This window comes from Nicotiana tabacum, chromosome 8, assembly GCF_000715075.1.
Source record: "Nicotiana tabacum cultivar K326 chromosome 8, ASM71507v2, whole genome shotgun sequence".
In the NCBI taxonomy this organism is placed as follows: Eukaryota; Viridiplantae; Streptophyta; class Magnoliopsida; order Solanales; family Solanaceae; genus Nicotiana; species Nicotiana tabacum.
Window position 1 is genome coordinate 134,595,145 of NC_134087.1, and position 72,089 is coordinate 134,667,233.

A 72,089-nucleotide genomic window follows, 5' to 3' on the forward strand; every position below is an offset into this window, starting at 1 on the left:
GAAAACGAATTTTCGACCAAGTTTGGCATTTGGGATAAAATACGGGTCGAGCGGTATTTCTAGCGATAATACCCGATAATTATAAACTAGTACTATGTAAGGTACCATATGACCACGGTAGTGTAATATATAAAGTATATATGATGTATTTTAAAAATAAATAGAATTTTAAGTAATTTGTGGAAATTTTTAAATTATGCGGGTAATTGATTAATTACCGGGTAACAGAACATTACCCGATTAACTAAAAAGTGGATAAATAATTAATAAACTAATCTCCCACACATGGCAAGAAGCCACAAAGCCTAAAAAGTGACTAAGTAGTCACAATTCTAGTTGGCTACTTAATAATAACTCAAAGTCTTAGAAAGACTTTTACAAAACTTATCCAAATCTGTATTCAAGATTCATTTTTATTGTCTTTAGCCTAATTTAAGGCCTTTGACTTCATTAACGTTACTTTGGCTTGAAGCCGAATCAATTGTTCGTCCAAACTCTTATCTTTAGCCAAAAAATTACAATCGAAATTTCCAAAAGCAACCAATTTCGTTTCTGAAACTTTCAAGCAGAATTTCAGTCCAAATATTCAAGCATAGGTTTTGTTCATACTTCGCAGAAGCAAAAAGCTTCAAGTCGTTCAAATAAGTCAAGGAACAGGTATGTTAAGGCTATCCCTTCTTTCTTTGGCATGATCCATATGATATGAACGAAACGTGCAAATGCACAAATTCTATAAGTGACTCTACTCATATAAGTAATAGAAATATCTATGTTCTTTAATTTCCATGTGTTATAATATTTTATCATCTGTTCATGGGTCTCAGAAAAATACGAAAGTTGAAAAGATGTTACTTTATAATATTGCTCAAGAGGCAAAATGGTCTTATGACATTCTGAATGATTTTATTGACGTACTTTTCATGCATTGCATTCATGTGCATTGACCCATGACCAGATGGCGTTATATACGCGTATATAAGTAAGTATATGTATATGGGATATGGGAAAAGGTTACGGCGTTATATACGCACCACCACCTGATCAGCTGGTATATGATGATGATGTTGCTCACAATGGCTGAAATATGATTCAAACGGCGTTATATACGCATATATGGGTATGTATTCAAATGGCGTTATATACGCATATATATGTATGTATTCAAACGGTGTTATATACGCGTATATATGTATGTATATATATGTATATGGAATATGGGAAAGGTTATGGCGTTATATACGCATCACCACCTGATCAGCTGGTATACGATTATGACTTTGCCCATAGTGGTTGATATGATATGATGGGATGCCCTCAGAGGCTGATGATGTTATGAAACATATACCTATGCATGATATGACATTCATACGTATATGCATGACGCTGAAAGTAATTTATGATTTACAAAGTTATTCAGACTTACGAGTTGAGTCATGTACTCCATATGTCTTCCATGTCTCCTATGTATTTATTTATGTGTCTTACATACTCAGTACATTATTCGTACTGACGTCCCTTTTGCCTGGGGACGCTGTGTTTCATGCTCGCAGGTCCTGATAGATAGGTCGAGAGCCCTCCAAGTAGGCTATCAGCTCAGCGAAAGATGGTGGTGCGCTCCATTTGCTTCGGAGTTGCGTATTTGGTTAGTATGATTTAGACGTCTATTGTTTGGTATGACGGGACTCTGTCCCGACCTTTGTGAAACTTATGTACTCTTAGAGGCTTGTAGACATATGTCGTGTACGTGAAAGATTGTACGGCCCTGTCGGCCTATGTTTGAGTTTATAAATGATTATGTTAGCCTATTAAGCCCATATGTTACATGTATATAATGATGTAATAAGAAAGGTATATTACGTTGGTACTCGGTTAAGTAAGGTACTGGGTGCCCGTCGCGGCCCATCGGTTTGGGTCGTGACAAAAATGGTATCAGAGCAGTTCTGTCCTAGGGAGTCTACAAGTCGTGTCTAGTAGAGTCTTGTTTCTGGGTGTGTCGTGCACCACACTTATAAGCAGGAGGCTACAGGGCATTTAGGATTGTCACTCTTTCTTCTTACTCTAGATCGTGTGGTAGAGCTCACTTATAAGAATCCAAGTTCTGAAATTCTATTTTATTTGTAATAAGACGATGCTTACTTTCTGAAAGAAGGTTGGAAAGAGAGATTGTTGTGAAAAAGCTGAGTCAGAGGAATTGGATTTTTGTATGATGCCTATGATAAGTAAATGTGAGGTCTTTAGCAGATCATGGGTGTACAGTACTAAAAGGTACAAGCTTCCTGATAAGAAGCCTTAAGGCAATAATGTCTATCCATCTTTATGGTAAAAGACAATAAGAGATTAAGAAGATATGTACAAGTTTCAGCAAGTAAAAGGAGCAAAGTGAAAATGGTACGAGGTACCCAGTTATGAAGGTTAACAGCGTTTATAATTAAGGCAGAGGAACATAAGATTTTTGAGTTATATTCAATAGTAACAAAAGTATATACAATTGGTCGTACCCATCTCAGTTATGCCCTATGGGGGCTAACAGACATAGTTTAAGAAAAGGACGAGTTATCAGGATCCGGCTAGGGATATAGTAACCCTAAAATAGTACAGCTAGATATGAGTACTACAAAGACATGCACTATAAGCCTTGAAGGGATAAATATTATCTTAGTGTGGCTCGTGGCCCTAGTAAAGTGAGAACGTTAAGCAATTTGAAGAGCCACTGGATGGAGCAAAGGAAAGCTAAAAGCGAAAGAATGTTGTATTGAAGTTTTCACAAGAAAAAGGATATGCATAAATATTAGCAGAGTAATGAGAAGGGAGATAAGGAAGCATTATGAATAAGGTATGATACATGGATGAAAACGGTAGAATGTTACAAAACCTATAGTCAAATGAAGGAAGAGACAAAAGGTGATGGGCCTTAAGACAACAAAAGAGTATAGGCTAGAAGGTTATATCCTCATTTTGAGAAATACGTTCGTGACTCCAACGCGACTACCAGAGGGGAGAGTTAATCCCCAGAGTAACAGAAATCAGTATGGGTTGGTAAACAAGACAAACTAAATATGAATTAGGGACTGAATGATTGGAAAGTACTCGGCATCATGGGAATTTCAGATTTCGTTCTGGCGGCAATAGAATAGACCACAAAAGAAAAGTCATAATGAATTAAGAGGATGGTCATTCAGGGAGACGCTTCCTTAGAGCAAGTAATGTGAGCAAAGTTAAGTTTAAGGGATTGTATGTACCAGTTACATTAAGTGTCACCCTCCTGAGTAAGGGAATTTGTCATCCTTGGTACAGGAGAATAGCCGCAAGGCGAGTAAGGATCATTGATGTTAAGAAACGACGCCAAAAATGAAGAGGAAAAACATCTATAGGTAGATCCTCATGGATTAAGCTTTTAGTACACCCCTAAAGGGGGGGAATATGGAGTGATATGACATTAAGTCAGAATTAAGTAGTTCTAGTGACTATGGAATGGTAAAGGAAGAATGCGATAAATGAAAGAGGAATAAGATGACACTTATCCAAATCTTATAGATACACTACAATTCAAGAATATTGTGCAAGCACGACGTTAAGGAGGGGAAGTAAAGGTTCTTACCCGAGCCGTTATTAATAAATAAGAAACCAGTGCGAGATGTAAGTTAAGACAAAGAAGATAATCCAAGAATGATTACGAGGAAGATTGATATGACAATGGGCCAACGAGTAGTTAGTAATTGGTCAGGAAGATCCCAGTTATGGCTAAAGAGGAGGTTACAGATGAGTCATCAGATCGTGTGAGATAAACATAGTAGAACCCAACGTGGAAAGTTCAGCCTCGAAGAATATTATTATAATATTTGAGATATATTCAAACAAGAGTTGGGGTAGTTAAAGGTATGGTATGAATGTTATGGAAATAAAAAAAGTGCCACTGGGAAGACAATCAAAATATAAGTTCAGAAGCAACCCTACAAGCACAAGGGCATGAGATAAGTAACTACGAATAATCGTAGGTGAGGAAGGATATAAAAACATTTTAAAGGGTATACGATGAAGTAAACTTGCAGCTTTACGAGAGTCAAGGGTTCTCCCTAAGTACTACAACGAAAGACTAGCTAAGGAAATAAGGAAGAAGGTTTCAACTTAAGCACAACGATCTAAAGAGGAAATGGTCGTGTAACAACAATCTCGCGACAACATTGTAAGCATTCCAAAGGAAAGTGGCACCTACAGTGGCTAATGAACATGGAGTAAAATCAGAAGTGATATTCAGAATCATATGATTTGTATGGAATTTTAATATATATGGGCACTAAGATAAGCTAAGTATGGACGGAACGAGGGGGTAGAAAGACCAGGAAAAGTAATAGCTTACGTTGAAAGAAAGCTAAGATGGAACAAAAGAGTTATTTGATCAATGGTCCAGAATTGGTTGCATTAAGAACTCACATAAGGGTTTGGAGTTTTATATATATATATAGCATATACAGTCGTAGAAGATTCTAGTATACGTTAAAAGAAAGAATTCAGCCCAGGTCATAAACGAAGGATTAAATTGTTAAAGGATCGTATCATGCACATACATCAGCGCCCATTAAAGGCTAAACAGAATAAATAAGACCATGAACCACAGATCAGAAGATAGCTCAAGCCGACATTAAGGTCGATCAGAATAAGGAGGAAACTAAAGAGTTACATCACCCAAGCAAATCAGGAGTTTGATTATTGGACCCAGAAAAATAGAAACATCGTGATCAAGAACATTGCAGGATCTCCCTTAAAAATCAGAGGTGCAAGTATTATAATAGAGTTTCAAATGGTGAATGTGATTTATACCTATGTAGGAGGGAGGTTATGAAAGAAATATAGAAGAATGTAAGGTGATACTTTAAAGTAAGTAAGGTAAAGGTACACAATGTACTAAATACTCAAGTATAGAAGGATGAGAGTGGTCCATACTTCAGGTAGAAGATTAGAAGCATTGGGATTCAGTATATAGGAATGATAGTAGCGTCTTCAGTGGTATATCTTCCAGCCTATGATTTCTAGGTACTGAGAAGCCTAGTTAAGAGAATAAAGGAGAGTTAGAGATGGTGTGATGTCTCAGATGATGTTCCAGAATAATACAAGGGAACCTATGATACAAGCAAGTTGAAGGAAGGTTGAGAGTAATACAAATAGATATGTGTAAGTCGCAAGCTAAAATATGGTAAAGCAACAAGGTTTTAGGAAGACTAGAGTAAGGATAAGAAAGGGCAAGTGAGAAGGTGAAGAGAATGGATAAGTCCTCGGGATTAAACCCACGAAAACAAGAAGAGCTGATGTTTCTCTAAGTTATACAAAGCTCAGTATAGCCTAGAGGAACTCAAATGAGTCTAATGGCATTTAGAAGAGATGGAATGCTACTCTGATAATAGAATGCAGGTGTAATTGGGATAGAGGAAGGATGACGTTTGGGCCTTCAATTGAATAATGATTTCATGAATTGTACAGGATTGAAATACCCACATAAGGTAAATCACACTGGGATGCTATGAACTACGATTATGGAAGTATAGTATCGTATCGCCCCTAGGTGGATCAAGACAATCACTTCAAATGTTCCACGATGAGACGTGAGCCCTAGCGGCAGTGTTACATAAGAGATCAAGTTATCACTGATAGATGATACATCGACATTAAGGCGAATCGACAATGGATGGACAGAAGTCACAAAGTATGAGATGAGATTAGGCTGTCACTCTTAAGATAAATAGTGGCGAAGAAACATTAAAGGACTTAAATTTATACTTATAGGATAAACAACGAAAGTAACCTGGAGTTTGATAGAATGACCAATCTAGATGCAGTAAAGTCATACAGATAGATAACTAGGTCTATGAAACAAAATATAGCAATATTCGTAAGTTCAACAAAGTACCGAGCAAAGAACTACAGTACACCTATAGATACCCAAAGGGACATCTTGTCAATTTCTGTATGTAAGGAAAGGCAATTGGCTAAAAGCTAAAGGAAAGAGTCCCATGGGCGCACATAGTAGGAAGAAGTCGTACAGGCTGCATAACAAAAGGTAGCAACAGTTACAAGATTGGATGAATTCCGACCACATGTCATGATATGAGCAAAAAGACTAAAGGGGGGAATACCCTAGACTTTAGATTTATTCACAGAGAAACTGCCTAAATGGCAAGAAGAGTATTAAGGTATTCACAAAAGCTATAAGTTACGAAAACAATAAGCGCATCAGTCAACATTCGAGGACGAATGTTCTAAAGGGGGGAATGATGTTACACCCCATATTTTCGTACATAAAAATACGCCATAAATAAATTAATGAGAGCCTGGAAATGAGATGTCACGTCCCGCAGTACTACATTATGACGATGTTGCACCTTGTAGTGTTGTACGTTGAATTTGTCATAAGGTAATTGACATCAGTCCAAGGAAAAGATTATTTGGAGATTATAAGGATTATGCTATTTCAAACAAGTAATAAATAAATTTGTAAAGGTGAGAGGGTAAACAAGTCAAAGAAAACGAATTTTCGACCAAGATTGGCATTTGGGATAAAATACGGGTCGAGCGGTATTTCTAGCGATAATACCCGATAATTATAAATTAGTACTATGTAAGGTACCATATGACCACGGTAGTGTAATATATAAAGTATATATGATGTATTTTAAAAATAAATAGAATTTTAAGTAATTTGTGGAAATTTTTAAATTATGCGGTAATGCTGCTCGGTGGGCCGGGCCTGAACCGGACCGGACCGGGCCCGCGGTCCTAACGGGCCTGGTGGGCCTGGTGGGCCGGTCCTGGGTGGGCCGGTCTTGGTGGGCCTCTGAGCCCGTCACGGGCTGGTCTCCATGGTTGAGCCCACGAGCCCGGGACCGTTTGGCCCGGGACCGGCAGGCGGGCCTGGGCCGGTCCTGGCGGGCCTGGCGGGCCCAACGGCTATTTTAAAAAAAAAAAAAAAAAAAAAAAAATCAAACGGCCATATTTAAAATCTAGCCGTTTGGGCTGAAAATATGACCGTTTTTTAAGTTAAAAAAATGGCCATTTGGCCCCCAAACTTTATTTTAACCCCAAACTTTATATAATTACACTTTTCCCCATTTCTCAACTATAAATACCCCCTCATTCTTTCATTTTTATTCACCAATTCATCAATATCTCTCAATATCTCTCAATCTCTCTCAATCTCTCTACTACAATTACTTAATTTATTGTTGAAATTTCGTGAAAAATTGTGAAGTTGTTGAATTGAAGTTTTCAAGTGTTCAACGATTTTCAATTTTCAAGAAGTTGTTCGGCAATCCGGTAAACTCGTTTCAACTCTTACGTTTTTATAATATATTTTTGTGTGGTTTAGTTTGCATAATTATAATTAATATGGCATTTACTTTGAAAAAAATGTTTGGTAAAGGAAAAGATAAAACCGGTGAAAGTAGTGGCCAACCAACTACCCTTCCCCCGGCTCCCCGACCTAGAAAAGATAAGCAAGTTGAAAGTAGTCGCCAACCTAGACGTCCTCCTCCTTCCGTAATTCTTGATAGTGATCACCCTTGTTTTCAATTTACCGATAGTGAATTTTATCATAATGTTGCACCAGGTGATAGATTAGATGATGAAATTATGAATGCTCTTTATCCTAATGAAACCATCTTAGAAAATAATGAGGAAAATGAGGATGATGATGAAACTCAAGCACCGGATTTAGATGATACACCTACTAGTCCTCTTAATAACCCAAGTGATGCACCGGTCGACCCACCTGTAGAAACTCCTACTTTTAATAGAGAACCTGCTAAACGCTTAGAAACATCATTAGTTTGGAATTTTTTTACTCAAGTAAGAGAAAAAAATAAGGCTAAGTGTAAAACTTGTGGGAAATTAATGTCGCATAAATATGTAGGAGACCGTAGCGGCACAGGTAGTTTGACTAGGCACATAAAAACACACCCTAGAGATAAGGCTAGATTTTTTCAAATGAAAGCGCATCTAGAGGGGACAAGTGTAGATTCTGCGATTAACCCTAGTACAGGTTCAAATCTAGTTCAACCAGGAATTAACACTGTCACTGGAGGTATTTTATATTACGATCCAAATAGAGATCGTGAAGAATTAGCAAAGATGATTACTGTTATGTGCTTACCTTATACTTTTGCTTCTAATCCTAATTGGGTTCATTATATTAGAAGAGTGTTTAATCCTACTTATAAAGGTTGGCCTCGCGCAACAGTTAAGAGTGATATTTATAAATTCAAACATGAATATGAACAATATTTGCGTTATTTATTTACTCATATACCTAATCGGATTTCTATTACTACTGATATTGGTAGAAGTGGTAATGATTGTGATTACCTAACTGTTACAAGTCATTGGATAGATGAAGAATGGATAATGCAAAAACGCATAATTGCATATAGAATAATTAATTCGCGTCACACAGGTAAATTTATAGCTAACACTGTTGCAGATATTTGTAGATATTTTTGCTTTAGCGATAAAATAATGGCAATTTCAATGGATAATGCTTCTAGTAACACCAGTGCTATAGGCATGCTTACAACAACACTAAATCCTGCATTTACTAATATTTTCCATGTTAGATGTATTTGTCATATTTATCATTTAATTGTCGGTGATGGTATGCGAATATTAAACATAGAAATTGAAAAGGTTAGAATGGCTCTTAATTGGCTTTTTTATTCAAACCGTAGAAGTAGACTTAGAGAGTATTTTAAAAAATGTGATGAATATGGCCTTAGAGAAAGAAAGGTTCCTAAACCTTGCCCGACTAGATGGAATTGTATGTACGAAAGTTTAGTAGTAGCATATGAATATAGAAACCCAATTAATGCAACGTTTAATTCTCGGGTAGGTGGTGAAGATGATGATGAAATGCTTACCACTCAAGATTGGACTAATGTTAAAATTCTTTTAGATTTTTTAGAACATTTTCAAATTGCAACAAATGCATTTTCTGGGCAATATTATCCTACTATTTCAAACTGTTTAGTTTATATTGCAGCACTATCTGATTTGTTTGTTGAATTTAGTGAGGGTGGGGATATTTATGAACTTGCTATAAATGAAATGAAACAAAAGTTTAAAAAATATTTTTTTCCTATCCCTCCTATTTATGGTCTTGCTGCAATGCTAAATCCTACAATGAAATTGGGAGGTCCTCATTTTTGGTATTCAAATATTTATAAGGCTTTAGATCTTTCAAATGAGGAAATTGCGACACTTGCAGATGCAAAAGCTTCAATTAAGATTAACGCTCAAACAGTTTATAATGCTTATCAACTTGCCTTAGAGCATGCTAGGCCAACTATTCCAACCCCTACTTCGTCTAGCTCACAATCCTCTAAAAGAGTTGCGGGCTTAAAAGCTCTTAAATCTTGGACGGAGTTCAGGGGGTCTCAAGGTGAAAATTATGATGAAACTTCACATCTAAATGAGCTTCAAGTTTATTTGTCTCAGGGACTTGAAAAGGAGAATCCAGACGGCTCTTTTGATCTTTTGGAATGGTGGAAGGCAAGGGAAAAACATTTTCCTGTTCTTGCAAGGATGGCTCGGGATATTTTATCAATTCAAGCTTCAACTGTTGCATCAGAGAGCGCTTTCAGTCAAGCAAGACTGCAAATAGGTGATCATAGAGCGTCTATGAGGGATAGCTTGGAAAAATCAGTATTGTTTAGAGATTGGATCCGCTCGGAAAGAAGAAACTTTGGAATTGCAGAAGCACAACCGGCGATAGATGAAGCTTATGAAGAAATGATAGCGGAACTTACGGAGGATTCGGCTTCGCCCGGAAGTGGTGATGAACAAGCTTCTTTTCCACCACCACCAACGCAACCTCCTCCGAACCTTGAAGGATTTATGAGATTTGTTAGAGATAATACATAGAATAATATGTAACTTGTATTTTGGCACATCTTCCTTAGTTTTTTTCCTTCTAATGGTGGTATTAGTACCTTGTTGTGCTCATTCCATTGGGGGAAGGATGACTAAGAAAGATATGTCATTTTTTGGTAATAAAATTTATTGCTTCTACCCATGAGCTTCTTTTCGCAATATTTCTTTGTCTATACTTAGAATTATTTATATGCTACAATATATACATAATATACAATATATATACTACAAGAAAATATATTTATAAGATACAATATATACATAAGATACAATATATATACTACAAGAAAATATATAAGAGAATATATATACATAAGATACAATATAATATACTACAAGAAAATATATTATGCTACAATATATACATAATATACAATATATATACTACAAGAAAATATATAAGAGAATATATATACATAAGATACAATATAATATACTACAAGAAAATATATTATGCTACAATATATACATAATATACAATATATATACTACAAGAAAATATATTTATAAGCTACAATATATACATAAGATACAATATATATACTACAAGAAAATATATAAGAGAATATATATACATAAGATACAATATAATATACTACAAGCAAATATATAAGAGAATATATATACATAAGATACAATATAATATACTACAAGCAAATATATTATGCTACAATATATACATAATATACAATATATATACTACAAGAAAATATATTTATAAGCTACAATATATACATAATATACAATATATATACTACAAGAAAATATATAAGAGAATATATATACATAAGATACAATATATATACTACAAGAAAATATATTATGCTACAATATATACATAATATACAATATATATACTACAAGAAAATATATAAGAGAATATATATACATAAGATACAATATAATATACTACAAGAAAATATATTATGCTACAATATATACATAATATACAATATATATACTACAAGAAAATATATTTATAAGCTACAATATATACATAAGATACAATATATATACTAAAAGAAAATATATAAGAGAATATATATACATAAGATACAATATAATATCAAGAAGTGATATTTATGCATGACAATTTAGTGTTTTACTATTGTTTTGTTATTTTCTTTTTCGTCAAGCACTTTAATAATTAGATATACATATATACTACATATTAATATAGCCATGATACTACAAGAAATTGTCTTTAAAAAAAAAAAAAAAAACCCGCTAGGCCCGCGAAGCCCACGAGCCCGGCCCGTTAAGCACAGGACCATGTGGGCTTAGGCCCGTCACGGGCCGGTTCCACCCATTAGGCCCACGAAGACCGGGACCGCCAGGCCCGGGACCGCCAGAGCCCGGGACCACGAAGCCCGGGACCGCGAGGCCCGGCCCGTTAGGCCCACTAAGGCCCGGGCCCGGGACAAAATACAGCCCTATTAGCTAATTGATTAATTACCGGGTAACAGAACATTACCCGATTAACTAATAAGTGGATAAATAATTAATAAACTAATCTCCCACATGTGGCAAGAAGCCACAAAGCCTAGAAAGTGACTAAGTAGTCACAATTCTAGTTGGCTACTTAATAATAACTCAAAGTCTTAGAAAGACTTATACAAAACTTATCCAAATCTGTATTCAAGATTCATTTTTATTGTCTTTAGCCTAATTTAAGGCCTTTGACTTCATTAACATTACTTTGGCTTGAAGCCGAATCAATTTTTCGTCCAAACTCTTATCTTTAGCCAAAAAATTACAATCGAAATTTCCAAAAGCAACCAATTTCGTTTCTGAAACTTTCAAGCAGAATTTCAATCCAAATATTCAAGCATAGGTTTTGTTCATACTTCGCAGAAGCAAAAAGCTTCAAGTCGTTCAAATAAGTCAAGGAACAGGTATGTTAAGGCTATCCCTTCTTTCTTTGGCATGATTCATACGATATGAACGAAACGTGCAAATGCACAAATTCTATAAGTGACTCTACTCATATAAGTAATAGAAATATCTATGTTCTTTAATTTCCATGTGTTATAATATTTTATCATCTGTTCATGGGTCTCAGAAAAATACGAAAGTTGAAAAGATGTTACTTTATGATATTGCTCAAGAGGCAAAATGGTGTTATGACATTCTGAATGATTTTATTGACGTACATTTCATGCATTGCATTCATGTGCATTGACCCATGACCAGATGGCGTTATATACGCGTATATAAGTAAGTATATGTATATGGGATATGGGAAAAGGTTACGGCGTTATATACGCACCACCACCTGATCAGCTGGTATATGATGATGATGTTGCCCACAGTGGCTGAAATATGATTCAAACGGCGTTATATACGCATATATGGGTATGTATTCAAATGGCATTATATACGCATATATATATATATATATGTATGTATTCAAACGGCATTATATACGCGTATATATGTATGTATATATATATGTATATGGGATATGGGAATGGTTATGGCGTTATATACGCACCACCACCTGATCAGCTGGTATACGATTATGACTTTGCCCACAGTGGTCTATATGATATGATGGGATGCCCTCTGAGGCTGATGATGTTATGAAACATATACCTATGCACGATATGACATTCATACGCATATGCATGACGCTGAAAGTAATTTATGATTTACAAAGTTATTCAGACTTACGGGTTGAGTCATGTACTCCATATGTCTTCCATGTCTCCTATGTATTTATTTATGTGCCTTACATACTCAGTACATTATTCGTACTGACGTCCCTTTTGCCTGGGGACGCTGCATTTCATGCCCGCAGGTCCTGATAGACAGGTCGAGAGCCTTCCAAGTAGGCTATCAGCTCAGCGAAAGATGGTGGTGCGCTCCATTTGCTTCGGAGTTGCGTATTTGGTTAGTATGATTTAGACGTCTATTGTTTGGTATGGAGGGACTCTGTCCCGACCTTTGTGACACTTATGTACTCTTAGAGGCTTGTAGACATATGTCGTGTACGTGAAAGATTGTACGGCCCTGTCGGCCTATGTTTGAGTTTATAAATGATTATGTTAGCCTATTAGGCCCATATGTTACATGTATATAATGATGTAATAACAAAGGTATATTACGTTGGTACTCGGTCAAGTAAGGTACTGGGTGCCCGTCGCGGCCCATCGGTTTGGGTCATGACAAAGGTGGTATCAAAGCCACTGGTATCAGGCACCCAGTACCTTACTTGACCGAGTACCAACGTAACGTACCCTTCTTATTACATCATTATATATATGTAACATATGGGCCTAATAGGCTAACATAATCATTTATAAACTCAAACATAGGCCGACAGGGCCGTACAATCTTTCACGTACACGACATATGTCTACAAGCCTCTAAGAGTACATAAGTGTCACAAAGGTCGGGACAGAGTCCCGCCATACCAAACAATAGACGTCTAAATCATACTAACCAAATACGCAACTCCGAAGCAAATGGAGTGCACCACCATCTTTTGCTGAGCTGATAGCCTACTTGGAGGGCTCTCGACCTGTCTATCAGGACCTACGGGCATGAAATGCAGCGTCCCCAGGAAAAAGGGACGTCAGTACGAATAATGTACTGAGTATGTAAGGCACATAAATAAATACATAGGAGACATGGAAGACATATGGAGTACATGACTCAACCCGTAAGTCTGAATAACTTTGTAAATCATAAATTACTTTCAGCGTCATGCATATGCGTATGAATGTCATATCGTGCATAGGTATATGTTTCATAACATCATCAGCCTCTGAGGGCATCCCATCATATCATATCGGCCACTGTGGGCAAAGTCATAATCGTATACCAGCTGATCAGGTGGTGGTGCGTATATAACGCCATAACCATTCCCATATCCCATATACATATATATACATACATATATACGCGTATATAACGCCGTTTGAATACATACATATATATGTGTATATAACGCCATTTGAATACATACCCATATATGTGTATATAACGCCGTTTGAATCATATTTCAGCCACTGTGGGCAACATCATCATCATATACCAGCTGATCAGGTGGTGGTGCGTATATAACGCCGTAACCTTTTCCCATATCCCATATACATATACTTACTTATATACGCATATATAACGCCATCTGGTCATGGGTCAATGCACATGAATGCAGTGCATGAAAAGTACGTCAATAAAATCATTCAGAATGTCATAAGACCATTTTGCCTCTTGAGCAATATCATAAAGTAACATCTTTTCAACTTTCGTATTTTTCTAAGACCCATGAACAGATGATAAAATATTATGACACATGAAAATTAAAGAACATAGATATTTCTATTACTTCTATGAGTAGAGTCACTTATAGAATTTGTGCATTTGCACGTTTCGTTCATATCGTATGGATCATGCCAAAGAAAGAAGGGATAGCCTTAACATACCTGTTCCTTGACTTATTTGAACGAATTGAAGCTTTTTGCTTCTGGGAAGTATGAACAAAACCTATGCTTGAATATTTGGACTGAAATTCTGCTTGAAAGTTTCATAAACGAAATTGGTTGCTTTTGGAAATTTCGATTGAAATTTTTTGGCTAAAGATAAGAGTTTGGACGAACAATTGATTCGGCTTCAAGTCAAAGTAACGTTAATGAAGTCAAAGGCCTTAAATTAGGCTAAAGACAATAAAAATGAATCTTGAATACAGATTTGGATAAGTTTTGTATAAGTCTTTCTAAGACTTTGAGTTATTATTAAGTAGCCAACTAGAATTGTGACTACTTAGTCACTTTCTAGGCTTTGTGGCTTCTTGCCACATGTGGGAGATTAGTTTATTAATTATTTATCCACTTATTAGTTAATCGGGTAATGTTCTGTTACCCGGTAATTAATCAATTATCCGCATAATTTAAAATTTTCCACAAATTACTTAAAATTCTATTTATTTTTAAAATACATCATATATACTTTATATATTACACTACCGTGGTCATATGGTACCTTACATAGTACTAGTTTATAATTATCGGGTATTATCGCTAGAAATACCGCTCGACCCGTATTTTATCCCAAATGCCAAACTTGGTCGAAAATTCGTTTTCTTTGACTTGTTTACCCTCTCACCTTTACGAATTTATTTATTACTTGTTTGAAATAGCATAATCCTTATAATCTCCAAATAATCTTTTCCTTGTACTGATGTCAATTACCTTATGACAAATTCAACGTACAACACTACAAGGTGCAACATCGTCATAATGTAGTACTGCGGGACGTGACATCTCATTTCCGGGCTCTCATTAATTTATTTATGGCGTATTTTTATGTACGAAAATATGGGGTGTAACATATTTAGATAGTTGTCATGAGGTTATCAGGAACATGGGGACAGTGGAGACCAATGGGGTCGACTTTGCTGCTTTTTGCTTATCTGGATCCGCCAAGACTTGGTGGAGAGATTTTTGTTTGGCTAGACCAGTTGGGTCACCAACTTTGACTTGGGATCAGTTTTCTCAGCTATTTCTGGAGAAGTTTCTTCCTATCACTTAGAGGGAGAACTATCAGACGTAGTTTGAGCGTCTCTAGCAGGGTTCTATGACTGTTACTCAGTATGAGACCAGATTTATTGACTTGGCCTGTCATGCTCTTCTTATACTTCTGACTGAGAGAGAGAGTGGAGGAGGAGGTTCATTGAGGGACTCATTCAGCCTATTCAATTGTAGATGGCTAAGGAGACGGGGAGTGAGATTTCTTTTCAGGAGGTAGCCAATGTGGCCAGGAGAGTTGAGATGGTTCTATCACATGGGGGTGGTCAGGGGTCAACCAAGAGACCTCATCATTCTGGTAGGTTCAGTGGTGCCTCGTCTGGAGGTAGGGATTCTTTTAGTAGAGGCCATCCTCCCAGGCCGTTTCACTCAACACTTCAGGCTTCTCACAGTGCCCCAGGTGGTTGTGGTTCTCACATGCAGTATTCTGATCAGCAGTCCTATAGTGCTTCGCCAGCTCCTATCAGTGCACCTCCGCTTCAGAGTTTTCAGGGTCAGCAGCACCAGCAGCCGAGGGCTTGTTTTACTTGTAACGACATGAGGCATATTTCTAGATTTTTCCCTCGAGCACTGAATAGTTCTCAGCACCAGGGTTCTCGTGCCATGGTTCAGGCACCGAGTGTTCCACCGCCCACTCAACCAGCTAGAGGTTGAGGTAGGGGTGCTAGAGGTGGAGGTAGAGGTATTAGAGGTGGAGCTCAGGCCGCTAGAGGTGGAGGCCTGCCAGCAGGAGGCCGTTCCAGAGATGTAGTTCAGAGTGGTGGGGCCCAGCCTCGATGTTATGCTCTTCCAGCCAGGCCTGAGGTTGAGGCTTTTGATATAGTTATCACAGGTACTATTCTGGTTTGTAGTAGAGATACTTCAGTTCTATTTGATCCAGGGTCTATATACTCCTATGCATCATCTTATTTTACACTGTATCTGGTCATGCCTAGTGATTCTTTGAGTGCTCGTGTATATGTGTCTACACCGGTGGGTGATTCTTTTGTGGTAGATCTTGTCCATCGTTCATGTATTGTTGTGATTGGGGGTCTTAAGACTCGAGTAGATTTGTTACTGTTGGACATGGTTGATTTTGATGTCATATTGGGGATGGACTGGTTATCACCTTACCATGCTATCTTGTATGTCATGTCAAGACTGTGACCTTAGCCTTGCCGGGTTTACCTCGTTTATAGTGGAGAGGGACTTCTTTGTCATTCTACCCGTAGGGTTATCTCGTATATGAAGGCTCGGCATATGGTCAAGAAAGGGTGTTTGGCTTATTTGGCATATGTTCGTGATTCTAATGCTGAGGTTCCTTCTATGGATTATGTGCCTGTAGTTTGTGAGTTTCCTGAGGTATTTCCTTCAGACATGTCGGGTATGCCACCCGACAGGGATATTGACTTCTGCATTGATTTGGCTCCGGGCACTCAGCCCATTTCTATTTCGCCGTATCGTATGGCCCCGCCTGAGTTGAAAGAGTTGAAGGAGTAGTTGCAAGACTTGCTTGATAAGGGATTTATTAGGCCTAATGTCTTGCCTTGGGGTGCACCGGTGTTGTTTATTAAGAAGAAGGACGGATCGATGAGGATGTGTATAGATTACCAGTAGTTGAACAAGGTTACAATCAAGAATAAGTATCCATTGTCGAGGATTGATGATTTGTTTGATTAGCTTCAGGGTGCCAAGTTATTTTCGAAGATTGACTTGAGATATGGATACCATTAGTTGAGGATTAGGGCATCCGATATCCCAAAGACAGCTTTTCGCACTCAGTACGGGCATTATGAGTTCTTGGTGATGTCGTTCGGGTTGACCAATGCCCGAGCAGCTTTTATGGATTTGATGAACTGAGTGTTCAAGCCTTACCTGGATTCGTTCGTGATAGTCTTCATTGATTATATTTTGATCTATTCCCGCAGTCGGGAGGAGCATGAGAAGCATCTGAGAGTGGTTCTTCAGACTTTGAGAGATAGTCGGGTGTATGCTAAGTTTGCGAAGTGTGAGTTCTGGTTGAGTTCGATTGCATTCTTGGGTCATGTTGTATCAGCAAAGGGTATTCAGGTAGATCCGAAGAAGATAGAGGTAGTCAAGAACTGGCCTAGACCTGCATCAGCTATAGAGATCCAGAGTTTTTTGGGTTTGGCAGGCTATTACCGTCAGTTTGTAGAGGGGTTTTCATCTATTGCAGCCCCGATGACAAGGTTGACCCAGAAGGGTGCCCAGTTCAGGTGGTCGGACGAGTGTGAGGCGAGCTTTCAGAAGCTCAAGACAACTTTGACTACGGTGCCGGTGTTGGTTTTACCCACAGGTTCAGGGCCATATATAGTTTATTGTGATGCATCTCGTATTGGACTTGGTGCGGTGTTGATGTAGGATGGCAAGATCATTGCTTATGCTTCGTGTCAGTTGAAGATTCATGAGAAGAACTATTCGGTTTATGATTTGGAGTTAGCAGCCATTGTTCACGCGTTGAAGATTTGGAGGCATTATCTGTATGGAGTGTCATGTGAGGTGTTCACGGATCACAAGAGTTTGCAGTATTTGTTTAAGCAGGAGTTAAATTTGAGGCAGAGAAGGTGGTTGGAGCTATTGAAAGACTATGATGTCATCATCTTATATCATCCGAGAAAGGCCAATGTGATGGCCAATGCATTGAGTAGGAAGTCAGCCAGTATGGGCAGTCATGCGTATATTCCGGTCGGTGAGAGACCGCTTGCTTTGGATGTTCAGGCTTTGGCCAATCAGTTTGTGAGGTTGGATGTTTCGGAGCCCAGCCATGTGTTAGCTTGCACAGTCGCTCGTTCTTCTTTATTGGAGCTTATCCGAGATTGGCAGTATGATGATCCTCATTTGTGTATCCTTAGGGACACGGTGCAGCACGGTAGTGCCAAGCAGGTTACACTAGGAGATGATGGAGTTTTAAGGTTGTAGGGTCGAGTTTGTGTGCTTATGTGGATGGACTCCAAGAGTTGATTTTAGAGGAGGCCCATAGTTCCCAGTACTCTATTCATCTGGGCGCCTCTAAGATGTATCAGGATTTGTGATAGCATTATTGGTGGAGAAGGATGAAGAAGGATATTGTTGCATATGTGGCTCAGTGTTTGAATTGTCAGCAAGTAAAGTACAAGCATCGTAGACCTGGTGGTTTGTTCCAGAAGATTGAGATTCCTGAGTGGAAGTGGGAGCGTATCACTATGGACTTTATTGTTGGACTCCCACAGATTCAAAGGAAGTTTGATGCAGTGTGGGTTATTGTTGATAGGCTGACCAAGTCAGCACATTTCATTCCTGTGGCAGTCTCCTATTCTTCCGAGAGGTTAGCTGAGATCTATATCCAGGAGATTGTTCATCTTCATGATGTGCTCGTGTCTATCATTTTGGACCGAGGTACGCAGTTTACCTCACATTTCTGGAGAGTAGTTTAGTGTGAGTTGGGCACACGGGTCGATTTGAGCACAGTATTTCATCCTCAAATGGACGGGCAGTCCGAGCGCACTATTCAGATTTTGGAGGATATGCTCCGAGCTTGTGTTATTGACTTTGGAGGCTCGTGGGATCAGTTCTTGCCTTTAGCAGAGTTTGCCTACAATAACAGCTACCAGTCAAGCATCCAGATGGCTCCTTATGAGGCTTTATATGTTAGGCGGCGGCGGTCGCCAGTTGGATGGTTTGAGCCGGGAGAGGCTTGGTTGTTGGGTACGGATCTAGTTCAGGATGCCTTGGACAAGGTCAGGATCATTCAGGATAGGCTTCGTACAGCTCAGTCCAGGCAAAATATTTATGCCGACCGTAAGGTTCGTGATGTGGCATTCATGGTTGGCGAGCGGGTGTTGCTTCGGGTGTCGCCTATGAAGGGAGTGATGAGATTTGGGAAGAGGGGCAAGCTTAGCCCTAGGTTCATTGGTCCTTTTGAGATTCTTGATCGAGTAGGAGAAGTGGCTTACAGACTTGCGTTGCCGCCAAGCTTATCGGCCGTGCATCCAGTGTTTCATGTGTCTATGTTTCAGAAGTATCACGGCGATCCATCCCACGTGTTAGATTTAAGCAATGTCCAGTTGGACAAGGACTTGTCCTATGAGGAGGAGCCGGTAGCTATTCTAGACCGGCAGGATCGTCAGTTGAGATCAAAGAATTTCCCTTCTGTTCGTGTTCAGTGGAGAGGTCAACCTATTGAGGCAGCGACCTAGGAGTATGAGTCTGATATGCGGAGCCGTTATCCCCATCTTTTCTCTGACTCAGGTACTTCCTTCTTATGTCCGTTCGAGGACGAACGGTTGTTTTAGAGATAGAGAATGTGATGACCCAAAAGGTTTTACAAGTCAATTCTATGTCCCAAGGCCTTAAAACCTCCTTTTTGTCTTACCTCGATTTGTGTGCTCAGTCCGGGCATGTATCCAAAAAGCCATTATGTGAAAATTTGTGAAAAATGGTAAATTTTGCTTTTAAAATGAATTTGAACTGATTTCGGTCAACATTTTGGGTAAACGAACCCGGACCCATGATTCGACAGTCTCGTAGGGTCCGTAGGAAAATATGGAACTTGGACGTATGCCCAGAATTGAATTCCGAGGTCCCAAGCCCGAGAAATGAATTTTGAAGAAAATTGTTTAACTGAAATTTTTAGAGTTTTTGGAAAGTTGAATGTATTTGAAATTGATGGTATCGGGCCCGTATCTTGGTTCCGGAGCCCAGAACAGGTCTTATATGGTGTTTAGATCAAGCCTGTAAAATTTGGTAAGAAACGGACTTGAAATGATGTGAATCGGACCCTCGGTTGTGAAATTTGAAACTTAAGAGTTCTTGAGATTTTTCTTTGATTTTGATACTAAATTCGTTGTTAAAGATATTAAATTGGTGATTTGTTCGCACGAGTAAGTTCATATGATGTTTTTGAGTTAGTATGCATGTTTTGTTTGGAGCCCCGAGGGCTCGGGTCAATTATGTATAGGTTTCGGGATGTTTTTACACTTAGAAAAGTTGCAGGTTTTCAGTTTCTGGTATTCTGGAGTTTTGTTCTTCGCGTTCGCGAAAGGACTCTCGCAAACACGAAAGGTAACTCAGGCTGAAGGACAATTTCTTCTACGCGAACGCGAGAAACAGGACGCGAACGCGAAGCTTTGGGGGTGCTACCCTTCGCGAACGCGGACCTGCTATTGCAAACGCGAAGGCCTTTTGGCCGGGACAGGGGGAAAGGGATTTTTGTTCTACGCGAACGCGGCCACTGGCCCACGAACGCGATGTCTTGAGGTGCTAAAGCTCCACGAACGTGAGCCACTAAGCACGAACGCGAAGGCAACTGGGCCTGATCCTTCGCGAACGCGAAGAAGGCCTGTCCAGTGAATTAAAAATAGTAGCAAATCGGGATTGAGTCCATAACTTCATATTTTCAAAACTAGAGAGCATTGAGGCAATTTTCAAAGAATAAGTTCTTCCCCAAAGCATTATATGATTCTAAACCTTTTTCTTTCGATTTCCCATTGCATTTCATCAATTTTCATCTAAAAATCTAAGGTTTTTATTGTAGAAATTAGGAATTTGGGTAGAGTTAGGGCTTTGTGAATAATTGGAATTTGACCCTTTTTTGGGGTCAGATTTCGAAACTAATTGCATATTTGGGCTTGTGGGTGAATGGGTGATCAGGTTTTGGTCCGAACCTCGAGTTTCGACCAAACGGGACCGGGGTCAATTTTTGACTTTTTGGGAAAACTGATAGAAAACCTATAATTAAGCATTGGGTATGAATTCTTTAGCATTTATTGATGTTGTTAAATTAATTTGGGCTAGATACAAGTAATTTGGAGGCGAATTCTAAAGGAAAAGCGGTGTTTGAGGCTTGAGTTGGCCGTAGAAGTTCGAGGTAAGTGTTTGGTCTAACCTTAGGTTAAGGGATTAGGAGTTGTGTCTTAATTGCTATGTGTTAATTGTGGAGTACGATGTATAGGCATGGTGACGAGTATCTATACGTCGGTGTCAAGCATGCCCGTGGGTCTAGCATTGTAATTATTGTGACTCCGTTGAGATTTATTCATGCTTAATATGTTGATTATAATTGTTGGTTCCCTTGCCGGGATGTATTTGTTTATGATATTGTCTCCCTTGCCGGGATGTTATTGTTTATGATATTGTATCCCTTGCCGGGATATTATTGTTTATGATATTGTCTCCCTTGCCGGGACATTGTTGTTTATGATATTGTCTCTCTTGCCGGGATGTTGTTGTTATACTCATGTTCCCTTGTCGGGATTCTTTTAAGATTGATGTTGAAATGTAAATGGGAGCGGGTGGCACGCCGCCACGGTAATATATAAAATGGGAGCGGGTGGCATGCCGCCACAGTGATATTTGAAATGGGATCGGGTTGCACGCCTGCAACAAGATATATGAAATGGGAGCAGGTTGCACGCCTGCAACAAGATATATGAAATGGGAGCGGGTTGCACGCCTGCAACGAGATATATGAAATGGGGTCGGGTTGCACGCCTGCAACAAGAAAGAAATGATTGTGAATACTGTGTTTGTTTTCCTTATTCTTGTTGGCAATTAAAATTTGGTTTCTTTACATTCCTCTTTGGTATTTTGTTGTTATCTGATACTCCATGTAGCATGTCTTTCCCTCCCATCTTTAACTGTAAATATCTGCTTTTATTTTTTTGATGTATATGATATAACTGCATAGGTTTATTTGGTAGTTTGGTCCTAGCCTCGTCACTACTTCGCTGAGGTTAGGCTAGGCACTTACCAGCACAGGGTGTCGGTTGTGCTGATACTACACTCTGAACTGTGTGCAGATCCCGGTGTTGCAGCTTTCGGAACGCAGTGAAGGTGTTGTCTTCAGTCCATTCAGGCGACCCGAGGTAGTCATGTAGGCGTCTGCAGGCCTTGGCATCTCTTTCTATCATTTCCTTCTAGTTTTTTTACTTATTCAGAGACAGATTCGTATATTTTATTCATATTTGTAGTATTCGTAAATGGTCCGTAACTTTGTGACACCAAATTCTGGGTAGTGTTGTATTTCGGATTCATGTAGCAACGTTTGGTTAAACTATTAAGTTTTCGTCTTCCGCATTTCTGGTTATTTAATTTGTTCCGCTGTTTGATCACTTATTATATTGAACTATTGAAAAGGCTTGACAAAAAGGGTAATAAATTTTATAACACTCGGCTTGCCTAGCTTTCATGAGTAGGCGCCATCACGACTCCCGAGGGTGGAAAATTCGGGTTGTGACATTTTTTAATGGGTATGGTTGAGATTCATTGAAAACATATAGATAAGTCAATATACAAAATTTGAGGAAGATTGGAGGTGATTTGGACTGATTTGGTATCAAAATTCGTAGTTAAAATCAAGTTCAAAAAATTCTTCTGCAACACAGGTATCACGCATGTATATAGCACGTAGGTATACATGGATATACATGTGATATACATCAGAACAAATATGAAACATATGTGATAATGATACACTATTTTTTTTTATGTTCATCTTCTATTTTGAATTTTCAATTCAAACCACTTCAAAACTCCACCAAATCATCTCAAAATTGAGATTCAAGCTCCTTAAGATGTGTCCAATCTATTCTAATAATACACACTCAAAAGAAAGCAAAAGTTTGACATTTTTTTTTTGCTACAAATAGCTAATTAGCTAATATTTGTAATATTTGGATAATATTAGTAATAGTTTATGAATTGACCAATTTTAATAAGCTACTCATGAATAGACATGGATGGTATTTTCCCTTTCGTAAATACTTTTAAAAAGGAGGACAATATTTGAAGATCAGCACCTTATAGCCCAATTCCCATGCTTAGGGTTTACAAGTCTCTCTCGGCGCAGCCCAAGGTTCAAAATTTTGAATGCACGCTCCAACGGTCATATTCACAAGGGTTCCTTCCTTCTCTGCACCTACACAAGTAATAATATATATGTATATATATACCTCTCCTTTTTCTCATCACTCTCATCCCTACTGCCGTCAGTAAACCCCCCCCCCCCCACCCACCCACCCACCCACACACACACACACAAGTATTGAGTTCCAGTTTCATTTCAAGGGGAGAGATGGATTTCCACAGCTTTACAAGGAGAGAACTACAAGCTCTTTGCAAGAAGAACAAAATTCCAGCTAACCTTACCAATGTCGCCATGGCCGACGCTCTTCAGTCCCTCGAGTTTGTAAGTTTCTTCTTTCAATTAAAAAGCTATATTTCCTGTATTGTGAAATTGTTTAATTTGTTTTAAAATGTAAATAAGATAGGCAGCATTTCAGTTTCATTTCTGAATGAGCGAAAGGAATATTAGTAGTATCTCTTTTAATCTGCAAAATGATTTTTATTTCCAGCTTATATTTTGGGGCTTTAACCCTTGATATTAGATTGAATCTGAGATTGTTAGGAAGCTCCAGTATGTTGATTTAACAATTCTGGGATTAATTATTGATTTAATTTAGTTAATATTTATTTATTAATTTAATCTGCAAATGATTTATTGATCTCTAATTTCTATGTTAACACTCCTTCATGTTTGTTTGATTGTGCGAACCACCTAATCTAAAAGCTGAAACTATTGGAAACATTTTTTTAAATATTTGCATATGTGCGCAACACCAATGACTGTTAAGTTACGATAGTGGAATGGATTAAGGCCTTAGGTTGGTTCTTAAGTGTTTTGTGCAACTTTCTATTGGAGCAGCAGAGGGTATTTAGGATTTGAATTTTATGAGTTCGAGTTCAAAATTCTACCACAACCCATTTGATTTGCTTGGTTCGCAATCTATGAATTGTATGTCGTATTTAGTGGATTCTTAAATACTACAAGGTTTGAGCTAAAGCTAATGGATTCAGATGAACACTTAACTTATTAGTTAGGTCCGGCCCTGTGGAGCAGTATGGCTAAATCTACTCTTCTCCATGCCCCAAACCATAAACTTTTTTAATTATGATTCTATGTTCCCAAAATTAGTGCCCAAGTTGTGCATGATTAGTACTTCCACAGTTGGGTACCTATAGCTGCTTATAACATGTTTATGTAGTTGTATGTTGACATTGTACAATAGAAAGGAAATTTAGTATTGTTTTTATGTACAGGTTGATAGTATTGAAGAAATCTTGAGTTCATGTGAATCTGAAACTGCGAACTCATCCATGGAGTCTCCTGGGAACTCAGAAATAGTAACAAGTGTACCTCGGACTTGTCGTCGAGCTACACAACGAAAAGCAATCAAACATGACCCAGAAACTTTGCAGACCTTGACTAGGAGTCGCTGCATAACGAGAGGAAAGGTGGTCAGAGATGTAGATGAAGCCAAGAACGACATGCATGAGACTCCTGCATTGCCGACTACCAGAAGAAGGGCTGCAGCAACTTCAGTTCGTGCTAAATTGGAATCCGCAATGAAGGAATGTGAACCAAAAGAAAAAATTGGGGATTGGATTCAGGGAGAAATGAAAGATGTGCCAAAGACACCAGCAGTTCTAACTAGCCAAAGAAAAGAATTGAAGGCAAGTTCAGTTAGGCAAGTGTACAGTACTCGTCGATCAGCAAGGATAGCTGGGAAACCAATGCATGAGAGCACACAAGAGAATGAAATGTCAGGAACCCTTACATTTGATGCTTTTACTGAAGAAACTGAGGAAAATTTGGAGGTGGATTCTGAGCAGTATTCTATTCACAAGAATGAAGAAGTAGACAAAAATGGTAATGTCCGCAAGCACAAGTAATCCTTGACCTTTTTCTTTTCCTGAACATTACTTGGTGTCTGAGTTCTGACTGACAACTACAGTACATGTATTGAATTGAAAACGTTAGAAAGTTTGGAGATCAATAATGAATCAGATATTGTATCAGGTCAATATTCAAATACCTTGGTACAAAATGAAATAGAAACTGAAGATGTTCTTCAACAAGAAAGTAACAATAACCTGGTTGTTGTGTTAGATACAAAAGCAGAAGAAGGCTCAGAGGAAGTACCACTTGGTCACAACAACAATGGTATGTATTGCTCTGTTCTCAGTGTATGTTGTTGTTTGCTCCAGTCTTCTGCAATACTATTTATATGAATTAAATGGTTTTGTTGTCTATTTATTTTGATTGCTTATGTGCTCAATTGGTAGAAAGATTCAAGAAAGCGGTATATATTCTTCTTCCGTCTACTTTTTGTATCAATTGTCTTATCACCATCTCTGTTGTATAGACAATCTTATTTTACTTAGTACAGTGAATTGTTTCGTGCTTTGTGGTAATTAAACAAAATTGTTTCTCGGATCTGAAGATGTGCATATGTCAAAAACAGAGGAACTTGAGAATGGAAAAGAAATGGCATCTGAAGGAATTCAGTCTTTGAATGATGTTTCAGGAGCTAAAATAGAAGTTTTTGGTGAAGAATCCATGGAGGAATCTGAAATTGATCAAGCTCAGGCTAAAACTGAAAAAGATTTTCAGAACAAAAGCCAGAACTTGGGTGAAGATACCAAGAGAAGTTCCGATATCACTAATGTGATCCTGATGAAGCAGCCGCATGAAGAGGACATGCCCCATTGTGATGATACATCTGACTTTGTGGCAGAAAATGATCGGGAGGAGGAAGATCACTTAAATCATACTGATGTTGCAGGAGGGCAAAAGTTGATGGGAGAACCTGCAAGTGTCAATCGAGACACTAACATAGATTTCCATGAGGTGAGTTCGTTGGGGCAATTCAACGGTGAGGGGGAGGCTAAGGTGAGTGGAAGTCAGCAGTGTTTGAAAGATGCTTCCGAAGCTAACATGGAAGATGCTGGAGAAGAAGAACCCATGGAAGAATATGAAGTTGATCATGCTGAAGCTAATGTGGATAGTGCAGCTCATGGTCTGGAAGTTGCAGAAGAAGAAGAAGAACCCATGGAAGAATCTGAAGTTGATTATGCTGAGGCTAATGTGGATAATGCAGCTCATGGTCTTCCACCCTTGGCTTCTCTCATACCTGATGATGCTGCCCAGGAAGGTGAGTGCGAGGTTAAGGTGAGAGGAAGTCAGCAGTGTTTACATGTTTCAGAAGTAGTTGCTGGAGAAGAACCTATGGAAGAATCTGAAATTGATCATGCTGCGAGTAATGTGGATATTGCTGCTCATGCTCTTCCTCCCCTAGCTTCTCTCATACCTAATGCTGTCCCAGAACCAGTCTACAAAGGCATTGCTGGTAATGACAGTAAGCAATCTTTGCAAGATTTAAGCTTGAGGAAGCTTACAAAGATGTTGAAAGAGCGTCACAAAAGATCCTAGTGGAAAGGAGGTTGCTAAAATCAAGTATGAGAACAACATCAACTGATATTCTTTTTAATTTGTGTGTTCCTTTCTTAAAAGGTTGTTGATGTTCAAATATTTGTGAAGACAATTAAAGTGTTTTTTTCATTCACAGGCGCCAAGCTCGAGATCAGCCTTGCAAACACTTCCAGAAAATTATTTGATCAGTGACACTGAAAATTAAACGCTTATAAAAGGCAGACCACTCCACCTGCCAGTGAATGAACTTTGAGCGCGATGTTGGATCAGCCTTGCAAACCTTCTTGGTTTGCTACTCCAGAGATATATCAAAATTTTGATCGCTCTTGTTTTTGTATTCCTAGAGTTTTTCAAACTTATATATGGAAAGTAAAACTATTCATACATATTGCTCTTTGTCAATCTCTCAACTGCTTACTTATGATTGATCATAACCAGCAAAATATCTATGAAACTAGTGTGAAGGAGGTGATATAACTTAAAGTGCACCCTCTTAACAGTTGCAATCTTTCTTTGAAGGAAGATTGAATCCCCTATTCAAACTTGATAAGTTGTTTCTCCAGATGAGTTAAACACTTGACATATCCGTTGACGTTGCCTTTCTTCTTAAGTTCGACTATTGACCCAGTAAAGGGTGGTCGGCAGAAATCAAAGAAACTAAATGTTGGGTGTGACATTGCTGAAAAAAACTTTTCTTTTACGCACTTCTCAATATTCGTCAAGTAAAACCGTCACCCAAAATCACATGAAGCAGAGAAGATGAAAATCACAAGTTAACAAATGCAATCCTAAAACAAACTCTCGACAAGGTTCAATAAACTCATCGCCAAAGGCGAAAAGCATAGAAAAGAAACCATGTCAAATAAGTTGAAAATGTAAAAGATTTATTAACATGTCAAAGCGCTTCCAGCCGTCACCTAGCGTCAAGATTTAAACGCTCTTCAGGTGGTCCTTTCATAAAATATATTCCGCCAAAACAACTTAAGCAAGAGCTAGATTAGGAAGTGTTAATATTGACTTCAGCACATGCGTCTTTTATGAAAGCATAACAGGATGACAAACTATGAATGTAGTAGATAAACTATGAATGTAGTAGATAAACTATTCAACAATACACGAGAAGCAAGAACTAGAATGATATCAACATCTAAAGGCACAAATCTTTTAGGGAGCAGGGTGGATAAATTTGGCATGCTTGTAAGGAAGATCAGTAATCACTCATTTCATGTGGAGTATACATACTGAAAATACAAAAGGTAGGCATCAAAAGATACATTTCTAGTGTACGGGAAAGATCAATTGCAAGGTCCGTATTTCCGCATACAACAGAACCAAAAATCAAGCTTCACCTAGGCCAGGAATCAAGTGCCTATTGTACTCCACTGCATCAGAAGCACAGACCCAAAAGTAAAGATTGTCAATGAGAGTTCAGGTGTTTCAATTTACAGACGACAGGGTATTCAGTTTTGTCCCTCAAAAGGGGGGTTCTTCTTTTGTAAGCCTGCAAAAGCATATGAAAGTTAGATTAGCAGGTTATGGATGCCAGCAACACCCTTGAAGACATTCAGGCTAAGTGCAGACCTGATCAATCAGAAGGATGAAGTGCCCACTGAAGAGTACCCAGCGGCCTTGAGATCTTTTAGAGTACTCGATAACCAGTCCAGTCCCTCATATAGGCCATCCCCACGAAGAGCACATGTGCCTTGAAGATGCCATCTTCGGTTTTTTAGATCATAGAGACCAAGGCCTTCACACACTTCCATTGGGGTCATTGCTCCTTTCTGGACCAAAATTTGGAGAAAAAGAAAAGTTCAAGATGATAAAACATCTATGTGGCACAAGTGAAGAAGATGGATAGAGGGGTGTGTACACACACACACATACATAGACTAGGAGAGACTTGAAGAGATTCGCCTGATTTCCCCAAGTTTTTTTAGATAGAAAACTGAATTATGGGCAAAACCCCCTCCAATTTAATGAAATGAGAAGGATTAAAAGTGGATGCTTATCCACCCAACAAAAAAAAGAAACGGAAGAAGAGAGAATTAAAGGTGAATGACAGCCATCCTTCTTTTACTTCACCTCCTACCATACACCTTTTTACCCAGCAGTCATAATGCAACAGAAAAGCGACATAAGCAGAAACCACAAGCATAATAAAACTGGCATGCAGATTATGTGTGAGATGGAAAGAGAAAGTGAGCGGTGTGAGTGGCTCCGTGGTGGAAAGATGCGTTGAGATGGTTCGAACATGTGAAGAGGAGATGCACAAATGCCCCAGTGAGGAGGGGTGAGAGGTTAGCTATGGTGGCCAAGAAGAGGTAGAGGTAGGCCGAAGAAGTGCGCGGCACATCTTCAGCTTACCGAGGACATGACTCTCGATAGGAAGGTGTGGAGATTGAGGATTAGGGTAATAAGTTAATAAGTAGTCGAGCATAAATATTTTTCGTACCTATATTGTTTTTCTATACCTGTAGTACTAGTGTATTCTCGTATTTCATATTCTTAGATTTCTAATACTACCTAATGTTTTCTTTTGCTTCGGTTATCATTTTTCCGGTTGTGGTTACTGCTTCTCTTTACATGGATTCTCCTTTGCTGTATTTCCTTATCTAAACTATTGTGATTATGTTTTTCTTGAGTCGAGGGTCTATCGGAACCAGTCTCTCTACCTTCATAAGGTAGTGGTAAGGTTTGCGTATACAGCTCCCCCTCCCTCCTCCCCCCCCCCCACCCACCCAGACCCCACTTGTGCTGGGTATGTTATTGTTGTATGGAAAGAGAAAGTGGCTCCTGATTGGAAATCAGATAATTTATTTTCAATCAGGATATCACGTATTTTTCAAATCACAGCTAAGAGAGAATACACTATAATAGCATTCTTAAGCTTTAGACACCAATCTTTATAAAACCAACTCCAAAAAACAGAACTTAGTGCAGCACAATGGGCAGCTAGCCAACAAGATCCAAGTTTGCCAGCTCTGCACCATTGTAGTCGAATTTTGAGTATTACTAGCACAGGTTAAGATTTTTGGGTTACACTTCTTTCATTAGTTTAGGGCTTCCTGCAGTTAAAAAGAGGTTTAGTTATCAAATAACCCTCGGTTGCAAGTCATGTTTGTTTCTTATTAGGGAAAAGCAACTGCAATACATTTTCTTTGATCCTGCAGTTGCTAGTTGGTTAATTGTGGCAATTCGTTATTCTTCACCTGCCTGTTTGCTTTGTTACCTGCCACATCAACTTATTGCTAAAGTTCATGGTCATGGACTAGCTACATGAAAATTCTCATTTGTCTTTGTGCACCCAGAATGAATAAATAATAAACAAAAACTAGTATAGATTCCAACCAAGAGTAAAACTTGGAAAAATATGCTGGAATCCATATTATCCTGCTCTATTTTGAGAAAAATAACATATTATATATCAGGTGCAAAAAGGTTGTGTAGAACCAATTTACATTCCAAATGAAGCAACAAGATCTCCTTGCTCTTCTTACAAGGATTCTATAATTATAATCAAAGATTCAGCATCATCTAGGAATTCTTACTTACACCAAAAAATGAAATAAGAGCAGACAATTCATCTTAATTATTTTGCACCTAATTACTTTCTATATTATTATGCTCTAACTAGGCCAAGTGATATTTTCTGCCATACCATTATTGCTTGTTGGAAAAATTCCATTAGGTCATAGCCCTTGGCACTTTTCCCACCATTCCCTTTGGGTCAACGTAGGTAGTCTGTTGCCAAGACTCAATCAATCAATCAATCAACTAATACCCAATCTCAAAACTAGTTGGGGTCGGCTACATGAATCGTCTATATCGAATTCAGTCATCCTATTCTAATTCTATGTATTACATCTTTATTTATCATATTATCCTCCTGACGGATGGAATCTATATACAGAATTATAATTAGGAACTGCAGATTGCCTCCTAAAAAGCAACAGTTGCAGATGTTGATGGAATCTATATATCAGAATTATAATTAGGAACTGCAGATTGCCTCCTAAAAAGCAACAGTTGCAGAAGTTGCTTTTTCTGCTGGCAATTTGGAGTTAAAGAAGAGGTAACGCTATATAATGATGTGAAACTTTTCCAAAGTAATGACATAGTCCTTGTGAATGGGTTGCATTGATAACCATAGAGGGGTAATACTTCAAGAAATTCAGCTTGGCTTTTTACTTCAAAGAACCTATTCTTCGTGAAAAAGTCATATATATCTTCTATAATTGATCAGTCATGAGAAATAAACATTCAGAGTTGCAGACCATTTAGGAAGAGCCCAAACAATTCAATGGTTACGACTTATGAAGGTCTACTTTCGGAAGGTTTTGGTGAGAAAGGATAAGGAAAAAGGAGGAGCTGTTTCTTAGTTCTCGTATTAGATACAGACTCCACCACACCAATTTTTTGTCACTAATCAAGCACCAGAATACATCACATGCCAGCTCTGGACCACGCACAGGGAAGTTCAATAAACAAACCAGCATGTTAAAGCTTACAAATGCCAGGACATAAGATATGTGAAATCTTTGAGTATCTTCTGTTATATTTAAGAAATGTAATTATATCGTAAAAGCAGCACTAGGAAAGTCGAAATCTTTGAGTATCTATTGTCTTGGATTTATTTAGCAGTTTTCACCTATTAGTTTATGCTCCAACATTACTTAAAGAGAGAAAATAAGATAACAAGCAACTAATCGCATTTTGTTGATGCACAAGCCAACTGATATGACAAACTTACCATGTCCTGCTTATTAGCGAAAACCAAGATCACGGCATTAAGCATAAAAGGATCTCTGATGATGGCCTGAGAACACATTAAGAATGAGATTTCATTAGGTAAGTCACCAAGAAGTACCTGAATCAAAGAGATAAAGGTTCAAAAAAGGAACCTGAAACTCTTGCCTCGCCTTTCCAATTCTCTCTCGATCCAAAGAGTCAACGACGTAAATCTGTATACAATAAAACAATTTGTAAGCAGATATGGTTACCATTTTACATAAACAAGATGTGCAAGCAGTTAAATATAGTTCATATATTAAGAGGGAAATAGTCGAGTTAGCAATAGCTCAGGAAACTAGTTGGCGGCAAAAATCGAGGGCGCTCTGGTTAAAGAAGGGGGATTCGAATACCAAGTTTTTCCATAGGGTGGCAGTTGCTAATCGAAGGAGATACTTCATAGAATCCTTAGTTGTGGATGGGGTGAGGATTGAGGGAGAGGAGGAGGTAAAAGGGGCGATACTGGGGTTTTATGAGAACTTATACAAAGAGGAAGTTAGTTGGAGGCCGACTTCGGGGGAATAGAGTTCAACCACACAGGGGAGGGAGACAGTGAGTGGCTAGAAAGAGCTTTCGAGGAGGAGGAGGTGCATGAGTTGTGCTGGTGATAAGGCCCCCGACCCTGATAGTTTCTCCTTGGCCTTCTTCCAGCTCTGTTGGGACACCATTAAGGGGGAGTTGATGGAAGCCATTGAATAGTTCCATGTGAATGGTGTTTTCAAGAGAAGTATCAATGCTTCTTTTATTACTATTGTGCCTAAGAAAGAAGGTGCATCTTGTATCAGAGACTACAGGCCTATTAGTCTCGTGGGGAGCATTTACAAGATTATTTCTAAAGTGCTTTACAACGGACTCAAGAAGGTTCTTGACTGGCCTGTTTCGTCCTCCCAGAATGCGTTTGTGGAAGGTAGGCAGATCCTGGATGCTGCTCTGGCGGCAAATGAGCTTGTAGACTCCGGAAGGAAAAATAGAAAACCCGGCTTACTATGCAAGTTGGACCTTGAGAAGGCTTTCGACCATGTCAATTGGGAGTTCCTGGATTTCATTATGATGCGGATGAGGTTTGGGGCAAGATGGAGGGGATGGATCAAGTTCTGCATTTCCTCAGTCAGATTCTTTGTCCTGGTTAATGGTAGCCCGTGTGGTTTCTTTGGCAGCTCCAGGGGTCTCAGGCAAGGTGACCCCCTATCCCCCATGCTATTCATTTTAATGATGGATGCTCTGAGTAAAATTATGGATCGTGCAGCGGGCGGAGGCTTCTTGAGAGGATTCTCAGCTCCGATCGGGGTGCTCAATGCCCGAAGAGTCTCTTATTTGCTCTTTGCGGATGACACCCTAGTTTCCTGCGATGCCGATATGGATCAGTTGACCTACCTGAAGCATGTCCTGCAGTGGTTTCAGATAGTATCAGGTCTTAAAATCAACCTCGGCAAGTGCAAGATTTTCCCGGTGGGTGAGGTTGCTAACATTGATGTTTTGTCTTATGTCCTCAGATGCAAAGTGGGCTCCCTTCCCACTACTTACCTGGATCTCCCATTGGGCGCTTCGCATAAGGATACTACGGTTTGGAATCCAGTGATCGAAAGGGTTGAAAAAAGATTAGCAGGCTAGCAGAAACGGTACTTGTCAAAAGGCGGTAAGAAAGTGCTTATTAAAAGCACTTTATCGAGTATGCCCACTTATTACTTGTTCCTGTTGCAAGCTCTTGTGAGCATCACAGAAAAACTGGAGCGGTTTCAAAGGAATTTTCTTTGGGATGCGGCGGATGGAACCAGAAAGTTTCATCTAGTGAATTGGCAGACAGTCACTTCCCCAAAGAAGTGGGGTGGAGTTGGACTAAAAGATCTTAGGGTATTCAACAGAGCTTTGTTGGGGAAATGGTTGTGGAGATTCGGGGTAGAAGAGTATGCTCTATGGAGGGAGGTCATAGTAGAAAAGTACGATTCCACAGGAAGGGGTTGGAGGACCAAGGCAATCACAGCACCTTTCGGGTGTGGCATGGGAGGAACATCATGAAGAATTGGAAAGCATTCAGTGGCAACATCACTTACAGGGTGGGAGATGGAAGGAGAATCAGCTTTTGGAATCATAGGTGGTGTGGAGAGAATACTCTGAGGGTCTCCTTCCCCGACGTCTTCAGAGTTTCAAACCAGAAGGAATTGATGGTCCAACAGATTCGTAAGGAGCATGACGGGAGGTAGTACGGGACCTCTCATTTAGAAGGAACATGCAAGATTGGGAGATTGCGGAGCTCCAAGATTTGTTGACAATGTTATATGGGCAACACAGGCCCCAGCCATCTTGTGATTCTTAGAGATGGGCTTTGTGTGGCGATGGTTTGTTCACCATAAAATCCTTTTACCAGAGTATGTTGGTGAGAGACGAGGCCACTTTTCCATACTCCTCGATCTGGATTCCTAAGGCACCCACGAAGGTGTGCTTTTTTGCATGGCTAGCGGCGAGGGGAGTGATTTTGACTGCTGAAAATCTGCGAAAGAGAGGAATTACACTTGTTAGTTGGTGGTACATGTGTAAAAGCTCAGGGGAAGAAGTTGATCATCTTTTGTTGTATTGCCCTATGTCTTCGGCTTTGTGAAGGGCAATCCTGAATCTTTTTGGTGTTCAATGGGTGATGCCAAGCACTGTAAAGGAAATGTTATATAGTTGGGCCGGTTTCCGTAGAAGAAGAAAGCAAAAGGCGTGGAAGTTCGCCCCGTTAGCTCTCAAGTGGATAGTTTGGAGAGAGAGAAATAGGAGAGCTTTTGATGGGATTGAGTCTCCTTTTTCACATCTTAAGAATAGTCTTTTATCTTTGATCGCTTTTTTGTGCACTCATATAGCCCCTACTTCTATATTGGGCGTTTTTTGTAGAGAATCATGTTATGATGTAAATTCTCTACTTTTTGGTATACTTCCTGTATACGGGAGTTCTCTCCCTTTTGATTAATACAATTTACCTTATCAAAAAAAAAAATATAGTTCATATAAAAGGGAAGATGTAGGTTTGGTTTTTGATATGGGAGTGGACTTACGTATTAGTAATGACATGTTCATATGATATATCACATTCACACATTTTCTCATTTAGAATATCTTCCAACTCTTCGAGGAATTAAGCTTCCTATTTGGCTTTTAGGTAGTACTACCTATGAAGAAAAAGAGGAGGGAAACTTCACCCTCTTTTTCTAACTAAAAGAGAGAAAATTCACCTTTCCCTCTCGCATTTAATTATTCTAAAATTAAACTCAGCAGTAGATGCATAGAAGTCGATGCAGATACAATATAATATACATAGTTACCAGTCCATCTGTGTTATTAAAGTAATGCCTCCAGAGTGGCCTTAATTTCTCTTGTCCACCAACATCCCACACAGTAAAAATCACATTCTTGTACTGGACTTTTTCTACATTGAAACCTGCATGCCATGCATATACAATCAGCTATTACATAGACAGGCATGCACTTGATGTCACAGTGCAATTACTCATTTCTGTAAAACTTTGTGATATACCAAACAGGAAGGAATTTCCATTGCTAAATTTGAGATTCCAATGTGTGCCTTCTGCAACCACTACAATGTCATCTTAAATGATGGCCTCAAGTGTTGATGAAAGTACCTTCTTTGTAACAAGTGTTGATGCGGTTCATGAAGTTTTTAACTACCTCTAGCATGGCCTATTAAAGTACCTTCTTTGTAACAAGTGTTGATGCAATTTTCAATGAACTAAGAATACTTCTCAGACAAAAGATTGCACATGTAGTTCTCCTAGTAATGAAGATCCACTTTATTTTGTGAACTGAAATGGTACAAAATCAACAATACTCAGCAAATCCTACCTTACACATCTATCAACATCAACCATATCCTAGGTAATGAAAAATTCCCATTTTCTCTGATAATTCATTAATAATCTACCGAGTATTTATTTAATAAGAAAAAGCATTTTTATTGCCAAAATTTGGATATACATTCTGAATATAGAAGGAAACAACCCCCTATTAGCTATGTAGGGTGCTCATAAAATCTATCATATATTTCAGATCTTGGTGCTTTTTATATTTTTTGCATTTGACATTAATAGGTCATATTAAAATTAGTTGAAACTTCAAATCCATCAAGCAATCAAGAAATTGGAAAAAAAAACAAAGTTGTCATGTTGAGAACAATGTTGATGCAATCAGATCCTGAATTGAAGCTCCAATTACACATTTTAATAATCAAGTGCCACACCGCTGAGAGCGAGATCTAAAGCAATTTGCATACCAATAGTAGGAACTGTAGACAGAACTTCTCCTATATGCAGCTTGTATAATATAGTTGTTTTTCCAGCCGCATCCAGCCCTAACATTACAACCTATGCGAAGCAAATCATAGCAAACATAGCAAAAATGTATAAGATATTGTACACATACGACAAGAATAATCTGCTAAGAAAATAATCAGAGACAAAAGTCATGCAGTGAACATAAGGCCATGACCTATGAAAACTGATTGCATGGATGATAAGAAATAAGCATCACTTGCATGCTTAAGCCTGATACGAAATCTACCAACTTCTAGTAATTATTCTCAATAGAGGGGGTAAATGTCATTGGGGAAACAAATTGGTTTTGCCTCCAAGAAACTCTTCCATTCCCTTCCCCCAAACCCCTCCCCATGCTGTCAGCAATGTGGGCACTGCATTATAGACTAATAACCTAAGGCAGAACATGGTTCATGAGAGATAGAACTTCATACGAAATTTTTGATGATTACCTATTTGAAAAGAAAAAAATAAGGATGATGGTAAAGACCGGATCATATCTGACAAATTGAAGGTGTCTAATGATCTAAAGATGGCCATTTTAGGTTCTTTGCATGTTTACTCCGCCTGCTTTAGAGGCCCTTTGCAGAACTGGGAGGTCCCTCAGCAATATCAAGCCACTTGGTAGCTGGCACTCTGCACTAAGTGGAAAATCATCCTAGAGGAAAAAGAATGAAAAAGAATGATATTGAAGGGAGAAGGACTTTAACTTTTTATTCCACCTACATAGGACATAAATGGGTGCAATTAGATTATTCTCACTGGTTCTTACTGAACTAGCTTCAGTGCATATTATTGTCTATTTTAATGAATTCAATTTTAGTATTTAGAGAAAACAAGTAATTTGAGTGAATTCCAAGATCGGGTTTAAACATTAGTTACAGCAGTGAATTTAATTGAAGTCAGAAAGGAAGCAACCTGAAAAGCACAGCAAGTCAGCAACTGCATTAATGAACAAGAACTACCACAAACAGCAGCGTGCCAGAAGGAAGAAAACAGTAATGTGCTAATGAAGAAAAGTTGATAAATGGAAGTTGTCCCCACCCCCCACCCCCACACCCCCCCCAAAAAAAAGAGAATCATAATTGCCATTTGTTATGAGGGCATCCTTTATCTGTTTCCAACAGACAACTTTCTGTTAAGGCACCAATATTTAACTTTATCTTCTAAGTACTTATACTCAATTTGCTCCCTCAATGGCAAGTCTTTTAACCCTCAGATGTTGGGATAGGCGATAAACAAAAAATCAACCCCAAGTTCTCCAACTCACGTAGACACATACAAAGAATAAATCATTTCACAGATTGGTGAACTCTATGTATGTCAACCAGTTCAAAGACGCCTATACAATACAGTGAAAGCTACTCTTTCTCTGTTCAGAAAAATCACAATATACAACTAATATGAAAACCCAAGGCTGATAGTTTCTCCATAAGCCGCATGAAGACGCTTTAAAGCTAAATTCAACCCTGCATATTACATTCATTCCTCAGCAACCTCAAACATGTTATTACTTTATATCACTCAATTTCCACAAAAATATGTAGCTCGTGTGTTATATACTTAAGATTGTGAACCCCAAGATTCAAGTTGTAGCATCCACTCAGGAATGACCAAACAAAAAAAAAAAGTATAAAATGTTGGAGTGGAAGCTATTAAATTGTAAGGAAATTGAAGAACTTGTCATTAAAACCTTGAGAACAGAAAATCCCAAAAAAATGGAGTTAAACCTCAAATTAAGGCTGGCACGTGGCTCGGTTAGACCCGGGCTCGGCCCAGGCCTGCGAGCCCATATGGGTAGTGGGCCTAAACGGGCCTACCCGTTTAAGCCCGGGACCAAGGGGAGGTGCAGGCCCAAGTGGGCCGGTTCATATAAGAAGACCGTTAGGACCGGGACTGTTTGGGCCCAGGACAGGGTCCTAAGTGGGCCGGTTCAACCGTTCCTAACCGGTCCAAAACGGGCCCAACGGCTACATTATAAAAAAAAAATCCCACAAAAAAATTTGACCGTTACCCATTTAAAATCTAGCCGCTATTTCTGCCAAAATAGCCGTTGACTATTTATAAAATAGCCATTTAACCCCCCTCCCCCCCCCCAAACTTTTTATAATTACACTTTTTTCCTATTTTTAACTATAAATACCCTCTCATTCTTTCATTTTTCTTCACAAAATTATCAATCTCTCTCTAATTTTCTTCTAAAATTGGTTACTTTATTGTTGCAACTTGTGTGAAAAATTGTGAAGTTGATGAATTGAAGTATTCAAGTCTTCAACGATAATTAATTTTCAACAAGTTGTAGGTCAATTCGGTAAACTCATTCCAACTCTTTAGTTTTAATATTATAGTTTTGTTTGTTTTATTTACGTTGTATAATTATAATTAAGATGGCTTATTCCTTACCGGCTCCTATTCTTGATAGTGATAATACTTTATTACAATTTATGGAGAGTCAAAATGTGCATAATGTTGGAGGTGGTGAAAACTTAGATCATGAATATATGAATTCTCTTTATGGTAACCCAACTATTGATGAAGAAGATGAGCAGGAAATAGATTTAGATGAAACGCAACCGGATGATGATACACCCACTAGTCATGTTGCTGAAGTTAACCCAACTAATCCAAATGATGCTCCGGTTGACCCCCCAGTTACTACCCCTACTTTTTCTAGACAACCTTCTAACCGGGCCGAAACATCTCTTGTTTGGCCATTTTTTATTCAAATAAGAGAAAAAAATAAAGCTAAATATAAAACTTGTGGCAAAGAGTTAGCTTTTAACTATGTTGATCGGGGGGACGGGAAATTTGAGGAGACACATAATGATACACCCTCAAGATAAAGCTAAATATTTTCAAATGAAAGCTGCGGCTGGAGGGACAAGTCCAACTAGTCAGCCTGACCATAGTACCGGGTCAAATCAATTTCAACCGGGAATTAACACTGTTACCGGTGGTATTTTATATTATGACCCAAGAAAAGATAGGGAAGAATTGGCAAAAATTGTTACTGTTATGTGTTTACCTTATAGTTTTCCTTCTAACCCTCACTTTATGCATTATATTAGAAGAGTTTTTAATCCTACTTATAAAGGATGGCCTCGCACAACCGTAAAGAACGATATTTATAAATATAAACATGAATATGAACAATATTTGCGCTATTTATTTACTCATATTAATTGTCGTGTTGCTATTACTACTGATATTGGTAGAAGTAGTAATGACTGTGATTATCTTAGTGTTACAAGTCATTGGATTGATGAGGACTGGATAATGCAAAAGCGCATTATTACTTATAGAATAATTAATTCACGTCACACAGGGCAGTTTATTTCTAGCACGGTTACGAATATTTGTAGATATTTTTGCATTAATAATAAAATAATGTCAATTTCAATGGATAATACTACTAGTAACACTAATGTTATAGCCTTGCTTACCACTACACTAAATCCTCCATTTAGTAACATTTTTCATGTTAGATGTATTTGTCATATTTACCATTTAATTGTGGGTGATGGTATGAGAATTTTAAATGTTGAAATTGAAAAGGTTAAAATGGCTTTTTACTGGCTTTTTTATTCAAACCGTAGAAGTAGACTTAGAGAATATTTTAAAAGATGCGATGAATTTGGCCTAAGAGAAACAAAGGTTCCTAAACCTTATCCAACTAGATGAAATTACATGTATGAAAGTTTAGTTGTTGCATATGAATATAGAAACCCCATAAACTCAACGTTTAATGCTCATGTAAGTGATGATAATGAGCACCTTACAAATGAGGATTGGGCTAATGTTAAAATGCTTGTAGATTTTTTAGAAAGATTTCATGTTGCTACAAATGAATTTTCTGGGCAATATTATCCTACTATTTCTAATTGTTTAGTTTATCTTGCAAATCTTGCAAATTTATTTGCTTATTTTTCAGAGGGTGAGAAAATTTATGAAATAGCTATTGATTCTATGAGAATGAAATTTAAAAAATATTTTTTTCCTATTCCCCCTATTTATGGTATTGCTGCCTTGTTAAATCCTACTATGAAATTAGGTGGTCCTCAATATTGGTATCAATCTATTTATAATGGTTTAGCACTTGAAGCTGAGGAGTTGTCTACACTTTCGGACGCAAAAGCCTCAATTAAAATAAATGCTCTAACTAATTTATAGTGCTTATCAAATTGCAATAGATAATGCTAGACCAGATGTTCCAACTCCTTCTTCTTCTAGTTCTCAATCATCTAAAAGAACTGCAGGAGTAAGAGCACTTACTGCTTGGACCGAGTTCAGGGGTTCTCAAGGTTGTCCCACTAGTGATTGTTCACAACTAAATGAGCTTGAAGTTTATTTGTCACAGGGACTTGAGGAAGTGAATCCCGACGGCTCATTTAATCTTTTGGAATGATGGAAGGACAAAGAAAAAACACTTTCCGATCCTTTCAAGGATGGCCCGAGACATTTTAACCATTCAAGCTTTAACGGTGGCATCGGAAAGCGCTTTCAGTCAAGCAAGACCTTAACTCGGTGATTATAGAGCGTCTATGAGGGAGAGCTTGGAAAAATCAGTATTTTCCAGAGACTGGATCCGTTCGGAACGAAGAAATTTTGGACTTGTTGAATCGCAACCAGAGGTAGACGAAGTTTACGAAGAAATGCTAGCTGAACTTGCGGAGGATGCAGCTTCGCCCGGAAGCAGTGATGAACAAGCTTCTTTTCCGCCACCACCAAGGGAAATTCCCTTGAACCTTGATGGATTTATGAAATTTGTAAGAAATACCATGTAAAATTAATACGTAACTTGTATTTTGGCACTTTTTGATTAGTTTCTTTTTCTTCTCAATGGTGGTATTAGCACCTTGGTTGTGCTCATTCCATTTGGGGGGGGGGGGAGAGACTAAGAAAGATTGGGACATGTTTTGTTAATGTCATAATAATAAAAATTATAATGCATTCTTTTGAATATCTTTTTACAATATTTTGTCTTTTAAATTTGAATTAAAAAATTTTAAGTCACAACTATATAATATAATTTACAAGAAATTGCCTTAGATAAAAAAATAGGCCCACTTAGGCCTACATATATATATATAATTTACAAGAAATTGCCTTAGATAAAAAAAAAAAGGACAGACCCACTTAGGCCCGAGCCCAGCCCACTTAGCTCGGGACCATTAGTTCGTGGTTCCAGTCCCGGTCCGGTTACCTCCAAAAGTCCACGAAGCCCGGGACCGTTTAAACCCGGCCCACGAAGCCCGGGCCCACATAGAACCGGCCCACGAGGGCCATTTAGTCCCGGGCCCACATAGAACCGGCCCACGAGGGCCATTTAGTCCCGGGCCCACCCATTTACCACCCTTACCTCAAATTAATAATCATAAGAAACCTTTACAACAACTATATATAACTCCTACCCCTAAATTCCTAACCTAGACAAGACTCTTAGTTAAGGTAAGACTAAAAGAGGTATTTTCAAGACCTCTTTCTTTAACGAGGGTGGAGTCCGGCTAGCTTGCATAAGGTAAAAGTAAGGTAACAGTCCAATAGCTAAAAAAGACAAACTAAAAAATAGAAAAATTTATCGTCTCTTAACTCAGACACGGATCAAAAGTCAGGGTCACTTAAGATTAACATAATCATGAACCAAAGTAGTGGAATTGGGAAGTATATGGAACTTAATTTGGCAAAAATCATAAGTAATGAAATTTAGTTACAAAATGGAAAAATAAAAAGTGCGTTTGGGCATTTACCCTCATCTCAGAGTTGCCGAAGAAGGTATCAAATAACTTGCGAAAGGCTTGTCCCATTCCGCCTTTTGTTTTCTCCAAAAGCGAATCAGATCCAAGCTATTCCATAACTATAATTTGATGATCGATTTGAGAAACAGAAGAAACGCTCCTTGGTGAGAAGGTAGCGTTGTTTTTCCTTTGTTTTTTGAGTTTCTTTAATTCTTTCTTTCCTTTTTTATTTGTTATTGAAAAAAGAAGTCCATGTATATTCCTTCATGCCATTAGGCTTTTAGCCGTGGAAATGGAATTTTTATTTCCGTCCTGGAAATGGATTACTTTTGCAAGTTGCAAATATGGTCTTTTAACTACTCGTCCTACTTTGGATCAATTTGTTATATCTCTTTTTCATTTTCCGTGTCACCGTCCATTTGTGAGTACGGGTGTACATGGGTCGGGTTGGTTTGGATTTTTCAATTATTAAACCAAATCAATTGTGTCGGGTTATTAAATCTAAAGACCAAATCAAACCTCGAGTTTTTTAATCTCGGATTTTCGGGTTTTTTCAAAAAAAAAATTCATAAAGTCTTCATAGCACAAAACATAGAATTTGTGCTCCAAATATTTCTTTAATCTTAGTAAGACAGAACTATATAAGGTGTTTTTCTATAAAATAACATATATAAATATGAGATGAGTCGTGGCATTGTGCTAAAATATTCAACAAGAAAGATAACAAAATCGCATAAAATAAATATTATTAATAAGCCATAATGAAAACAAACATAATTTAAAATTACTAATTTGCTAAAATAAGTACGACTAATAAGTACTATTATTTATATGACTAAACACTAAAAGAAAAATAAGTTATGCATTTTATCTAAACCATGAAAAAACTAAGTAATGGATATCCAATACTATTTTCATTCATAGTACTATTGAATTGAATGTCTTTTATTAGTATTAGTATTGATTTGAATTTGGTTTAGGATTTATTTGAGTTACCACCATTTATGGACTACAAAACTTATTGGAGCATCCAAAATTATAAGTCCAAGCTTGAAATAATACGTTAAAAGATAAAATTATGAAAAAGTTTAAGAAACATTTATAAACTACACTACAATAAATATTTTTATGTATTAAACATGTTTAAAACTTCTATACATATAATGTCGGGTTGATTTGGTTTCGGTTTGACTTTTTTTAGTTAAAATCAAACCAAACCAATTATGATCGGGTTTTTTCTTCCAACATCAAACCAAATCAAACCAAACTATAGTCGAATTTTTTTTCTCGGTTTGACTCAGATTAATGGGTTGGTGCGATTTGTCGGTTTTTATTTGTACACCCCAATTTTTGAGGCGTTAACATTTATATTCCCCAAGTAAAAATATATGGGGATATAATTTTATTTTATATTACTTTTTTTAGAGTCTGTTATAAATATAATAATCAATATTCAACTCATTAAGATAATAATATTCAGTTGTCCACTATGGAGAAGAGGTATCATTTGAGCCGAGCCTTGAACAAGTGTGAATTTCAGTTGTATCATGATTACTATTGTTCTATTTTACCTTGCCTACGTCAGAATTATCTTAATTATTAGTTGTCTTGAATCTTAGGATATATTCATTCTTTAATAAGATTAACTCCCCACTACCAAGAATCGTATGCATCCTGGGTTCTTGGTGCTTATTGTTCTAGTCTGTTAACTATTAGTATATGTGATATATAAGTTTGAACGTTGAATTAGCCCTTGCAGCCAAACACTTCAAGCCTTCCAGGCATAAACAAATATCATATTGACATATGAGTCTAAAGGTGTCAATAGAAGGAGTTGTTTTTTTTTACTCGTACATATTCTATTTTTCCAATATCAATGAGATGCGTTCCAGTGATAAGTTTAAATCCAATTGAAAATTTTAATCAATAGTCACTTGTACAAAACTGTCATTTTCTTCTAATTAGTTATCACTTAAATTGTTCTCGAACAATTTGGGCATTTTGAATGGTAAGTTTGGTAACAAAATTGCCGATCAAAGAACCCGAAATCTATATTATTATTATTATTATTATTATAATAATAATAATAATAATAATAATAATAATAATAATAATAATAATAATAATAATAATAATAATAATAATAATAATAATAATAATAATAATAATAATAATAATAATAATAATAATAATAATAATAATGAAAACTTAGCTTTAGATATATAGTAACTGCGTCTACAGGGAACTTGTTGGGAAGCTACGGGACCAGAATTATTGCATAGAAAATATCCATAAACCTATATAGGAACCACATTCAACAAGTTGACTGCAATAAAACCGAGTTGGGAACAAGCTGGAGGAATCACCAACTTATACATTATTCTGACAAATAAGATATCTGAATCTGCAGAACAAATGAGAGAGAATCAACTGCTTTCTCAAAAATGAGTTTGTGCCAATTTCCTTACATATCACTGACCAAATATCATACTTAGAAAATACACCACTATTTCCACCAGTAAACAATAATTATTTCCTCACAACAAGCCAATGCCCTGTACATATAACACCTATTCCTGGTGCTGAAATAAGGAGGCCAATTCAAGAACCTGTCTGACCTGCAAGACAGTTTTGGTTTGAAGTTGCCATTTATGATAAAGATAGCAAAATGGAAGTTTGCTGTATGTTATGAGTTTAAGGATGAACAAATATTATTATTGCGCATTTGATACTGATAATTTCAGCTTTCCTGATCTTGTACTAAAATATAAACATTCTTGTCATACCTGTTTACCTAGTTTGCTAATGGACCAAATTCAGTTAAATGAATGAACTGATGTGTACCCAAGTGAAGTGGAGACTCTACAGGGATGCAAGAATTGGAGATCCTCGAGAACCAAATACATCACAAGACAGAAATCATCTCTCTTACCAGCAATATAACTATTTCCAGATCACTAGAGAAAACACAACTGACAGATCCTCTAGCAAATAGCATTGTTCAGCTGCCATTCTGACTGAATGTCCACAATTCAACATGCACTTTATATACAGATGATCAAACCTTAAATATCTGCACCTTCAGCCTGTCCTTTCTGAGCACTCTCAAACGAAATTGCTTTTCCCTTGCCATCTGAAGCTCCTACCGCAGCAGCTGCTCTCTGTGTCTTTGAACTCTGTAGAAGCGTGAGCTGGCTTCGCAGAATCTGGATTCACAAATGAAGTTTCCTTACATATATGATATAATAACAAGGCTTTCTGTGAAAGATCAAATAAGAAAAAAGTTTACCAGAAAAAGAAAGGCTAAGAAGAAACAATCTTAAAAATGAGACTCTAATCTGCTACAATGTGACCTTATACAGGCTGAAGCTATACATCAATTTCATTTCTGATCAAGAAAGCTATACATCAAATTTCTTTTTTGATCAACGAGGCTATACATCAACTTCAAGGCTATTCATCAATTTCCAGCGCTCTATGGTCCATGCTTTTCTCAACAAGGCTATACATCATTCCACAGATAATAAATTTCAAGAACTTCAAAATATTGTAAGATAAACAGAATATTGAACTACACCTAGAAATTATCTTAAAAATGATTAGTGCATATAGAAATTAGCAATCCATCTGAGACTAATAGGAGCACGATATCACAAACATAAAAGAGAGAAACCAATCAACCAGAAAAACTTCCTTACCTCAATCTGCTGCTGTAAGGATATCCTATGGGCCTCGAGTTGAGTATCTGAAGTACTAAGGTTGTTCCAAGAACTATCTCCAAAAGGCATGTTAGCACCAAGATAGCTGAGTATTGAGAACATTAATTAGAGTTCTTTCACTATGTTTACAAGAACTAAGAAATTTACTAGGAAATAAAAAAAGAGAACCACCCCCCGTCAACTGCCAAAGAAAGAAAGAGAAAAAGGGCGGGGTGGTACACTGTCAAAAACTAGAAGTGGTAACCACCACTCTGCATCTACCACCAGTTCACACCACATGATCAAGGAAATACATATTGGAAGTCATTTCTCATGCCAGTTATGGACAACCTCATTAGCATTCACCTGCTCTAAAGTCAACAGTTCCATGACAAGCCAAATCTCCAATGGAACTCATTGAATATAAAGCAGACCCACAACATGACAAGTGCTTATGTGAATATCTTCAAAGGGATGTGAATGACATACGTTAAATGACAACTCACAATTCCCTTCTCCCTTCATTTCAAATGGACCGCATACTTTTGAATTTGCAGAGTGTTATTCTTTAATGTTAATCAAGAAAACAAGTAGAGCTAAATGAGATTACCGATGGAAAAAGTGGGGACCGACAGTTACATTGATTTGTTAGAAATAGAAAGGAGACCATGTTCCAGTGAAAACATGGAGAAGTGTCAATGTAACTATGCTTATCAAGGAAGATAGTGAGGTAGGTTTCACCATTTACATGCACTCCTGGGGAAAGGTCTCATAAATATGCAAAGAAAATGAGCAATACAATGCTGACGTAGAAGAGATAATTAATACCAGGGTAGCATCTGTGCAGAAGGATAAACAATGGACTTCTCATAAATTGCAGCAGCTGCTGCTGCAGCTTGGAGTCTAGCCTGGTGCTGGCTAACATGGCTGTTTGTCCTGGGATCTGCTTGAGAACCTTGAGGTGTAAAACTTGTTCCTGGGCCTATTGAAGATTACCGGAGTGTTTAGTGAATAGATACCAGAACATTCATCACTTTGTACAAAGAATATCCAAGTTTCCAATAGCTATAGATAAGTTTCTATAAGCACGACATTTTTTAAGAAAAGAAATAACATATGACAATCAACAAGTAGGGACACAATTATTTAGTGTGCACCAAAAGAACTATTCCTTTTAAAATATAAAACAGCGGAAATATGCCTCTGAAGATGTTTGTTTACAAGCTTTATACTGAAGGAACCCATATAATCCAGTAGAGAAACCATCCAACTATTCATAGTATTGGATCCCATGTCGCTACAATTAATTTCTCAAATTCTTGGCTAAAAGTTGTAGGGTTAACTTGAAATAGTGAAAATTAGTAACTCCTAGAAAACTGGGAAAAAATATCTGGGAAAACACTGTTCACGCCGGAAAATACTGTAGGTCGCCGGAAAATTTGAAAGTTGTCGGAATCTGTCGAAAATAGTACTAGCGACTCGGAATTGTTGTGCGAACAAGCTGTCCTGAAGAAGCTCGGCCAAAAAATGGCACGTGTTTTGTTCATAACCTTACTCCAGGAAAAGATAAGTTAGCTCCTCGTACTCTTAAGTGCGTATTTTTGGGTTAATCGAGAACAAAAGGGATATCGATGTTATTCTCCTGACCTCCAGCGGTATCTTATGTCTGCTGATGTTACCTTCTTTGAAACTCAATCATACTTCATAGGTCTAAGTAATCACTTAGATATTTCTAAGGTGCTACCAGTTCCATCTTTTGGAGATTTAGTTACTATCTCCCATTCATCTTCCTCTATAACTCCAGCTTCACCGCCTACAGCTCCAGTTGCAGCTCCACCACCTATAGCTCCAGTTCCACCACCTAGTCCACTTCAACCTTCTAAAGCTCCACCACTCCTAACTTATCATCGTCGTCCGCACCCAGCATCAGGCCCAGCTGATTCGCGTCTTGCACCTGAACCTGCTAATACTGCGGACTTGTCTCCTCTTAGTCAATTGATTGCACCAGTTCCATCTTTTGGAGATTTAGTCACTATCTCCCATTCATCTTCCTCTATAACTCTAGCTTCACCACATACAGCTCCAGTTGCAGCTCCACCACTTATAGCTCCAGTTCCACCACCTAGTCCACTTAAACCTTCTAAAGCTCCACCACTCTAACTTATCATCGTCGTCCGCGCCCAGCATTAGGCCCAGCTGATTCACGTCCTGAACACAACCCTGCTAATACTGCGGACTTGTCTCCTCTTAGTCAATCGATTGCACTACGGAAAGGTATACGGTCCACACTTAATCCTAATCCCCATTATATCATTAAAGTTACCATCGGCTTCATCACCCCATTGTGCATTTGTATCTTTGTCCTTTGTTTCCACCCCTAAGTCTACAGGTGAAGCACTGTCTTATCTAGGGTAGCGATAAGCTATGATTAACGAGATGTTTCCTTTACATACGAGTGGTACTTGGGAGCTTGTTCCTCTTCCTTCGGGTAAATCGACTGTTGGTTGTTGTTGGGTGTATGTAGTCAAAATTGGTCCAGATGGGTTAATGGACTTAAGGCTCGTCTTGTTTCCAAAGGGTATACTTAGATATTTGGGCTTGATTACAGTGATACTTTCTCTCCCGTAGCTAAAATAGCATTAGTCCGCCATTTTCTATCCATGGTTGTCGTTCGCCATTGGCCTCTCTATCAGTTGGACATTAAGAATGATTTTCTTCATGGTGACCTTGAGGAGAGGTTTATATGGAGCAACTACCTAGTTTTGTTGCTTAGGGGGAGTCTAGTGGCCTTGTATGTCGGTTGTACCAGTGCCTCTATGGTCTAAAGCAGTCTCCTCAAGCCTGGTTTGGTAAGTTCAGCATAGTTACTCAGGAGTTTGGCATGACTCGTAGTGAAGTTGATTACTCTGTGTTTTATCAGCATTCTTCTTCAAATCTCAGTATTTATCTGGTGGTTTATATTGATGATATTGTTATTACCGGCAATGATCAGGATGGTATTACTAAGTTGAAGCAACATCTCTTTCAGCACTTTTAGACTAAGGATCTAGGTAGATTAAATTATTTTCTAGGTATTGAGGTCGCTCTGTCTAGCTTAGGTATTGTAATCTCACAACGGAAGTATGCCTTAGACATTCTTGAGGAGACACGAATGACAGGCTGTAGGCCTGTTGACACTCCTATGGATCCGAATTCTAAACTTTTACTAGGACAGGGGGAGCCGCTTAGCGATCCTGCAAGATATAGGTGGCTAGTTGGTAAATTAAATTACCTCACAGTGACTAAACCTGACATTTCCTTTCCTGTGAGTGTGGTAAGTCAGTTCCTGGATTCTCCCTGTAATAGACATTGGGATGCAGTTGTCCGCATTCTTTGATATATAAAATCAGCTCCAGGCAAAGGATTATTGTTTGAAGATCGAGGTCATGAGCAAATTGTTAGGTACTCAGATGCTGACTGGGCAGGATCTGATAGACGTTCTACATCTGGATATTGTATTTTAGTAGGAGGTAATTTGGTGTCTTGGAAGCGCAAGAAACAAAATGTGGTTGCTCGGTCTAGTGCAGAAGTAGAATATCGAGCAATGGTTGTGGTAACATGTGAGCTAGTTTGAATCAAACATTTGCTTAATGAGTTGAAATTTGGTGAGATCAGCAAGATGGAACTTGTGTGTAATAATCAAGCTGCCTTTCATATTATATCAAATCTGGTGTTCCATGAGAGAACTAAACACATTGAGATTGACTATCATTTTGTCAGAGAAAAGATACTCTCAGGAGATATTGCTACAAAGTTTGTGAAGTCGAATAATCAACTTGCAGACATTTTCACCAAGTCCCTCACTGGTCCTCATATTAGCTACATATGTAACAAGCTCGGTACATATGATTTGTATGCACCAGCTTGAGGGGAGTGTTAGATAGTTATATAGTTAATATGTAATTAGTCCGAGTCCCATATTGAATAGGAGTAGGATCTGTATTATGTATATAAATAGGGCTCATTGTATTATAATTAATTGATCAATAATAGATTTTTCTCCCATACATTCCATGTTTCAATTTTATCTTTTTATGCCTGCAAAATTTCTAGAGCACTACATATGAAAGATAGCAGTTTTATATCCTCTGAGCATATTGTATCGAGGCTCTTATTTTTCCTGTATTATTGAGTTTTTGGAGCTTCAGAGATGTCTAGACTGATCTTTTTTATTTCAGTTGTTGTATCTTCTATATTTACTTAGTTTGTTCTATGTGTTGCATGGAACCCCATAATTTTTTTCTTATTTTCTCATTTTAGTCAGCTGGCGGACGTGCCTCTTCGCTTCCTTTCAGTTATTTCTTTTGCAGCAAACCAATTATCGGTGTCGAATCTCAATAGCCATAAGAATATAATCATGCTCAAGGACCTCTAAAAAGTTTCAGCCAGTTGAAACTTGAAAGCCATATCACGTGATCCACTAGGTATAGAATGCAGCCACATCATAAATGCATGGTTTGGTCCAGTTTCAGCAATGGGGGTTTGTTGGGGTTGCCACCATAGATTGATGGTTCTCTTTGAAACATAATAGCAGCTAAATACACAAAAGCGCCAATCTGAGAACTTCTAGAAGTTACGGTTTCTTCCTGAATTAGTTATACAGAATGAACATTCATCATCTTTGGGAAATTAAATTTTTTTGTTAAATTTTATTTTGTAACTCACACACAATTTTTATCTGGTTCTCAAAAAGTTTGTATTCATTGATAAAGGGTACACGCACAACACGTGTGCCCAGAAACTAGTTACAAGGAAATGGGTAATTTAAACTCGATTCTACTATAGCAAAAAGCGATGTTGAGAAACATGTTAAAAAATTAAGCATCAATTTCCAGGCATCATTCAAACAAACTTATTACAGTTGATACACAATATAAAGAATGGCATAGGTGATACCTTGCTGAGCATATCGAGATCCTGCAACATCAGTCCCATTTTCAGGTGGTACAACAAGGGCTCTGCATGTAGGACATGTGTGCTGACGTTCTAGCCATGACCGGAGGCAATTAACATGAAAGAGATGTCCACAAACAAGTTTCTTGGCAGTGGTCATCTCCTCACGACAAATGATACAGATGGTATCACCTCTGCAAGAGCATTAAATGTAACCATAATGATGAAGAAAGTGATGAAGAAACCATATAAACCAAGACTCCAATAAGTGAGCAACTTACCCATTGAGCTCTTCCGGTGTAGCCTCTGGAAAAAGATCATTCATGTTTGAGGTGACTTTTCGATAGCGTATGTAGTCAGCAACTCGACTCTTGAAGTTGCGGAATGTCTCATAAAGTTCCCGAATCAAGTGCAGAGGCACACCATAATTGCTGAAAGTTCAGGAAAATAAATAAATAAACAAAGACAACAGGAAGAAAATGACCTTTTTCTCTATTTTGGACACTCTTCTAAGACTAATCAATCAATCATGAGGAAGAAAGGAGGAAGAGGAGGAGGAGCAGAAGAAAATAAAATAAAATTTGACTTACATGAAAATCATGAGGAAGAAGCACATGTACATAGTCAAGTGGAGCAAGTCCCGAATAAGCTCCAAGTAGAAAGTATATACAGCCTTCCTCTCCCATTGTCCTTCCATAAGCATGTCACATACATGGAATACATATTTCACGAATGTTGCAACAGTTGTTGTAGTGAGTATCATGTACCTGAGAGATAATGACAAAAAGGTAAAAGGTTAAACTTCACTTAGGAACTGGATATGGGATACAGATAATTAATATGATCAAACTGTACTTGGCAAAACGATAGCAGCTATATGGTCAAACTGCACTTGGTGGCCAGAGTTACTAACGTGATTCCAGCATACATCAGGTGGAAAAACCATTTCCAAGTAAGCACACCCGTGAAAGGTCCTCGTGATGGATCTTCTATTGTCACCATAAAAGGTAAAATATGCACAAAAGCTATGATGAATGAGCCAAGAATGACAATTGGCTAGCATTAATGATTAACACACAGATTTGAAATGATACCAGCTTTAATGGTCAATTTCAAAGCATCTATGTCTAGTTTGAATATAAACAACGAAAGAACTGCATCAAAAAAATAAACAGCATTTGCAGGTGCAAAGATCCAACACCCTCCCTTTGCCAAACCCAGTACAAAGCAAATTATCTTTGAAAAGGTGTCATATATCCCCATGCCCCCAGCCTAACTAAGTGTTTACTTAAGGCATGAAACGTGCTTGTCTAACTCAATCTAATGGCATCCAGTCTAATGAAGCTCTACACTGTCCCCTGGCATGTATCTAAATGTGTCCAAAAGCACGACTAGACTAGCAGTAGAACTTTAAGAATCATAGCACAAATTCAGATGGAAAAAAAGACTAGAAATAAATTAGAACAACATGACTTACTCAAATGCAAAGAAGAGAGAAACAGAAGCATGTCTTGTCTGTATCAAATGGTTCATGTAGTTGTACAAAAAGATACTATCAATGAGGAGGAGGAAGCCCATGAAAGAGACTATTCGAATGTGGGACAACTTAGTAACCGCTGGAGTTGTTTCAATATGCTCAACCCGTTTCTGAGCCAACCAATGCAAAGACTTGATAAACAATAGGCCGGTAACCATGGCAAGAAACATCACAGAGAAGTCTTGCCGGAAAATAGTAATTGCAAAAAGTATTTCCATGAGTTCCCGCCATGATTGTTCATTTAGCCTCTCCGCCTCTGCCTCCCGAAGAGTACCAAGGAAAACTTTCTTGGTTAGTTGCCATAAAATGCACATAATGGCGAGAGCCATGTTGAGGAGAAGCACCAGACTGATCTTAGATGTCGATAAATAAACCATTGCTGGGTAAAACTGGCCTCTACTGCTGAAGGCATGATAAATAGCAGCTAGTGTAGCTATTACACTAAGCCCCGCATAAGTTTGTAGTCTCATCATTTTTTCTTAACCCTGTCACACAAACAGCCGACCCCAACTTTATTTGGGACTAAGGATTGTTGTTGTCCTGTCACACAAATACTATTTTGTCAATTAACAAGCTTTCAAGATGGATACAATCTTATTACTTTCTTTATCTTTAATATCATAGACCCATATATTGTGGGAAAACACGCATAAATGTCAATAGATAGCCTTGAACATATATACACGCGTAAAACCTTATCAGTCTGATAATTATTACTGGGGATCTTCGTTTTCTATAACCAGAACCTGAATAAAGTTGATATCGTTGAATGAGTTATACCAGATTTAAATTCAAATGTAAGGTTTTCTAAATCGACCGCCTCGTAATTTAGGACCTAACGGAAAATAAATTCACAACTTCGGAACACATATGAGAACTCCGAAATAACTTGAAAATAATAGATTACTACTACAGAGTTTTAGAAGAAAGGTAAAGATGATGAATTAATCTATAAATAAAATTATGTAAAGTAGAATTTACCTGTTAAATAAAATTAAGTTGCCTTATCTTCCTGGAGATTGTAAATTGTTTCTATTGGTATTTACAAGATGGATGTGATTGGTTACCATTTCAATTTTTGATAGCCATAGCAGGGGAGTGGGAGAAGGAGATATGTGCGTCATTGTGTAAGAACTACCCAATTGATCTTTGCCACGTATGTGCAAAAAAATTAGTTTTAAAACAAGGGCACACTAGACTCTTGTGAATTACTACGATATTACAGGTCCTACCTTATTTTAATTGTTTTATAATAATTGTTTAAATACATTTATTTTTAACCCTTAAAGAGTGTGATATGATCGATTTCTCCTTTCTAATACACTCTTTTCGTTAACTAATCTTTGAGTACGCGTGTATTATATATAAACTAGGTGGGCATAGTGTGTTGCCAGGTTAATGCTTAGTAGGATTATCCAAAAATCTTGACTAATTAGTTAATCTCCCACTCTAATAAATAATTACTCAATTATTCACATAATTAAGAATGATCTCAAATTACTTAAAATACTAATCACTTTTAACACACTTTATACACCTTACTATCATGGTCATGTGGTACCTTGTATGGCATTAGTCCATAAATACCGGGTATTTTAGCTCGGTCCGTATTTTATCCCAAAATGTCAAACCTTGACGAAAATTTATTTTCTTCGATTTGTTTACCCTCTCACCTTCACCAATTTACTTATTACTTGTTTGAAATAGCATAATGCTTATAATCTCAAAATAATCTCATCCCCAAACTTACGTCAATTAGCTTACGACGAAACTTTAACGTACGACTTATGGCGTACTTCCACGTACGAAAACATGGGGTGTAACAAGGCATCTTGCATATCACATGATGAACAGACAAGTAGGGAATAAAACTGATTGTGACAGAAGAAGAGCTTATATCCTTTTGTTTCAAACATTTAGAGCATATGAGGTAAAGTCCACCCTTGACTCTACCAATCTCCATAGAGGCCTGCAACATACAAGCACCATCAGTGAAGAATGCAATTCCTCTGAGATTTAAAGTCAACAAATGAATAGAAATGAGGTTATATTTGAAAGAAGGGACAAGAAGAACTTTGCGCAACACAAACCTAGGTGCAAGTTTCACACTTTCAACTTCTGTTACTCTAACTTTATAACCATTTGGTAATATGACTAACAGGGGATAAGGCAGAATAGTGATGTCACACATTGAGGATCTATTGAAGGTCATGTGATTTGAAACTCCTGAATCTAATATCTATGTATTAGTTTTAGATTTAAAACACATATATGATAGTTTACCAAAGTCAACTGAAGAGGTACATACCACAATACCTACAAAGTTTGCAGCTCCAGAGTTCAGGTTCATGTTGTTAGAATTCTCTCCTCCACTATTAGTTTGAAAGTGTTGCAACAAGCTCATGAGTTGACCATATTGTTCCTTGGTGAAACTCATTCCCTGATTCTCATCATGGTGTTCACCTTCATCTCCATTACCATTTACCATGTCAATCGAAGGACCAGGAATATTTGCCACTGTTCTTTTTCCTCTATTGAATCTAAAACCCTGATTGGGACTTTGGGAATTTTGATTAGTTCCTTGAAGTTTCTGGTTGTGGTTCTGAAAGGGCTAGCTAGAACTTTGAAAGTTTTGAGGATAATCATGGATTTTATAGCATTTCTCTTTGGTGTGCCTGGCTTTTTACAATACTCACACACTGGACGAGATCTACTATTGGGAGTGTAGTTGTTTCCTGGGTTATAGTTGGTTCTGAAACTAGGATGTTTGGAGGTATTAAAAGTTAATGAAGCAAACTCAAATATCAACTGATTGTTAGGTTTGATTTCTCTTTGTTTCTCTTCTTCAATCAATAAGGAAAAGGCTTGGGCCAAAAATGGTAAGGGATTCATCATGAGGATGCTTTCTCTCACTACAATATGCACTTCATTCAGTCTCATGAGAAACTGAATCAATCATCTGTCTTGTTCAGCTTTATGCATATTCTCTTTGGCTCCATATGTGCATTGACAGCTATAGTGAGTTTTTGCACTTAAGGTGCTAAATTCTTTCCACAATTTCTTCATTATGATGTAGTAACCAGTAATGTCTAGTGCTCCTTGTAACAAATCATTATATCTTTTTGTATTTGATATAGCTTTGCACCATTTGTCTAATCATAATGATCCTCCAACTCTTTTCACAGCTCAACAAAATCATTGACATACTCCGCACTATCAGCAATTTCTTTCCATAAAGAATTTAACAGCCATAAGGTGACTATATCATCACACCTCTCCTATAGTCTACTTCGGAGACTCTAGATCTAATTTATTACAGTATCCATTAATACAACCTAGTTTATTCTTAACAGACAGCGCACGTAGCACACTTTGTCTCCAACACCTGTATCCAATTCCATTGAAAGGAACTGGTACTAACATCGCACCAGTATTCTTAGATGGATGCATGTACAAGGGATTGCTCGAGTCAATGGTGGACTCTTTGTTTGAGTCCACATCAATGTGCTCGATTTGCTCATCAATATCCATGAGAACTATTTAATCAATAGTGTTTGAAGGAAAGTAAAGCAGAGAAATAGAGACGACTTACTATGAACCCTAATTTTGCGGAGAGAAAGGAATACCTCCAATTACATGTGTAGATCGAGCAATCGATGATCTACACGAACCTCATACGTGTTAGACTACTAGATCGGATTATCCAGTTCTGCTACCATATAAAAATCGGTGATGTAATGGACCAATTGAGCTCGAGATGAGCTCCAATAGTGGAAATGGAAACCTGGAGAAGAAGCCCCAAATTAGGGGAATGTGCGAGAAGAGAGAAGAAGATAACTTAGGAGTGAAAGTCACAATTGTATTGACTCTGCAATATTGTATATATACAGCTACATAATCAAAGTGAAAGCTTAACCAAAACTAACCGACTAACTAACTAATGGAAATATAACCGACTCAACTAACAAATTAACTGAATGGTACAACTGCTAAAGCGGTAAGTACAACTACTAAATCTATAAATAATGTAATATATCTCAATACTATCCATGTACAGTTACACCCATTGCATATATCTCTTAGTGGTCAATCTAATCAACACATGTATTTTTATGAATACTTTAGAAACAATTCCATGGCTTTGTTTTTCATGATTTTTTTTTTATGGAGAGAATACTTTTGAAACAATTCCATGACTTTATTTTTCATGATTTTTTTAGTCATGCCTCTCTTCCCTTGATTAGAAGAATTATGTCGTCTTTGATCATTTGATGTCCACTTTCAGTTCTTCCTTCTTAGCCTCAAAAGATTGGCTTTTAAGACATTTACCTATAGCGTCTTTTCAATCTATGCCATATTAACAATTAAAGTTGAGACATCTTTTCCCGTCTAAAAAATAGCTTTTTAAGAAGACACGGTTTACTCCATGTATAGTGAGTAAAAATGCATGTAAATCAGACTTGAGAAGATAGTAGTTTAAAAAAAACACTTGAGAGATAGTTTTTGAATGAATGATTGTGACGTTTAGCCAAAGAGTACCAAGCGTTGGGCAGGTTGTTTATACGCATAGTTTTTTCTAATTATGGTATTTAATTTTTAGAAGGGTAAATTAGTACTATCTTGTCAATCGGTAGTTGCTAGATCTTAAATTTGTAATGTCTATGTTTAGTTGAGGCCCAAACATGTAGTATCAGCTTTAGGGTTTACTAAAGTTGTTATTTGCCTGCTTCATTAAAAAAGAGGCAGTGAAAAGCAGCTTGGGTGTGATTCCCCATAGGTCTTACAGTGTTTTCCACTTTTGTTCTAGGGTTTGGTATACACTGCATTTATAAGAAACAAAGAAAGAGTAAATTCACGAGACTCATCTTGGAGTATGCTTATATGGTCAATTTAGTTATTGAGCTTGAGGTGGCATTAAGGGGTCAATTTCCACATGATACTCCTGTTATTTGGGATATTTGCATTTTAATAACTGTAAGTTCCTTCACTATTGTACTTTGTCTTATAGGGGATGTAATTAATCAAACAGAAAGAAGATTGCTTTGCAAGGGCATAGAGGTGGTTCTCCTTGTTTAATTTATTGTTGGGTCTGTTCTAAGAGTATAGTCATGTTAATTGAGGGGAAAGATTTGATTACCATTGTGACTGCTTTTACACAATTTTTGTTCCGCTTAGCTGAGACACTGTTGAGGTACCTGAGTAATTTTTTCTTGCCATTGTTCATCTCTAAGATTGAATTCTCGATCTTTTCGTTGATTTTTTGTCTTACTACCTGGATAAGCCGGGTGTTGGATAACAGAACATGGAGACGAAATATGCTTAGTGTGCTTATTATTGGTAGAGCTCCTGCACCACATCCACTAGTTAATATTGGAGCTCCAATTGCTGAACCACCACAAGATGGTGTTGGAGCTGGTAGTGCTCATGTTCTAATACCAATTCCACCACAAGGTGGTGGTGAAGCTCCAATCGTTGAACCACCACAAGGTGGTGGTGCTGGTAATGCACAAGTTCCAATACCGATACCTCTACAAGATTGTGTTGGGGCTCCAATACCCGACCCACCTCAAGTTGGTGCTGGAGTTGGTAATACTCAGATACCTCAAATACCACCAGGGGCTCCAGAATCAGTGTTATTGCATGGTATAGTTCGTGAAAATCAGGAGTGTTTTTGTACCTCTATATCCTTTAATGTTTTCCTGTTTTGTGTATTAGTTGGTGAGAGAAGATTTTTCATGTTCTTTCATTTGGGGCTCCAAGAAAATTGGCAATTCTATGATTAAATTTGTTTCTGTTTTTGATTAACTATTTTGGCTTAACAATTGTAGGATGAGTTGATGTTGCACTTGGTGTTATTTCACTTGCACCATTTATTCTATTATTATTGATTGTTATTCCAAAAATTCATGCTCGTATGTTGATTAGTTTAAGGCGAAAAATGTGTGAATACCTTATTTAGGAACTTGCTTCATTTCTTTGGTTGAGCGCCAATGAGAATGCCACTTTTGGTAATTATGTGTTTACTACTTTTCCCATGGGATTTTTTTGTTGGCAATTATGTGTTCAATTCCATGTGGTTTTTGGTTATAGCAACCAAACATGTGTAATTGATTAGTGGTTTGATGACTATTGGAGGGATTATATGGTATTTTTTTATGAAGATTTATAAGTCAAAGAGGTTGCTCACGTTCAACAATTAAGGTAGATGATAATTAATAGGAAATATTATAAAATAGTATTAGCATTGGTAAAATATTATCTTGAGGGGATGATTATTTTACATTAAAAAAATTAAAGTACAAGTTTCTAAAAATGATCGGTGTAAATGGTATGGTCGCTTGATTAGTATTGATTTTATAGTTCATAACACTAACCGTCAAAATTACATTGACTAGCTATACATAATTGTTATTATATAATAAAAACATATAAAATAAATAAAAAGTTATATCTTTTCTCTCACAAATAATTTTCTTTAAATAAAATAAGTGACCCTTTGAAAAGTTCTTTTCTTAACGGCTAAATATTTTTCAAAAAATAATAATTTACAAATAAAAGAATATAAATAATTTTTTCAAATTATTATTATTATTATTGTTAAAAATATATTAAAAGGTTATTTAGATTTTCTCTCAAAGAGATACAAAATCATGATAAAAGGATAGCAACATTTAAATAATAATTATGTGTAAACCTCATTTATTCTTACTATCTCTATAACTTATTCAAGTTAGGAAGCCTAATTCACATGTTACATTCTTGAAACTATGATCTTTCATATAATTTCATGCATGCTACTAAATTATATACCAACAGACAACAAATCAATCTCATCTGTCAAAAGGAATAACTAATATATTGTTTTTTCTTCTTAATTATAATATATATGCAAGACACAATATATATATTAAGTGCCATAACATTTATAGAATTATATTCACAAATAACTAAGGATAAGAAACAGTATATAAACCATAAGTTGAATAATGTTATAAAATAGAACCCATTTTTTCGTTATCAAACTTCTCCAATCACTCCAAATAATAGCTTGATGCAATAGAATCCTTGACAATATCATGTGATACCTTCTTTCATAAAATAATATTTACTTATGATGAAAATTTACCAACGGAGTGTTAGACTTTTTAGAGCCGTGTTTAAGTGCCTCGTAGATAATTGCTTTAATATTCAATCTTCAAGATCGTTATTTTTTTCGTCTCCAGTATATTTCTTTAATGAGAATGAACTTGTGTTTAATGTTTGATGCGGTGAATTTTGAATTAAAAGAAGAGTTGATTAGTTATCTTAAAAAGACACAACCATAGGAAGGAAAAGACACATTAGTTGACTTCTTTTTATTTAAATATTGTCACGACTCCAAATCGGACCCGGTCATGATGGCGCGTGAAGACAAGACCGGCCGACACAATTCCCAAATTCAATTTTAACAGTTTAATAAGTCAATTTAAGTCATTTATAAGGATAAATCTCCAACAAGTATAGATTTAGCGAAATAAAACAAGTGCGGAAATAAATACAGCCCTACATCGGGGTGTCATTAGTTATAAGCATCTACCAAGGTCCGAATACAACCAGAGTCAAAAAAAATATACTAATACAGTAATGCAAATGAAAGGAAGGAAAGCAGTGCTGCGAACGTCGTGCAGCCACCTCGCTAACTCCGCCGCCTCCGCCTCCGAGCAATCAACACCCGCTACCGGATTTCGAAATACTTGAATCTGCAAATGAGGTGCAGGGAGTGATGTGAGTACTCCAACCCAGTAAGTAATAAGAGTAAATAAAGACTGAGCAGTAAGAAAACACGTCAACCACGTCATAGCACCACATCGATTACAACATGTTCTCAAGTCAGGATACCATTCAAATCATTTCGTTAAACTCCCAACTTCAGTAAACTCCTTTGAAATTTATCTTTCTAACTTTTTCAATATAGGCTTAATGAAATATATATATATATATATATATATATATATATATATATAGTGAAAGTGATAAAAATCATAATCGGCCCCTCGGGTAAAACATAGCTCGTACACAGCCCTTCGGCATAATAGAAATTCACAATCCTTTTCATAACTTAAAAACTACAGTTTAAATGAAAGTTATTTAAAACATTTGTTCAAATTCAATAGAGGCTCGGTATAAAGATGAGTGAAAGCAGTAATTAAATCAACATGTTTAATAGAAACTCACTTTAAAGAGGAGTGAAAATAGTAAGTTCATAAACTAGCCCCTCAGGCAAAGCATCACTCATGTACATTTATATACATGTATATCTATAGCCCATCGGGCAAGCCTCTCAGTCACTCGTGGCTCAAATCTTACCAATCAACACTCACACTCAATAGGTACCATATAGTAACCGCTGCAGCGTGCAGCCCGATCCATATATCGATGCGGCGTGCAGCCCGATCCATATATATATAGTCGACTGCGCTCACTAGGGGTGTGCATACTCCGGAGGGGCTCCTACATCCCAAGCGCTATATCGCTGCGGTGTGCAACCCGATCCAACATATCGCTGCGGCGTGCAGCCCGATCCATATACATATATATATTGCTGCGGCGTGCAGCCCGATCCATAAATATATAATCCTCACAACCAGTCCCTCGGCCTCTCTACGTCATTAACCTCACCATCAGACCCTCGGTCTATCTCAGTCAGTAACCTCACAATCAGACTCCAGGTCTATCTCAGTCAATACCTTCACAATCAGACCCTCGGTCTATCTCAGTCATCAACCTCACAATCACTCGGACCATCAGTAAAACAGGGAACTCAGCCCAATCAGTTTTTACATTTTAAGAATTAAAGTGATGAAACCAGATTTAAACAATAAACAGGTAAATCATGACTAATGATATACTTTCAAAACAAATAGAGTGAGGAAAAATAGTAAAAATGCCCTTAAGGGTCTCAACAGGTCGGCACAAGGCCCCAAACATGGCATACAACCCAAAATATAATATCAATCTCTAAATATATGGAATATCATAAGATTTCAAATCAAATATGTGACTTAACAGTCGTACGGGATGGACCAAGTCACAATCCCCAACGGTGCACGACTCCACGCTCGTCATCTAGCGTGTGCGTCACCTCAATAGCACAACAATGTGAAATCCGAGGTTTCAAACCCTCAGGACAATATTTACAATCATTACTTACCTCGATCCGGTCCAAACTCTAGCTCGCGATACCTTTGCCTTCACGAATCGACCTCCGGATGCTCCAAATCTAGCCACAATCAGTACATAACTATTAAAATATGCTAAGGGAACAAAGCCCACTCGAAAATATCCAATTTACATCAACAATCTCGAAATTGCTCAAACCCAGCCCCCGAGCCCACGTCTAAGAATCCGATAAAAGTCACATCAATAGAATTCTCATCTTCTCACGAATCTATACATACCAAGAACATCAAAATGGGACATCCAAATGGCCCCTCAAATCCCAAATTCTAGGTCTCCAGTTACAAGCCCTAGTTCTTCAATACTAGGCTTAAATTCCATGATTAATTAGGTAGAATTCACATAAGAAACGAGTATAAAGTCCATAAATCTTACCTCCAAGTGATTCTCCTTAAATCCCTCTTCAAAAAACTCTAAAAATGACCAAAAATGGTGGAAATAAACCCCAAAATCGCGGACAAGATGACTATTTAAATATTCTGTCCAGGCCTGAAATCCTTCTTCGCGAACGCGGTCAAAGCCTCGCGTTCGCAAAGCACAAAATAACTTTGACCAAAATTTCCTTTTCGCGATCGCGTCCTGCCCATCGCGAACGCGATGCTTCCTCAGACTAAACCTTCGCGATCGCGTTACACCACTTGCGAATGCGATGAATAAAAATGCCTCAAGTCCAGCTGACCAAATTACTCTACGCGAACGCGGAGATTCACCCGCGAACACGATGCCCAAACAATCAGCCCTTCGCGAACGCGGAGCCTTCCTCGCGAATGCGCTGGCTAAAATTCCAGCCTTCACCAACTAACTCTTCGCAAATGCAAAGGACATTTCTGTGCAACACTGATCAGTAATTTTCTACAATTCCAAACAACATGAAATGGTCCGATTGACCACCTGAAACTCACCCGAGGCCCTCGGGACCTCAACCAAACATGCCAACATATCCCATAACCTCATTCAAACTTGTTCCAACCTTCAGAATGCTCAAAACAACATCAAAACACCAAAATCACATCGGATTCAAGCCTAAGAATTTCAAGAACTTCCAAATTACGCTTTTGATCAAAAACCCAACCAAACCACGTCCAAATGACCTAAAATTTTGCACACACGTCACAAATGACACAACGGAGCTACTGCAACTTCCGGAATTCCATTTCGACCCTTATATCAAAATCTCACCTATCAACCGAAAAACGCCAAAATCTCAATTTCGCCAATTCAAGCCTAAACCTTCCACGGACTTCCAAAATGCATTCCGATCATGCTCATAAGTTCCAAATCACCTAACGGAGCTAACCAAATCATAAAAATTCAATCCGAGATCATATACCAACAAGTCAAATCTTGGTCAAATTTTTCAAATTTCAAATTTCAAATTTCAAGCTTCAAACTGAGAATTGTTCTTCCAAATTCATTCCGATTACCCTGAAAACCAAAACCAACGATTTACATAAGTCATAATCCATCATACGGGGAAAGTCATGCCCGAGAACTGACAAACAAGGTGCAAAAGCTCAAAACGACCTGTCGGATCGTTACAAATATTTTATACTTAATATATTATTTCTTAAATAATATGGGTTGTGCCAAACCAATGTGTCCATAGACTTTCCTAACCATTGTGACTCAATGTAGAAATTTTTCATTTTTTTCTTTTAACTTAAGGAATAAGATATTTAATTTTTTTAGAAGGGCAAATATGTAATTTAACTTTTAAGTTTAGGGGTTCATACTTTTATTATAATGTAGAAAATAATAATTTTTTTAAAATAACATGAATAATATCCAAAATATGTGTGCGTTATAAAATAAAACTTATTGAAAAATCATAAATTCTTAAAACTGATAAATGTTAATCATTTTTAGGAGTTCGAGTAGACTGATTCTTACTTCAGTTTGTTCCGATATTTACTTTATTATACAAAAAATTATATAAGCGGTCTTTGATTGAAATATAAAAAGATCTCCTAGCTTTACATCCATTTGGATACGTTTATTGCAGACATATCTTTCATGTTAATTATTATAAAAATGTTGTATGATATTTTATTAAAAAGTTCTTTCTCCATATGTTATTCAATTTATGAGAGTGCTAAAACTTGTACCTTTATCCTATAAATGTCGTTGTATCACATAAGGCATCCAAATTCGACAAATACGTGCAAACAATCCTTAAAAAATTAATTTGATTGTATCTTATTCTGCCCAATAATTTCTATCTAAATTACTTCATTTATGCGTGACGATTACATAAATACATCATTTCTTATTTTTATATAGTGAGACTAATAGTAGATACAAATCTTATTAAAAGTAACTTCCTTATCTTATTTATGTATAAAATGGGTACTAAGACTTTATTGGTTAGATTGACTAAATTAGACAAAAATAGACTCTAAAAGTATGTTATTTATCTATAAATTGTATGATTATAGACTTATAGTATGAGACTTGTAATTTTCTAAATTTGCTATAATAATCTGAGTCATGTATTACATTTTGCAGTAAAAATGAATATTCAACTATTTGTACTAACTTGGCAGAGCTAGCTTATCAACAAATATGTATAAACTAACAAATGATGATTAACTGTAAAGATGTATCTGAATTTGTTAATATGATTGGATGGGGTTCCGAGGGTTCGGGTGTGTTTTGAATGGGTTCTGGACCATTTTGTGTTGATTGGAAGTTCTAGTACTGATGTGTCACACCTGTAGAGCTTTTAGTGCAGGTGCGAGGTCGGAGAAGCGAGAAAGTCTGTCGCACCTGCGAGGTTGGATTTGGGGTTAGAGGCAGCAGATGCGGAGATGTGGCAGCATCTGCTACCGTAGAAGTGGTGGTTTGGTCGCACCTATGCCTTCATACAAGCGAGGCTTGTGCGCAGATGTGAAGGGTCGGCTGGTTGACTGTAGCTCGCAGATGTGAGACTTGGACCGCAGAAGCAGCGTCGCAGAAGCAACGTTTTTGTCCGTGGAAGCGAAATTCCTAGCAGGTTATTATATTTTGAGGGTGTGATGACCTAATCGGTCGGTTTGTATAAATGTTCCCCATTTTCCATTTTCATGCTTCACACATATGTATTTATGGTTTTATGACTTGCGATGTTGGTTAGTTTCGCTCTAGGAAGCTTTCGGGTTGATTTTGACCCTTTGATTCTTGACCTAGAAGGTTAAATTAAAATTGTTGACCAAACTTTGACTTTTGTGAAAACGACCCCGGAACTGTATTTTTATGGCTCTGATAGCTTCGTATCATGATTTCGTACTTGGGCGTATTTCCGAAATTGATTTCTCCGTAGGTTGATTTATGTTGATTTGCCGAAATTTGGCGATTTGAAGTTGAAAGATTTAACCGTAGGTTGACTCTTAGTTATTAAGCTCGGAATTTAATTTTAGGACGTGGATTAGGTTCATTATGGTATTTAGAACTTGCCTGCAAAATTTGGCGTCTTTGGAGTTGATTTTATAGGATTCGTACGTTTAGTTGTAATTTTAGCAATTCTTGAATTTTACTTTGAAATTCATGCGTTTTAGTATTTGATTCGTTGTTTTAGATGTTATTTTTGTGTTTTTATCGCACGAGTGAGTTCGTATGATATTTTTAGACTTGTGTGGATGTTTGGTTTGGAGCCCCGAAGGCTCGGATGAGTTCCTAACATATATCAGAATGGTTTGAACTTAAAAATGAACTGCTGGTGTGCTGGTGCTCTGATGTCGCAATTGCAAGCACCAGCCTCGCAATTGTAAAGGTAACAGTAAGAGGGCATAAGTCGCAATTGTGACTTCCCCTTCGCATTTGTGAAGGCAGCCGATTTTGGACTAAGTTCGTAATTGCGAATATTTGTTCGCCTTTGCGAAGTACCCAGCATCGCAGTTGCCTTTATCGCAAATGCAATATTGACTTAGGCTGTCAGGGTTTGCAAATATGAACCATGTATCGCAAATGCGATATTTGCAGCTGGTTAAAGGGCTGGGAGACGGGATTTTTGAATACATTCTCTCAGTTTTGAACTCTAGACTCGGTAGGAGGCGATTTGGAGATGGGAGTTTCACCTATAAACCTTGGGTAAGTAATTCTAACCTATTTCTAAACATATTCCATCAACATGTCTTAGATTTTAACATCAAGATCATGTGAATCAAAGTGAAATTTTGTGAAACTTTGTCAAGTTTTTGAAAAATAAGAACTTGAGTTTTGAGAGTCGACTTGGACTCAAATTTTGAAACTAATCACATATATAAACTCGTTGGATCATGGGTTGTCGGAATCTATCATTGGACCCGAGTTTTGACCAAGCGAGCCCCGGGTTGACTTTTGTTGACTCTTTGAAAAAAGTGTAAAGATCTTAGCTTTATCTATTGTAATTGATTTCACTAGCATTGTTTGATGATATTAAGTCAATTTTGGTTAGATTTAAGCTGAGTGGAGACGAATTTTTAAGGTAAAAGCTATTTTCGAGTGTTGAATTGGCCTAATTGAGGTAAGTGTCTTGCCTAACTTTGTGGGGGAAAACTATCCTTAAGGTTGTTATTGATTGATTTATCTGTGCTATGTGAAATCTGTGAACACAAGGTGACGAGTGAGTACACGGGTTGTACGTGGTATTTGACTGGTTAGGCTACTTATACTCCTTCCATGACTTAATTTAATCGTCATATCATGTTCTAAATCTTCATAGTCAATCTATTCTTACTTGTGTTAGTATATCCTTACATATCTTAAGTGATTTCGTTATCACTTGTTCTATATCGTAATTGATACATTTGCTCTCATATTTTAGTAAACTTGTTGCCTCTTTAATTATTACATGATATCTCTTTCATTGTTGATTATCACAATTTGAAGTTATTGTTCATGTTATCTCTTTCATTGTTGGTTATCATTATTTGAAGTTGTTGTTCATGTTATCTCTTTCATTGTTGATTATCATTATTTGAAGTTGTTGTTCATGTTATCTCTTTCATTGTTGATTATCATTACATGAAGTTATTGTTCATGTTATCTCTTTCATTGTTCATGTTATCTCCTTCATTGTTGATTTTCATTATTTGAGGTCATTGTTATAAGTTATCTCTTTTATTGAGAGTTAGTCTTATCTAATATAGTAGTTATACATTATCTCTCTCATTGTTGAGTTATTCAGTGTTGAAGTTGTGAAAGCCATTATCACGTTGAGGCAAAATTATTATTGTTGAAACATCTTCCTTGTTGAGCATTTTACATTCATTGTTATTGTGATATTCTAGTACACGTTATGGTGGAGCCATGGGCTATTGTTGTGGAAACATTGATATTGTTGATTGTTGGCAAGTTGTGATATATGGACACTTGTAGTGCGAGTTATTATTGTGATGTAATATTGACGCATATGCGGCAGTACAAGGCGTGGAGTTAATATGCATGCGGCGGTATAAGGTGGGACTTATATGCGTGGTGCTTGTAAGGGAAACACGTGAAGTCACGTGGCATCATAAGGTGGGCTAAAGTGCGTGTAGATATTTCGGAAAACTATTTTCAAAACCTATTTCAAATGTAAGGTTCACACGCGGTACAAGGAAAGGTTGTGTTTGAGATTGTGAAATGTATATACGAGGCGGTACTTCGGTTGTAATTCTTAACTTATACGAGGCGGTACCTCAGTGGTGATTCTTATTGTACACGAGGCAATACCTCGTTGTGTTATTTTGTTGTTTATCTCATATTGCAAATAGCTTTGACATGAATGTTTCTTATGGTTTTGTTCTTCCTTATTCTAGCAGTTGTTATCCGTATATGATGATTTTGGTTCTCTTAAGTTGCTTCTTTTATGTTGTTTCCAGTTTTAATTTTCGGTATTAGTTCATGATATTATCTTGTTTCGTATCAATCATTTCTCGCTTTCCATTATTTACCCTTATTACATTTCATACTATTTATTTATATCCTAGTAAGTATCTTGACGTGGTCTCGTCACTACTCTACTGAGGTTAGGCTTGATACTTACTAGGTGCCATTGTGGTGTACTCATACTACGCTTCTGGACATCTTTTTATGTAGATACAGATAGGTCTTCTCATGCTGGACATTAGTGTTTGGTTGTAGCTGCTATCCGAAGACTTCAAGGTATACCTGTCCGACACCCTCAGACCCCAGAGTCACCTTCCCTTATCTTTCATTTTGTTGTATTTCTTATTCAAACAGTGTTGTAGTAAATATTCCAGATTTTTTTGTTGAGCTTCTGATTTGTTCCACCAAAATTGGGAGAGAAGTTGTTGGGATCCAGTTTTCGAAAGTTTATATTAGTTATTCAACCTTGTTTTTAATATTCTGTTAATTATTTCTGTCAGATTATTATTAACTATTAGTCTTACCTAGTCATAGAGACTAGGTACCATCACGACAACCTGCGGAGAAAAATTGGGGTCGTGACAGATGGTTTGCTCATATTTCATTATTTTGAGTTTTGGAACTTGGTAAGAGACGATTTTGGAGGATATTTTCATTACTACTTTGTGGGTAAGTAATTTCTACTTGGATTTGATTATATATATTAATTTTTCATGGATTTACACACCTTAATCATGAAATTTTTCAAGGAAATTTGGGATTTTGCCTAATCTTTAAGAGAGTGATTTTAGAAATTTGTGTATTGGTTTGAACTCGATTTTAAAATCTAATTACATATTTGGACTAGGCAAGTTATGGTTCATCTATATATGGTATTGGTCAAGCACACGAGCCAGGGTTGACTTTTGTTGACTTTTTGAGAATTCTTCAAAGATCGAAACTTTAAGGATTGTGATCGCTTCCTATAGTATTATCTGACTTACTTGATTGATGGTTGGCTTTGATTTGTGCGATTGGAGAGCTAGAGCGAGGTTTCTACGTGATTTGAGGTTGAAGACTAGCTCGGACGAGGTAAGTATCTTTCCTAATCTTGTTAAGGGAATAACCCTTAGGAAATGACCTTATTTGTCTAATTGGAATGTGCAAGTAACGACATATATGCAAGGCAGCGAGCGTGTATATGGGTGCTATGTATGATTCATGACCGGAGTAGTCTTTAGGCTATACCATACCCTTTTTTTTGGATATTGCGCTTCCTGCTATCATGCTTATTATATATGAACGATCGCGTGAACCTCTTGAATCATGCTAGAGATCATGTGTAGGTGTTGATTCCCTATTTGAACACGATATTCGTTATTGTATAGCGTACTCGCCTAACCTGAGTTGTAATTGTATACTTCGCATATGCATAGTTGCATACACCTCAACATGCGATTTATCATGTTTCATTGATTGTATACATGTATTATTGTCATACTTCCTTTTTCACCTGCGCCCCCGTGAAGGGACGTAAAGGGAGTTTTTCCAATTAAAGGACAATCGAAATGAGATTTATTATTTAATTCAGAGTCGCCACTTGGAAGATTTATGGTGTCCCAAGTCACCGGTTGAATCCCGAATCAAAGAAAGATTAACTCTGTATTACAGTCCGCGAACCAGAAATCCGGGTAAGGAATTCTGTTAACCCGGGAGAAGGTGTTAGGCATTCCCGAGTTTCGTGGTTCTAGCACGGTCGCTCAACTGTCATATTCGGCTTGTTTATCTGATTTTAATTCATATTGAACCTATGTGCAAATTTAAACTTTTTACCGCTTTTATTATTGTTATTTTTTTTCAACGAGAATTGCAACATCGTGAAAACGCATCTCGAACCACGTCACATCAATGCACCCATAGTTGTTGACACGTCTCGACTTCGTTGAGATTTGGATTTGGATCACATAAGTGTGCACCCGAGTTTAAGAAAGTAAATTATTAAAGGCGCGCCTAAAGAGACTAACGTATCATTATTTTGGGTAAGGCCGTGAAATTTTGCTATACGCCTCATCCCGAAGTCTAAGTAATTTTACCAACACGTATAGAGGGCTCTGCAGCTTGTATACTTTTGTTTGTCGAGGCTCGTCTCACTCATTATTTTTAAAAGAATTTACAACGTCGTGGAAATTCATCTCGAACCACGTCACAATCAATGTACACGTGATTAGAGACACATTTCGACTTTGTTGAGATTTGGATTTGGGTCACATAATTGTGCACCCGGGTTTAAGAAGGCAATGTTATTAAAGTACGCGCCTAAAGAGACTAACACGTGGTTATTTTGGGAAGACCGTGAAATTCGCTAATGGCTCGCCTCGAAATCTAAGTATTTCAAATATACATTTGATGAGGGCCCCGCGACTTATGTGTTCTATTTAGCGAGGCTCGTCTCATTTCATTTATAGGTCCATCCTAAAGTGAACTAAAATTTTCTAATCAATTTGTCTCTAAAACTAAGGAAAAATCCTAATCGATTTTGTCAAGGGCCTAAAACAATAATTGTAAACCAAATATGTCTCAGGGCTCAAGGATAAGCCCGAAAAATGTGAATTGGCACGACCAAAAGCCGGCCCAACGTAGTCTTTGGCCCAGGCCCATGCGAGTATACAAATAAGGTAAAACCCGGGCCATTCGTTAAAGCGCTAAAGCTCAGATGGCCTGGAATTAGGCTGACCACTAGACCGACGCAGCTTCAGTTGAATCAAATCAAGTATCCATCGAAATTACTGCGTCCTTTTACTCAAATGAACAGAACATGGTTTGAAGATTAGATTATTTTAATTATTGTCCGTTTTTACTAAAGGTGAAAGAGCAAATTAAAAGGTAGCTTTGAGTTCGACAACAAGATTGCATATCAAGCCTTCAAGGATTAGACTATTGGTCATACACTTCTACCAACGCTAGTTAACACCTATATATTAAGAACTAATTTGCATGGTATGAGTTACTGCAATACAATACATGCTCAACTGGACATCAAACTCGATTTCAAATCCAACTGTTTCCGACTTTTCTTTTTAAACATAAATGAACACTAAACTACACATACACCCATTGTACTGAATTGCAGTTAGATAGTCACGAATTTGAATTGGTTCGAAGCAGTTCAAAGGCAATTTATTACAAGCTGTAGATTCAGCCATTCCAAATTACTTAAGCAAACAGTCCTAATTACAATTCAAACCATTACATTCAATTATAAAGAAGATATAGTAGCTACTGATGTTTTCCAATGAAGTTAGGTTTCCATTTCATTTTATTTCAGCCAAACTCTACATGATGTGGAGATTCAACATGTACCTGGATTGGAAAACAGGACAGGAAGAAGGAGAAGTCAGCAGCAGGTAAGCAGCAGACAATACAACAGCAATGGGATTCGGAACAGCTCCAAAAAACCAGTTTTAAAACCAGAATAACACTCAACCACAATCCAAAATGGGTTTGTCAACCAACAGCAACACAAACACCCAAAACAGAACAAACTGAGCTCGGATAAGTTCAAAAACAGAATCAATAGACTGCCAAATAGATTCAACAATCAAAAGGGGCAAGAACGAGTGCTTGGAATCTAAATTCTGCCTAGAACTCAATGGAACAGTATCCTTTCTCTTAAACTCTCTCTTAGAACTGATTCAAGACTCACAAATGTTCTCTCAGATTGACTTTTTCTCTCTCCGGGTCTCTCTTCAGATTTTGTAGGCCCCTCCCTCTGTCTAAAAGTGACTCTATATATAACCCCCAAAGCAGGCCTGCCCCCTCAACTCTCAAAAGCACTTTAGGCAGAATTTTTAAACTAATTTTGCCCATCATCTCTCAAAACCCACTATATTATGTTTTCCCTCTTTTTAATTCATTTGTTCCCCACTACCCTTGTCTTTTCTTTATTTAAATTCAAATAGGTATGGGCACCTATTTCTTAATCCATTTCCTTTAAACCTTCCCCCTACCATTATGTTTTGTTCCCCATTAGCACTAAACAATTGCATTAGTTTAATGGTACTTTAGTACCCTACTGTCAGCCCACTCATCTTAAGCCATTTTCAGACCTTTTAAACCCCAAAATACCCTCCTAAAGCCCTTGAAATTACAGTTATAACCAATTCTCCTAAGTTCTGAATGCAACCTTATGACTCACTACTATCTAGTTGACATTATCATATCAACACTGAATTCAAACCAATGTCAGATTCATTTCAGACCCTAAACAATAGGATTCGATTCATCAATTGCTTAAGCTTGATTCAAATAGCAACAAAATAAAGGCCAAGGCTTTTAATGACTCAGAACACCCTTACAGGGCATGACACAGCAGGTTCAGGTGACAACTAAAATAATAGTTGTGACTAAGCAGTTCGACTGACCAAGCAATTCAAAACATTGCCAATGACCAAGCAATTCAAAACAATGTGACGAACCGAATATACTCACAGGCTCAGTTCTAAGTTCAACTATACCAACAGGCTCATTTCAACACAACATTTAGGACAGAAACGAAGCAGGAGGGGAAACAGACTAGAATGAACCATGAAATCAAAACCAAAATTAAACTACTATCATGTTAAACTAACACTCAAACCTACCGGACTAATCGACGACACTTATTCAATCGATTACACAACAAACAGAAGTAATGATAAAATTGGACCAAATAAAAGGTCTGATGAAGAAAGACAAAATCAATCTACAAAACTGAAAAAATCAATAAAGCTACACATAAACAAAGTAAACAGAATAAACAAACACAAAAATGGAACAAACAGGAAAAGGAAAATACCTCAGGAACTCGGAGACTAGAAGATCCTGACTTGGACTCTAACTCAGACCTTTTTGAGGTCGAACGGACCTTAATCGAGTGTTCTCAACTGAGAACACTTTGACTAAGGTCCACTGGACACCCAAATCCCTTTTCTTCAGACAAACTTCAACCTTTGGTTTTCTAGGGTTCTTGGGGGTTCGATTTGGGGTTCGATTTGGGGTTCGAACTGTTCTGGTCTGATTCGAACCAAACCAACTGTGGTTTGGTGACGAGGGAGGTCAGGGAGATGTCTGGTATGAGTTTGGGACTGGTTGGGGTAGGTTTAGGTTCTGCTCGAATCTTCGATTGAAGATTCGAGAAGTTGGAGGTTGATTCGAGGTAAACGGTTAATAGATCCGTAACGAGGGTGGTCAGGGGGTACCTTGGTGTGAGTTTGGGACTGGTTGGGGTGGGTTTCAAGTTTTGCTCGAATCTTCTATTGAAGATTCGAGAAGCTACAGTCTGATTCGAGCAAAACGGGTAAGGGATTCGTGGAGAGGGTGGTTAGGTGCTCTAGGGGTGTTGGTT

At 37.5% G+C, this 72,089-nt stretch overlaps 3 protein-coding genes across 10 annotated transcripts; 1 reads left to right on the top strand and 2 right to left on the bottom strand.

The window, feature by feature from the left end:
• The first annotated feature begins 23,250 nt into the window (after window positions 1-23,250).
• On the top strand, window positions 23,251-27,077 carry LOC107778017 (uncharacterized). 6 transcript variants are annotated; one of them, XM_016598195.2, is made up of 5 exons: window positions 23,251-23,607; window positions 24,519-25,128; window positions 25,279-25,422; window positions 25,703-26,715; window positions 26,828-27,077. In XM_016598195.2, the coding sequence occupies exons 1-4, from the start codon at window positions 23,494-23,496 to the stop codon at window positions 26,689-26,691; spliced, it is 1,857 nt and encodes a 618-aa protein (XP_016453681.2). In that variant the 5' UTR covers window positions 23,251-23,493; the 3' UTR covers window positions 26,692-26,715; window positions 26,828-27,077. The 6 variants fall into 6 exon arrangements, with proteins under 6 accessions (XP_016453681.2, XP_016453682.2, XP_016453683.2 ...); XM_016598196.2 differs by having other exon boundaries at window positions 25,724-26,715; XM_016598197.2 differs by having other exon boundaries at window positions 25,787-26,715.
• A 673-nt stretch (window positions 27,078-27,750) lies between these two features.
• On the bottom strand, window positions 27,751-41,792 carry LOC107778016 (uncharacterized). Its single transcript, XM_016598194.2, has 7 exons — window positions 41,531-41,792; window positions 35,744-35,834; window positions 34,779-34,894; window positions 31,593-31,652; window positions 31,442-31,507; window positions 28,273-28,472; window positions 27,751-28,192 (listed from the first exon to the last, which is right to left on the bottom strand). Exons 1-6 carry the CDS (start codon window positions 41,585-41,587, stop codon window positions 28,281-28,283), a joined length of 582 nt encoding a protein of 193 aa, XP_016453680.1. The 5' UTR covers window positions 41,588-41,792; the 3' UTR covers window positions 27,751-28,192; window positions 28,273-28,280.
• Window positions 41,793-43,831: 2,039 nt separating this feature from the next.
• Window positions 43,832-52,840, bottom strand: LOC107778015 (ERAD-associated E3 ubiquitin-protein ligase HRD1B). 3 transcript variants are annotated; one of them, XR_001646310.2, is made up of 9 exons: window positions 52,667-52,840; window positions 51,626-52,225; window positions 50,739-50,915; window positions 50,430-50,579; window positions 50,152-50,342; window positions 46,045-46,198; window positions 45,217-45,322; window positions 44,451-44,724; window positions 43,832-44,136 (listed from the first exon to the last, which is right to left on the bottom strand). XR_001646310.2 is itself a non-coding variant. In XM_016598190.2 (9 exons), the coding sequence occupies exons 2-9, from the start codon at window positions 52,156-52,158 to the stop codon at window positions 44,120-44,122; spliced, it is 1,455 nt and encodes a 484-aa protein (XP_016453676.2). In that variant the 5' UTR covers window positions 52,159-52,225; window positions 52,667-52,840; the 3' UTR covers window positions 43,832-44,119. The 3 variants fall into 3 exon arrangements, 2 of the variants coding, with proteins under 2 accessions (XP_016453676.2, XP_016453678.2); XM_016598190.2 differs by having other exon boundaries at window positions 44,598-44,724; XM_016598192.2 differs by having other exon boundaries at window positions 44,583-44,724.
• Window positions 52,841-72,089: the final 19,249 nt, after the last annotated feature.

What these genes read in the sequence shown, in the direction of transcription:
- LOC107778015 (XM_016598190.2), bottom strand. Translation starts at nt 52,158, where the DNA reads ATGATGAGACTACAAACTTATGCGGGGCTTAGTGTAATAGCTACACTA. An exon ending in TTCTTCCTCATGATTTTCAT is followed by an intron (nt 50,580 to 50,738) that starts GTAAGTCAAATT and finishes CTGAACTTTCAG; the next exon opens with CAATTATGGTGTGCCTCTGC. An exon ending in CCTTACAGCAGCAGATTGAG is followed by an intron (nt 44,725 to 45,216) that starts GTAAGGAAGTTT and finishes TTGTGAATCCAG; the next exon opens with ATTCTGCGAAGCCAGCTCAC.
- LOC107778016 (XM_016598194.2), bottom strand. Translation starts at nt 41,587, where the DNA reads ATGGGACAAGCCTTTCGCAAGTTATTTGATACCTTCTTCGGCAACTCT. An exon ending in TCGGCAACTCTGAGATGAGG is followed by an intron (nt 35,835 to 41,530) that starts GTAAATGCCCAA and finishes TGCTTCGCATAG; the next exon opens with GTTGTAATGTTAGGGCTGGA. An exon ending in GTCTACAGTTCCTACTATTG is followed by an intron (nt 34,895 to 35,743) that starts GTATGCAAATTG and finishes CATGGCATGCAG; the next exon opens with GTTTCAATGTAGAAAAAGTC.
- LOC107778017 (XM_016598195.2), top strand. Translation starts at nt 23,494, where the DNA reads ATGGATTTCCACAGCTTTACAAGGAGAGAACTACAAGCTCTTTGCAAG. An exon ending in CTCTTCAGTCCCTCGAGTTT is followed by an intron (nt 23,608 to 24,518) that starts GTAAGTTTCTTC and finishes TTTTATGTACAG; the next exon opens with GTTGATAGTATTGAAGAAAT. An exon ending in TGAAGAAGTAGACAAAAATG is followed by an intron (nt 25,129 to 25,278) that starts GTAATGTCCGCA and finishes ATATTGTATCAG; the next exon opens with GTCAATATTCAAATACCTTG.